At 35.9% G+C, this 63,355-nt stretch overlaps 4 protein-coding genes and 1 long non-coding RNA gene across 5 annotated transcripts; 1 reads left to right on the top strand and 4 right to left on the bottom strand.

The window, feature by feature from the left end:
• Positions 1-3,557: 3,557 nt before the first annotated feature.
• Positions 3,558-8,389, bottom strand: LOC120343111 (QRFP-like peptide receptor). Its single transcript, XM_039412223.2, has 7 exons — positions 7,967-8,389; positions 7,410-7,541; positions 6,994-7,123; positions 6,478-6,606; positions 5,517-5,653; positions 4,792-5,027; positions 3,558-4,352 (listed from the first exon to the last, which is right to left on the bottom strand). The coding sequence occupies exons 1-7, from the start codon at positions 8,038-8,040 to the stop codon at positions 4,051-4,053; spliced, it is 1,140 nt and encodes a 379-aa protein (XP_039268157.2). The 5' UTR covers positions 8,041-8,389; the 3' UTR covers positions 3,558-4,050.
• Positions 8,390-14,238: 5,849 nt separating this feature from the next.
• On the top strand, positions 14,239-14,883 carry LOC120342463 (uncharacterized). Its single transcript, XR_005569508.2, has 3 exons — positions 14,239-14,386; positions 14,535-14,591; positions 14,663-14,883. It is a non-coding gene; the product is annotated as an uncharacterized LOC120342463 (long non-coding RNA).
• An 11,089-nt stretch (positions 14,884-25,972) lies between these two features.
• Positions 25,973-34,065, bottom strand: LOC120342462 (somatostatin receptor type 3-like). The gene is made up of 7 exons (XM_039411292.2): positions 33,864-34,065; positions 31,965-32,093; positions 30,419-30,548; positions 29,545-29,673; positions 28,596-28,744; positions 28,132-28,367; positions 25,973-27,484 (listed from the first exon to the last, which is right to left on the bottom strand). Exons 1-7 carry the CDS (start codon positions 33,917-33,919, stop codon positions 27,216-27,218), a joined length of 1,098 nt encoding a protein of 365 aa, XP_039267226.2. The 5' UTR covers positions 33,920-34,065; the 3' UTR covers positions 25,973-27,215.
• A 10,971-nt stretch (positions 34,066-45,036) lies between these two features.
• LOC144420994 (growth hormone secretagogue receptor type 1-like) lies at positions 45,037-47,093 on the bottom strand. Its single transcript, XM_078110988.1, has 4 exons — positions 46,906-47,093; positions 46,404-46,532; positions 45,701-45,830; positions 45,037-45,421 (listed from the first exon to the last, which is right to left on the bottom strand). Exons 1-4 carry the CDS (start codon positions 46,986-46,988, stop codon positions 45,248-45,250), a joined length of 516 nt encoding a protein of 171 aa, XP_077967114.1. The 5' UTR covers positions 46,989-47,093; the 3' UTR covers positions 45,037-45,247.
• Positions 47,094-49,290: 2,197 nt separating this feature from the next.
• LOC120341828 (blue-sensitive opsin-like) lies at positions 49,291-55,579 on the bottom strand. The gene is made up of 7 exons (XM_078110987.1): positions 55,295-55,579; positions 54,864-54,992; positions 54,210-54,339; positions 53,808-53,930; positions 53,262-53,401; positions 51,894-52,135; positions 49,291-51,000 (listed from the first exon to the last, which is right to left on the bottom strand). The coding sequence occupies exons 1-7, from the start codon at positions 55,375-55,377 to the stop codon at positions 50,720-50,722; spliced, it is 1,128 nt and encodes a 375-aa protein (XP_077967113.1). The 5' UTR covers positions 55,378-55,579; the 3' UTR covers positions 49,291-50,719.
• Positions 55,580-63,355: the final 7,776 nt, after the last annotated feature.

Raw genomic sequence — 63,355 nt, 5'->3', positions numbered from 1 at the left:
TTTGGATCGAATTGTTATTTTAAATGTTCGAATCTTCATAAAACAAGTTAATGTTAGATCGAGTTCGGGATTGTATTTTAGGGCTCGATAGAATTCAGTCCCTCCCCAAACGCAAGTCCGCTAAAACGCTGTGAAGTTGAATTTCTAGTATTCCAATTTTGAAAATTAATAACTTTTGATTATCCTTTTGAGAGGGCAGTGCATGCAGAGCGTAGTTTCTAGAAAATTACAAATTTCAAAAAAATCTACACTTCTTATTGATTATGACTATGATGCCGCAAGTTCTAAGCTTATGTCTCCCTTGTATGTTCTACAGCTACAGCACACAAATTAAACTTATTTCCTTACAAAGCCCATCCACAACTTGGGCTCTCAAGGTGATTCAAGCGTATAAATTTTTGATCGTCACATAATATCGACCATAAAAGAATAAATGTAGGCAGTTCGCTTAAAAATGGCAACGAAGCGCGTAAAAGATAAATCGTGTAGGCTTGGTCATAGTCATTCAAGCGACGCCAACTAGAAAAATAAATGGACTGAAATTTAGTAGTTACTTGTTTGAAACAATTTGTTAAATTATAAACAATTTTACGGCATCAAGAAACAAATTATTTGCAGTTCATGTTCAGGAAGAATCCGTGTTTCCCGAACCAAACATCGTGCAGTTGATTTTTAATGATTAATTTGACAAACACTATTTAATTTTGTAATGTTTAGCTTAACCGTGTCTGACGTATATAAATAGTTTCTTTCATATTATGGTTTAATGTGCAATTGAACGGATCAATGACTTGGTGAAAATTCGTAACAAAGAAGTATCCTACACATGTTCGACCACAATTTAGCGTCGTTATAATTTACGCCACCTGTATTCTTTGAGGTAAACCAAACCCGAAGCCAACCTATAGCCAAAAACATTATTGAACACGGAATGGCCATATGGATCGTTTTGCTAAATCGTTGTTGTTTTGTTGGTCTTGTTATTGTCGAGACTACTTTTTCGCGTGGAAAATCGCTTTTCTGCGTTTAAACCTTCAAGTAGTACTTGAAGATGGAAGTAGTAGATGCCAAACAATTTGCCCACCTAGACTGGCTGGTCATGTAAGTGTGACGTTAAAAGTTACATTTTATAAACAATATTTACAGGATTACAAAAGCGAAAGTGGAGAACTATAAGCCTTGTACCAAAACTATATTTAATCGCAATCTCAACAAATTCCTTGAGCTATTTTTTAGCTAAAACATCGAAATTTCGTTTCAATTCGGTTGTGGCAGCATCAGACGGGCCAGACTGAATTACCAACGGGCCGGATTTGGCCCGAGGGTCGTAGTTTGCCCATTTCAGTTCTAGAATGTAAGCAGACCAATGCAATAAAATGCATATCACGAAATTGGTCACAGAGCAATTTCACCTCATACCGTCGTCAAATCAAATATTTCTCAGATTTTTCCTAACCTGGGAATAAACATTTCAAATTGGTATTTCTCAAATGAAATGCGGCTTATTTTACCTATTTAAATTTTTACACCAAGCACAAAATGGTGAGTGCAAAATATATGTCTCACTGTGAAAAAATTTGTCGTCACATGGATATTAAACGGGCGGAATTATCGGCGAAAATAGGTAGTTTCACCTGAAGTTATATGGTCGGTATGGTCGTTTCACCTTCTTTCTCGACTAAAATTTATCGAATTTTACTCACTCCAATATATATATATAGCATGTATAAACCGTACAGTACTAATGAAAGTGCCTCACTAGTTGAAACCAGACTTGGCGTAGTCATTTGACCTTCGCGTCCATTTATTTGAGCATTGCAGTCTTGTTTGTTTGAAATTCTGATTACACAGTGTTAAGATTCCGTCAGTGGATAGTGGTTTTTATCAACGTGAGTCTCGCAGGTGGAAGTGCGACGCAGTTGTTCAAAAAGCAGAGGCAAAGTGGAATTGATTACCACAGAAAACAATTCAACTAAAATTTGTGTGCACCAACTATATCGCCCTCCTGCCCGACATTTCCAGAACACTGCTCGATAACCCAGTTCACACTGGATGGAGTATAATAACGTATAAGAAGATGCTTGATGATAAAACATTTTCATTTCATTGAATTATATACGCTGATTGCGTGTCTCGGCGGTTTTAAATTTTGCCGTTCTCATTAAGCATGTTGTATACTTATGCAACGGTGCAATGTCATTTTATTATTCTTTTTAGCTTTAACTGATTTTCGATGTGAATCCCCTTGATTAAAGATAAAAATTTATACAAACTGGTCAAAATCTTATCATCAAATCGAAACACGTCGTTACAGCTGTCCTGACTTAGAATTAGAACTATTTTCCAGCCGGAAGTAGTTTACAAACAATTCCAGAATTACCGTATTTCCCAGCGAATAAGTCTACCCGGTAAATAAGACGAGGCCCGTTTTTAAGCCTGAAAAATGTTTTTTTTCTGCATATAACCTTCCAATAAGACGCGGGCAGTAAAATCGGAATCTCAAATTATCATGCAACGGCTTCTGAGCGATCGAGGTGTTTGCGCATTCGTTAAAATAACCCATAATGACTTTTTCTTGTAGGGTATAATATTCAATCCATGACAACTAAGGGAATTCGAACTGTCTTTCAATTTTAATCTAATTGTGCTCGACGTAACACGTCAATCTGTAGACATAATAATGTGAGATAAACTGCCTGATTATATTTGGTTTTGATACATATTTTTGCGCTCTTGCGAATTCGTTATCTTCATTATAAAAATCCACGATCTGCTATAAAATCCCGGCTCCAGAAACAAAATGTGTTGCTTCATTAATTTAATAGTGATCAATTTAATCTGCGATTTGTTGCTTTGATTCGTATTTTTGCAAATTAAAAAACATGTCTGAGCTGTTGCTGCAACACTTATTTTCCGATAATAAATAAGGCACAACCGGTGTTAGCAAAACGATATAATTTGCCGACGTTTCGAATTTCTATTCAGAAAAACTTCATCAGGGCATGATATGGTAAGCACAATTTTCCATATCATGCCCTGATGAAGTTTTTCTGAATAGAAATTCGAAACGTCGGCAAATTATATCGTTTTGCTAACACCGGTTGTGCTTTATTTATCATCGATATGAATATACTTGGTGGTAATCATGCGCTATTCAAGTGCCATGGTTGTTTGGGAACAATAAAGTGTTTATCGTGTCCTCGTGGCACAAAACATATGTTGAGAGAAATTTGTGATATAGCGAGAATAAATGCTGACATAAAAGATGTTTATGGCTTAAATAAGAGATCACGCTGACAAAAACAATTGAGAATTTTTACAAATTGCACTCCCACGTGTATCGGTAATAGCCGTTCAGTCGCGATGCACACGCGAATGCGGCAACTTCAAACATGATAACATGATATTCACAGCGTTGAAATTCCAGATTCACAGCGCGAGAACGCCGATTCATTTATATGGCCCGAATTGAATAATAAGTCAACCCCGAAAAAATGAAAATTATAATACTTGCCCAATAAGACTCCCCCCCCCCCCCATCCCTCCCCAAATCAGGCCAAAAATTTGGGTCTAGAAAAGCGACTTATTTGCAGGAAATACGACGCTTTTCAGGCAAACGATACATGAGTAAAGAATAAAGAATAAATATTAGTAATAATACTATACGTAAGCAATACTATAATGTTATTTGGAGCAATGCACGGAATACAGTTTAGCATTTTTTCACACTTTTGCTTTTTGTTAATTATCAAAATGGTGATCTTAAGCTGTAATTTTTACCTCCTTGCCTGATTAATTTATTTCAAAAAAATTTAAAAAACACATTTGTCATTCTATCAACCAAGGCAAGGATAAATAACGATAAATGCGCATTCAATGTGGAGCAACATGCCATTAGTTCCATAAGTTTGATATAACACTTCCGTCTTTTTAACGTGATCGGATTCCTCCAAATTAAATCGGGCTGTTTGTCAGTTTTGAATGCTGGATTTTATCAAATTGAGTTGACTTATACGTTTAGACGTATTGATCACATTCAATATTATTGTTTTAATTTTTATCTCGAACCGGCAAAAATTTGTTCTTAAATACTGCAGTACGAGATTTTTGTTCCCCACAACGTGATGTCGAACTTCCTGGTGTTGAAGTAGATGTATTAATATTGGATGTTGAGAATGCACAAGTTTTCTGTAAGAATACTCCGATGTGTTTGCGCATTTTTGAAGAACTGAGACAGTAAACCACGGGGTTCAAACATTCTGATGCTCTCAAAAACAAGTACTGCGCTATGCAAAACCAGTGGTCAATAGCAGCATCAGCTTTGCGGTGATGTCTTGACCAGGTTTCGTAACCTGTAAAGTCATTTTTAACTGTTTTGATGCAATTTATGATAAAAATTCTGTCATATAACTATGTCTATACATTTTAATAGGTAATTATGATACAGAAGCCTTACTAGTATAGAATATGCGAGTAAGCGTTTGAATCACTGTCTTGTATTAAAATGTCTACTGCCTAAAATGCTTTTTTCCATAACCGCCGTTTGCCGAATTCATTTCCCCCAAGCTGTTCGTCTTCAATAAAGTATCTGTTGTTGTTTTTTTGCTCCAGTGGACCCAAGTGTGACTTCCAGCGTTTCAATGGTTTGCCAACATCTGTGTATAAGCCACATGTTTGCCTTCAAATAAGGAGTCGTAACTTCGTTTTGAGTGAACATACATAATGGAGATTGTCATTATGGTGCCCGTGAATAATGAATTGACAAATAAACACCACAAAAATTATACTTACTAACATATGGTATATATCCTGTAAAAAATAACACTACAATAAGAACTAATTGTAAAACTGCTTGTTTCTTCTTTTTCATCCTTCTATCGAGAGATTGGTCGTTGGTAACCACATACGTAACGGAGTGCACGTGAACCGCATGAGCAATTAAAATGGACATCACAACAATAAGAATCATCGGCACAAAAAAGAAAACAGTAAAGCCGACTACGACGTAGATGTTGTAACTCTTGAGCCTGTGCAAATAAATTATATTCTACTGAAGATTTCGAGCTACTTTTTATATCAACTAAATACCAAACATGAAGGCACTATACCCAATCATCGTTTATGTTGTTTACACTTCACTTTAAACTATAGGCCAAATTTATCAGTATTTGACCGCGTCTGGCGATTAGAAATTAGACCACTCAGCTTTTATACCTGGCACTAGTTTAAAGGATGACCAGAGTGATATGAATGTACATCTAGTTAGTATGAATAAACAACCATTTAATATGAACAGCCAATCCAATATGCGTATGCAAAATAGCTTTCTAAAAATCTTCTTAGATTATATAGTTTATCAGCTCATTTAACGCCGGAAAAACAATCATGCGCCATGGTTATATGTATACTGCTTGTTATTAATTTTTTTACAATGTTTTAGTTTCATCGCGTGACTTGTTTATTATATTTAATGCAATTCTCAATCTGTTTTAACGTAATATAATCAACCAAATTACCAGTCAAGTTTTAATGTACATGCTGGCCAAGAATGCTCCGATTTTTTTCTCTCAACGCCTGGATCAGCTTCGAAAAAAATGAAGTATGGAATGAAGCCACAGCTAAATGCAATCAGCCAGATGCAGGCAATCCAAATCTATCATGAAATAAGATAGTATAAAAATGATATAGCATTATTTGATTCTTGACCTAGTTTATTTTGTGCCTAATGAAAAGTTGAGGGTTCTCCAGTTTAACCCCGTTTAGAAACTACCCTACACAATCGACTGCCCCTGTTATTAATTCCTATCTCGACTATGGACAGTTCTGTAAGTTTACCCGGGAATAAGTGTAAATCAGAACAAAATTGATAACATGTCGTAGAGTCAGAGTTTGTTAAATGAGTCACAGGTAGATTTCAGGATAAATACTATTTACAAAAACTCATGTAACATTTTCTGACTAATGCTATTACTCCAGGAAGCTGGTTTTCAAGTCAATTTTACTTTTTCTACGGATGTGTAATGTTGCCATGTTGTTTTACATTTGAAGCAGGGGACCAAGGGCCAAAAATTGTGCCCACCTAGACCTAGACTTCACGGCCATGTAAGGTGACATAAAAAGTTACATTTTAGAAAAAATATTTACAGTGTCACAAAAGCTAAAGTGAAAAACAATGAGCCAACTGACAAAACTATATTTAACTGCAATTTCATAATATTCCTCGAGCTATTTCATAGCTTAACATCAGAATTTTTAGTTTTGTTGTGGCAACATCAAGCGGGCCAGATTGAATTACTCAACGGGTCGGATTTGGCCTGCGAGCCGTAGTTTGCCGATGTCTGATGAAGTCTGATCAATTCAAATGGTAAACAAAAACGCTATGATTAGTCATCATATTCAATATAGTGAGATAAAAAAGGGTCAAGCCTTCCATGAAAGTAACGATTTCAAAGCATTAAAAACTTTATAATATCTTACATTGACTATTTTGGATGAGACTTTTACAAACGTAGAATGGTGTTGAATAGCAATGTATCGTAGAATAGCAAAACTCAGTACATGCATAGATGTTGACAATGATGTCATGATATCAACCGCCCAAAATAGCTGAAGTAAAACGGAAATAAATGAGTAATACCTAAATATCGTAACATTCACAACAGATGAAACGGACGGTATAAACAAAAAGTGTTTTTATTCTGGCACCTCACATTTCTTTTTATTTTATTTCTACAGTTTTGCATGGGATTGGAATACTTGTCGTGTGGGACTTGCCAAAAGATGGTAGATTCTAATATAGGATGGAAGTTAATGTAAATTTAATAATTGGAAAAACACGTATTTACAAACAAAATTGTAAACCCGGTCTAACTGAGCTGATTCGAAATATGAATTAACTTTTCTTGGATAGTAAGATTTGTCACATTACTCAAATGACAAATTGCTCAAATATTCATATTCTCTCAGTATTCAAATCATAAAAACTTATAATACCTCACAGAAGAAGTTTGGCAGATTCCAAATGTCATAACCCAATGATCTTCGATACCAGAAAAATGGACTGATCATTGCAGACATCAAATCGGAGATGCAAAGAGAACAAATAATAGTCATGAAGTGAGACCTATAAACAAACGTCGATCTTAGAATACAATAGTCGGAAAATTAAATTTGAGTTTATCAAGTTTGTTTTAAATTGTATTGCAGCCTCAGCAAGTGACCATTTTTAACAAAAACATTGGAAATTATGGTGTGAATTTCCTACATATTAATGCATAAGAATAACTCATTATTATAATAATTTGGCGCAGAAAATATTAAATGCCTTTTTCAGATTAAATGAGATGTTATATAAATAAGAACAAAATGATTTTTTTACCGGTATAGCGTATATGGGTAGGAGTACCTACTTTTTTAATTCTCGTGTTCGTTGAATCACAATAACTACCAAGCTGTTTGATAAAATTCCAAATATCATAAGTAAAAACACCAAAATACCGAATCCAATGATGAAGCCATCACCGAAAGACCGTTCATAAAACCTGAAAATAAAAACGTATCACTAAATAATAAAATAGTTCAGCCAAGAAGGAGATGCAGGAAACGGTTCTAGGAAAATTCGCCGCAGGAAATTTCGCCGCATAAGAAAAACCGCCATATGAGGAATCGCCTTATTTAAAAAAGATTCTTTATTTAAGAGCATACCCTAACCCTATAAACATAACTGTTTTGAACACTTGTTTAACAGCAAAATGCACATGCGATTTTTTCTATGCGGCGAAATTTCCTACGGCGAATTTTCCGGATACTGCGGGAAACCAGTGATGAGTGCCATATGTGAAGGAAGAACTATATTGACGGTGTTAAAAAAATAGCTACCCATCGTAAATAGCTTCAGTGAGTGTGGTGAACGAAAGAGAATCAAGGGGACTCAGCAAATAGTATATATATATAATTTAATACTAACTCTGTTGCATAGGTGGTAAAGGTGTCACTTGTTGACAGGAAGGTGTTACTTGTTGACAGTTCGTGTTGGTCCATTAGCAAACAATCGAATCGTTTCAGCTTAGAAATATTGCTTCAGTTTTATTGATGTTCAATGTGCTGATTGAACGGGAGCGAATCAATGAAAAATTCCCTCGACTCTTGGATGAAGTTTTCTATAAAACTGTATGTTAATATAACGACAACAACTTGTTTGGCTTCAGATCCTCGACTTTTCTATTTAAAAAAAAACTATATAAAAACAAAGTATAAGTACGCGGCTTTCTTGTCTTTTCAGCTTGTAGATAATTACACTGGGCTGGGATGAGTTCAGTACTATCTGATTACTTACTATCTGTGCTCCGTTCGGCGGTATTCAGTCTTTACTATGTACATAATAACTCTGATACTGCCCTGTCATAACTTTACGCGATAATTTATAAAATGGTAAAATTAGGCAAAAGCCACGGGAAGCACTGCATTATTCATAACTAAACATACACAGAGAATCAAAAACACATTGTGGTTAAAAGGTCATTTGAATCAGGAAGTAGCAACATCACAACGCTATAGGCTATATATTAATGTTGGTAATTCGTCCCGAAACGGATGAGTTTACTCGATCCATGAAGTTACTAAGAGTTGAGCATAAAGAAATTTCCCTTTAGTATTGTATTTTAGTTTTACAAAAAGTACAAACGGGAATTGTGGCTTTGAACCTTTCACGAGTCAGATCTGATTCGCTATTTCTTCTTCCCCACTTTCCGCATGATAGAACCATAATAATAATTACCAGAACTGTCAGATTTTGACGTTCTGTCTGTAGGCTAATACAGTGGACGACCCTTGTTTTATCTGTTAAATGATGTCATGTGATGTCGTTTCCATATTTGGTATTTTGGTATTGAAGACACTGGGGGCGCTGTGACACTGTCGATCTGTTCTTTTTTGGGTGGCCTGATAGCTGGTGCTGTGGTTGGCAGGGTGCAGTTGTCTGACTGTGATTGTTAAATTGTTATGACAGTTTATTTATTACAACCAAAATTATGGCTTTAAGAAACTAAAAACGCATCTTAACCTAAACACAAGAACATGCAACATAATTACATTGAGTCACTAAGTATAGCCAAACTTAATCGGACTACCGTCTAATACTCGTAACGGCACGTAACTAATGCAGTAAGGCAAATGCAGTCCGTTGTCGCTTGACGATAATCAGTGATCACAACACAAAGAACGATAATGTACTAATGACGGAATATAAACAAAGTGTAGCACACTGCAACAGGAATAACTGAACTTAATTCTCATAACATTCTCCCCGTCTATATTTCAAAACCATAGCGTTCTGGTGGAACACCAATGTTAGTTCGAGTTGAACGACGTGTGGCAATCCTTTCATTATTAGCATTGTCAGAGCTAATTGGAATTTCAATTTTGAACTCTTCATTTCGGTCGACGTTGCATCCATCATTTAGTGGTGACGCATTAGTACGTGTTTCACTATCTTCAGGAGAAAAGTCTTGAGACTCTCTATCGTGACTTGAAGATCGTTGGGAGACTGGACAAGGGGACAAGTCTCTTAACGATACCGTACTCTCCCGCCCATCAGAAAAACGAACTCGAGCATATGCGGGATTCACATTTTTTAGTTCCACTTGTTCAACCAAATCGTCATTTTTGTGCGAACGAACGAATTTCCGCAGAAAAGCATGTTTTGATTCGCACAACCAGGTAGGCATTGAATGACCACTGGGAGAGCGGTGTTGGAAGTTGAAAAATAGTTCATGTGGAGTTGCATTGACTGCTGTGCAAAGCAAAGATCGGAGCGATTGAAGAGCTTTCGGTAACACATATTCCCAATGTGTGATAGGCAGATTATATGTACGCAAGCATAAACGCACGGCTTTCCATATGATTCCATTGAATCGTTCAACTTGGGAGTTTCCAATTGGGTGATAAGGCGAGGATTGACTGGTGGCTACACCACGTTTCAGCAGAAAATCCCTTAGTTCCGCAGACATAAAAGATTTTCCTCTATCAGAGTGTATATAACCAGGTAGTCCGCACAGAGCAAATAATTTTTCAAGGCAGCTTATTACTGAAGCGGAAGAAAGATTGGTGCATTGAAATACAAATGGAAATCTAGAATATTCATCGACAATGGTTAGCATGTATACGTTCTTTGTCCGCGATGGCAAAGGTCCCTTGAAGTCCATACTCAGTCTTTCAAATGGCCGTGTGGCCTTGATTAATGTGCCATACGGTGGGGAATAAAATTTCGGTTTAAGTTCCGCACATACGCGGCATAATTTACAAGTTCTTTTAACGTCATCAGTCGAGAAAGGCAAATTTTTCGATTTGACGAAATGTAGAAGTCTTGTGACGCCCGGGTGACATAAACCTTCGTGTATTTCTTGCAATGACGTGGGAAAAACTGATGCGCATGTAGAACGTGTTAAAGCATCAGGTGCGGCATTTTGTTTTCCAGGTCGATATCTAACGTCGTAACTGAAAGAGGCTAGTTCCAGCCTCCAGGACTGAATTTTATTATTCTTTATTTTGGATCGACGACGGTTATCTAGCATGAAAGAAACCGATCGCTGGTCGGTCACGATAGTGAATGGACGTCTTGCCAGAAAATGGGCCCACTTTCGCACAGCTTCAATGATTGCCGTTGCCTCCTTTTCTACAGCAGGATAAAACCTCTCGCTCTTCTGTAGAACACGCGACCAAAATGCCACTGGTCGCCCTCCTTGATTCAGTGTGGCTGAAATTGCAATTTCCGATGCGTCGCATTCTACAACAAATGGAACATGCTCATCAATTGAGCTCAAAGTGGCATTTCCGATTTCTCTTTTTAGTGATTCGAAGTCTTGTACTGTAGCGCAATCTAAAGGAAATGTTTTCGCTTGGCGGAGTCGTCGCATTTTGTCTGAAAAGTTTACAATCCATTTCGAATAATACGCAAAAAGTCCAATTATTCTTTGCAGAGCGCGACTATTTGTTGGAGGTAGGAGTTCTCTCAATGGAGCTAGGCGTTCGGGATCTGGAGCTACTGAATTATTACCCACTGTATATCCCAAAATGTTAATTTTTCGTACACTTGATACTGTTTTTGCATCATTTAATGTTAAATTGTTTTTCTTAACAGTATCGAGAAATTTCTTCACATTATAGTCATGCTCCTCTTTTGTATGTCCAGCTATAGTTACATTGTCGAGGTATGGAAATGTATCTTTCAGATTGCCTTTTTCCACAATTTCATCCATTATCCGCTGAAAAGCTGGTACTCCATTGGTCACTCCAAATGGAATACGATTGAATTCCCAGAGTTTACCATCGCCTTCAAACGCAGTGAAAATTTTATCTTGCTGGCATATTGGAATCTGATGATACGCGGATTTCAGATCGTAGGTGGAAAACCAGGAATATCCAGCAAGTTCGTTAACCATATCATCAATTCGCGGCAATGGATAGGCGTCTAGCTCTGTATAAATGTTTATCGTTTGTGAATAGTCTATGCACAATCGTCGTTTTGAGGTCAATGGATCCTTCACAACTAAAGGCTGTGCTCTCCACGGCGAAGAACTTGGCCTGATAATTCCTTCGTTGTACATTCTCGAAACTTCTTTAGCGATGAATTCTTTGTCTAACGCGCCAAAACGGCGAGATTTGACAGCTATCGGATGACAATTTTTCATGAGATTAGAAAATAACGAAGCCGGGGTGTAGTTTGCAGCAGCTAAACCACATACTTTTGATTCATATTGAACTAGAAGTTCAGGACGAGAGCCGTTAAAAGGGAAAATGACTCTTTCATGTTGTCTTTGAAAGTCCTGACCGAGCAATAAATCACAACAAAGACCTCGAAATACTTTAAGAGGCACTTTGGTATATGAACGACTACCAATTATCATATCAGTTAAACAGGATCCAATAGTCGTTCCTTGCAGATGCTGGACAGCCATCACTACATTTTCCCGTGAAGGCAAAATTTTCAAACGTAGCATTCTCGCAGTCTTTTCGTTTATAAAAGAGAGAGAGCTTCCGGTATCTATCAACGCAGTTGTATTGCGACCAGCTATGACAACTGGAAGTGTTGCCGGCAGTAAACAACGTGGTGCTGATTGCAAATCGTGGACTGATGGATTTACTGACGCCGTTATAGATGAAGAGGCTTCAGATTTATTCATCTTTGATCGGCAAACTTTGGCAAAGTGGCCTTTTTTATCGCATTTGTAGCAATTGGCATTGCGTGCGGGACAATTTTGACGATTGTGGTAATTATATCCACAGAATATACATTTTCGCCCTGTTATACGGCCAGTTACTATACCTTCATTGTCGAAAGAGGTTTCGGAAGTGGCCAATGCCGAAGGTTGCAATTCGTCGATTCGAGATGCTTCATATGCTGACGAATTACGTTGCGCCAGATCAAGTGATGAAGCTTGTGAAAACGCTAATTCAAGAGTCAAGTCCTTGTTTTCCAAAAGACGTTGTCGGATGTTATTTGACAAAATACCATTGATAAAAGAATCACGTATAAGTTCGTCGCGGTACTGCGCGGCAGAAACATCTTTAAAATTACAATCTTTACTTAGATTACGCAGAGTTTGTAAAAATTCGTCGATGGATTGACCAGTTTGTTGCTTTGCCGTAACTAGCAGATGTCGTGCAAATATTTCATTCGGCGTCTTGACATATAAGTTATGTAGCACTTCCATAGCTTTACTATAAGCGTCCACATCTTCAATATATTCATAAACATTGTGAGATACTGAGTTGATTAGCCTCTTGAGTTTATTCACAGACTGGCCCTCTTGTACACTCATCTCTAATTCTTCAATGTAGTTCTCAAATGTTTTTCGCCAGTGCTTCCATTCCTTTGCCGCGCTTGGAGAATTCAGATTTAGGTCAAGTCTCACTGGTTTCATCGATGCATCCATATTTAAGATTTTAGTTTCTTAAATTGTTATGACAGTTTATTTATTACAACCAAAATTATGGCTTTAAGAAACTAAAAACGCATCTTAACCTAAATACAAGAACATGCAACATAATTACATTGAGTCACTAAGTATAGCCAAACTTAATCGGACTACCGTCTAATACTCGTAACGGCACGTAACTAATGCAGTAAGGCAAATGCAGTCCGTTGTCGCTTGACGATAATCAGTGATCACAACACAAAGAACGATAATGTAATAATGACGGAATATAAACAAAGTGTAGCACACTGCAACAGGAATAACTGAACTTAATTCTCATAACAGTTTTTCGATTGGATGCTTGGTTTTGAGTGTCTGAGGGAGTGCCTCTGGTCTCCGGTGGGTGATCGGGGATGTTTGTTTGTTGTTTTGTGACTGTGGGATGGGGATTTGTTGAATGTTTTTATGCTAGACAGTGGGCTGATATTATTGTTTCAGTACAGGAGGGCCATTGCAGTTCATTTAGTGTTGTTTTATCATGGAATTAGCTATGATCAGTACTGTTCAAATGTTATGCACATATAGAATTGTTTATCGTCTTTTAAAATGCCTGTCATAAGTTAATTTTCAGCGTGTTTTTCAAATTATAAGTAACTTCTTTAGTGTTTTTATGGTGTATTTCGTTTTCTTACATTTCACTGCCTGGTATTGTTGTTTTTGTTGTGTGCTTTCCGTTTCTTCGGAGTGTTTGGTTGTATTAACCGTTTCATTGGAGGATAATTAATAAATAGAATAAAATAGCATGACCTGGAGTGAATATTGAGAGGGAACTTGACGTCAGATCATATTGGAAGATATTCTGAACTTGGATAATTATTTCATAGACTGTCGGTACGCTACAACAGTATGAAAATATCAATGAAACGCAATCAAACAACTGCAAACTGGCACACGCGCCTAATCACACTATTCTAATGGGGATAAATATAACAAATGTACGGGGCGGCGCCGCCTGTGAACATGTATTTTTTATATTCTGTAAAGTAAGCTATTGCTGTTAGATCTCCAGTGCCGGTAGTGTCTATTTCTTTATTGCTGACACGTTTGCATCTTTTCGTTTGTCAACGTCGCAAACGTCTCATTTGATGTGTTTCTCTATTATCTGTAGACCGAGCCGAGAAGGTTTCTGTCTACTGCAATTTGCGTGTTTACATCGTTATTATATCGCTCGCGTTAGGGCCGAAATTGTAAATGTGCACAGCTAGTTTGCTGTTGCAATGCGTTACTTCTATGGCGATTTAGCATTAGAAAAAGCTGTATCATATTAAATATAGTGGGCTAATTATGGTTTCCTTTGTATCATGCTTATTTAACTTGCTAATAGTTTAAAATTTGCTGCATTGAACTCTGGATTGTTGAACTGCATTTTGTGAATCTGTCCTGCGTTTTGATTGTTTTGTGAAATATTCTTGGTGAGTTTTCTGTATTTCATTGCATTTGGCTTGTTATGTAGTAGTCCTATTTGGATGAAATACTGTTGGTATTATATTTATTGCCACAATTAATGCTGTAGGGTTAAGTACTGTTACTGTGGTGCTTATTTGTTCATGTTTATTTCAGTGTTCTGCAGTTACATAAAAGATTCGATATATTGTTGACCTTGGCTAAAAACAGTCGGTAAGCGATATAATTTGATTGCATGTTAGTTATTTATGCGGCAAATTTATAGTGTATTTTCTTTTCTTTAGAAAACCTCTCTCTATCTATATCTCATCTCTATCTGTATTTGTCATCTGTTTCCGTAATCTATTTGGCTCCATCTGACATCTCGATTATATATTTTGTGCTGAGCAAGTGCTTGATAATTTCACGACACATTAGGCTACAATTCTCCTGTGTTTAAAGTTGCGTATTGTGGGCTTGTGGACTTCAGTTTGCTTATCTCAGTTATAAGACGGGATAATTTGGAGAGGATTGTCTGGACCATTGCTGTATTGGGATAGGCTAGACTCTAAGAGCGTTTAGACTGAAAAATATTGGCGCACGGTTCAGCGCCCTTCGTCTTTGCGTAGCAAGCAGGGTGCATAAGGTCACACCCCGTCAAGCTTCTACAATAGACCTTATTCATTAAAAACCCATCCTACGCGCAAAAAGAAAAGTGATGTAAAAAAAACAATTTCAACATTAGCTCTTATGGGGAATGTGATCATCAGAGCAGAAATTTGCATTTTTTAAAATTTTCTAGATATCTTTCATTGTATACGCGAGCAGTTTTGAGAATAGAATATTTTTTACATCTTTTTTGATATTTTTATCATGATAAACATGGTCAAGATTTTTGATAATCGTTCATTGAAATTTTAATGAGCGCGGTGTTTCCGATGACGTCATTCTCACTAGACCATGAGATTCTGCCAACGCGCCGTGCTCTGTGGGATATGCGCTCCAACTGCTTGGGATGACAGAATACTGGAATACCGGTACCGGGACCACAACTGGCGTTCAACGAAAGACCTATTTTGGTTTTTATTGGATGATATATATTTCATGAATTTCATGTAACTATGTACATTTCTGGTACACCTTTCAAAATCCAATGGCCTAACTCAGTTCATATGTTGACATCATGTACCTACCTATCACAAAATTGGTGATGTTCAGGGCTGGATTTAGACCATGAGAACCCCCTTCATATTTTTGAGCTCAGAATTTCTCTCTAAACAACATCACATGTCATTGCTTAAAATTTTAAAATATGAGTGAATTAAACTTTTCATTCTCTCCATTCATGGGTGCGAATTTTTAATTAAAAGGATAAAAAATTACTTGAGGTAGTCAGTTTTGCTTTCAATTTCTTTGATCAAACAACCGCTACAGCCATACTTTAACATAGAAACTTCCAGCAGAATGCGCATAATAATAATTTCCCTTATTATGATGCAAACGACGCAATAATGGCTGTTTACAATGTGGTTGAAACCAGTTGTGTACAGAATTTTCTATTCTGAAAAGCCTAATTTATATATATATACTTTTCGTAGGGTTTAAACTTGTCAAGTTTTCAAAAGATTTACAAACTTCGAAACCGAATTTCGAGGCTTTAGGTTTCAGCCTGCCTAGCCTATTGGTAAATCCAGCCCTGGTGATGGTCCCTACAGCAAATTTCTGACCCTAATCACTCAGCAGATTGAAATAAATGGTTTTCAGCATTTATTAGCAAAGATAGGTATTTTAATTAAACATATAGTTCAACTTAAAGCCTGTATAATGATATTATAAATATATGTCCCATTATTACTGCATTGTGAGAAAGCTTTCCACACTATCAAGTCTAAGGTTTTAGCGTCTTCCAATGTCTCAGATGGAAACTTCAGTCTTCATGTCGCATATTCTTTTCATTAATGCCATTAGCATTTGAAGCTTGACTGATTCCAATGTACCTTTTCCATTGTTGTTCAATGTAATATCCTAAACGTGACTTCAAATTTTTTTCTCACGTCAATCATCACATGTTTGAATACCCGGGCTGACTTGTACTGATTTGTTATTAATTTAAATTTTTTTTTTATAAATTACCTGCCGTACTTGCTAAGTGTCCACTAAGTGAAAATCTACAAAAAAAGCAGTGGTTTAATAATGGACTACATTTTTAACCGAATCCGAAAATATTCCGTAACTTAGTCGACCCTTCCTCCAAGGAGTTTTTGTTAGATTGTTCAAACATCTTAATTAACTGTTAATCTTGATAGCGAACATGGAGGGACAAGGGACCGAAGTTACCCTAGCAGACATCTCTCTCGTTTTTGAACGCGCCGATCACTGTTGCCAGAACTCAGATTTCAATTGAGCGATGCGAGAGTTTACAAAAAATGCATCGATGCAAAATCAGCTGATGCTTTATGCGTTGCCAGATCTCTCGTTTTTGAACGCGCCGATCACTGTTGCCAGAACTCTGATTTCAATTGAGCGATGCGAGAGTTTACGAAAAAGGCATCGATGCAAAATCATGCGTTGCCAGATTAATCATAAAAACTGTGAATAATTGCCAAAAAGTCACAGTTCTCCCCAAAATATAAGTGTCTCACAAATATATCCGCTTAGTATAAGAAAGATAAGTATAAGTGCTTATAAAGGGAAGTAAACACAACGAGTTTGACAAAGATTGGATAGGTGGAAGAGATACTTATTATCGTTTAAACCGGTCCCAGTCGTCAATTTTTGATAAAATTGGTAAAAAGACCTATTTTGTCCCCAAAAAGATGCGTCTTACAATCATGAACCTTTCCATTTATACATAAACAGCAGTAGTACATTTAATAAAGTGTTTATACAACGAGTTTCAAAAAGTTTGTATGGGGGAAGATATTTTTATTCTCGTTTAAACATGACCCGCTTGACAATTTATGATAGAAATGGCAAAAAGACCTCTTTGCTCCAAAAAATGAGTGTCTTGCAATTACGGTCCCCACATTTACAAGAGACCAGTATTAGTACATATAATAAAGTGTTAATACAGCAAGTTTGAAAAAGTTTGTATGGGGGGAGGATATTTTTATAATCGCTTAAACATGGCCCCATAGTCAATTTTTGATAGAAATGGCAAAAAGACCTATTTTGCCCCCAAAAATGAGTGTCTTGCAATTACGGGCCTCTCATTTACACAAGACCAGTAGTAGTACATATAATAAAGTGTTAATACAGCGAGTTTGAAAAAGTTTGTATGGGGGGAAAATATTTTTATATTGGCTTAAACATGGCCCGATAATCACTTTTTGATAGAAATGGCAAAAAGACCTATTTTGCCCCGAAAAATGAGTGTCTTGCAGGTATGGGCCCCTCATTTACACAAGACCAGCAGTAGTACATATAATAAAGTGTTAATACAGCGAGTTTGAAAAAGTTTGTATGGGGGGAAGATATTTTGATAATCGCTTAAACATGGCCCGTTAGTCAATTTATGATAGAAATGGCAAAAAGACCTCTTTTGCTCCAAAAAATGAGTGTCTTGCAATTACGGTCCCCACATTTACAAAAGACCAGTAGTAGTACATAAAATAAGGTGTTAATACAGCGAGTTTGAAAAAGTTTGTATGGGGGGAAGATATTTTTATAATCGCTTAAAAAAGGCCCAATTAATGATGGAAATAGTAAAAAGCTCTTTTTTGCTTCAAAAAATGAGTGTCTTGCAATTACGGGCCCCACATTTACACAAGACCAGCTGTAGTACATATAATAAAGTGTTTATACAGCGAGTTTGAAAAATGTTGTATGGGGGGAAGATATTTTAGTAAAAAGATCTTTTTTGCTTCAAAAAATTACGGGCCCCACATTTACACAAGACCAGCAGTAGTACGTATAATAAAGTGTTTATACAGCGAGTTTTAAAGGTTTGTATGGGGGGAAGATATTTTTATAATCGCTTAAACATGGCCCACTAGTCAATTTATGATAGAAATAGCAAAATGACATAGTTCGCCCCTAAAAAAAATGTCTTATAATCAGGGTCCCCCATTTACACTTGGGGTAGAAGACACACTTATTGCATTGGATAATTAGTGGTCTTAGTAGTAAGCCACCACACCACGTCAAGGTGCCAACTATCGTGGTGGTTTTCATCTCAAAACTGGCGACGATCGATAGAGAGAGAAAACCCTTAACTTTGGCATATACTGCAAAAGGTAAAATAGACTGATCATTTGTGTGTCCATGAAGCCGATGGATCTGAAAAATAATTGGAGTTAGGCAAATGGTGAATATATAACGAAAAAATTTAGCATCGATTGCACTTCTCGCAATGCCATTCAATTTTGCAATCTTCCAGTGCCTCAGTTGGCACAGGAGTATTGCAACATTCCGGGTGGTACCATTCCAAACATGAAGTGCATTCTATCATAGTCTGATTTTGTATGTAGGGCAGTCGGCAGTTACAAAATATCTGAATATCCATAAATTTCGTATTGGTTTTATTGTGGTTTCGGTCGATATTAAAATTTGGTGACAATCGTTTAGAACTTATGCCATCATAAATCTTTTTTCGCAGATTTATCTCATGGAAAACTATATCCTCTGGTCTAATTCTTTCGCATAAAGCTATGCAAAAACTTATTGCAAATGGTCCGCATGATGCACCTAACGTTTGTTGCTGGACGGGAGGAAATTCAATCTGTAGTTTGTTTGTTCCTAATGTTGGCCGCATGAGAAGCGAAATAGCATATTTGTCATTTTCTGTGTATTTCAAGTACGAACTATCATAGATTTGAATGGTATTCTGATTGAAAGAAAATATGTTTGACGCAGCTACCCAGTGATTATCATGCACGAACAAAATTTGAATAAATTTTTTGAAAGGAGCGTAGACCTTTGGGCCAGATATTGTGGTATAAAGTGTCGTGCTTTGAAGGCCGTCAGCATTCGGGTACTGCGATGACAAAATTAGCGATGCGGTATTTATAATGTCCGATGTGAACCAATTCCTTCGGAAATTGGTATTGGAGCTCAATATTTCAAAGTCAACGATGGACATATGTACCAAGTTTCGAAAATCAATTTTGGGTGATCTAAATCGCAATGCCATTGACTGAGAAGACCGCTAACATATTATTTCCGTTTCCAATACATCATTATCAAGCAATTCTATTGGGCAAGAAGCTTTCAGAGGTCTAGACGGTGGCTGTAAATATATACCTTTCGATTTATCATTACCCATATTTCTACATCTTTTACCCCATTTCTCAATTTCTTGGTCAATTTGGTCTCTGTTATCGACTTTCCTTTTTTTGGGACGAGCAATCAAATTATCCTGATATTCCCTAATTAGGGAATCATGAAGTTGATCATACACTACAGCGATCTCGTCAAGACGTTTAAACCGCCTGTTGTTGAAACGAGTACGCTTTAGCTCCTGTTGACTTTTCTCCATGATTCCCTGTGTTCGATTATCTTTTGCTAAGTTCTGTTTGTTAGAGACCGATGATTTTGCGTAAAATTGCTTATACTTTTCATAGCCTATTGTTGTACCAAACCTGCCTAAATCACCTACTAGCAAAGTGCCCCATAGACAAATTTTGGGTACATGAAACGTTTTAAATTTAGTCATTACTTCCGGACAATAAAAAGAGTTAGAACCACAAAAAACCGCGTCAGTAGCAATTTTTGTAGCTCTAGCAATATCCAGATATAGTAATTCGGTAAAAGGATTACTCTCACTCCAGTCTGCATCTGGTAAAAGTTCACCCGATGCTTCATGATCGAAAGCACATTCGGGTGGAGGTGGAATATTTTGTTTTTCGATACGCTTTTTCAAGTACGACCAGCTATTATCAACAAGATTCGAATTCAGGGATATCAATAATATTGTCAAATGATAAATAATTTTACAAAATTTTTAATTTCCTCGCAGCAAACAAGCAACCCAAATATATGCATGAATTCCCGCTTTACTTTTGGAACCCTACACGCCAATTGCTCAAAATATTTCATGGTATGGCTGGTGCATAGGTGAAGAAAGGGTCGGGAAAGCATATCCAAATTTGCACTGCCTTGAATGACCGAATAACAGCGTGATATGTAGGCCTCTAAACTTTCGCGCATGTTTACCTGAATTATCGACTTAATGAGGGCCATACTACCATCACATATAAAAACTTTTGCGGGAAATCGTTTGGTCAATTTGGAAACATCAGAACGGAATTGTGACAAAAAGTTCGAAATATTTGCAATGTTGTGCCGATTCGTAACAAACGTTGCAACAGCAAATGGGGATTTGTCCTTTTGGGGATGGCGAGTAACTATTTCGTAAATGTAATATGGGCTTTGGGCACCAGAAGGCAGTACCCCACCAGTAGCGTAAATATAAATTATGTCAATTTGAGCATTTTGGATGAATATTCTTACAGACTGTTCCGACCACAACATAATACCTGGAGGAACTCGTGAAATTTGCTGCAAGGTTCCACGAATTAATTTATTGTTGCATTTTCTGGCCTGAAATTTTCTCAAACAGTCAAGCGAATTCCATTGATCATCGAAATCTGGGACATTTACCAATCTAGCCTCATATCGCGCCTTATTTAACACCGCCTGTGACGGAGCATCGTCCCTATTACCAGAATGAAAAACATCGGAGGAGAGGGCACCCGCCTCCCGCCGTTTACCCTTAAGTTGGATTGATTTAATACCAACGTGATACCTATTTCCCGTATACCTAACATGGAACATGCGAGGGTCCTCTCTAAGGTTATTACAGATATTTTACGACTGCAGCCCGAGAAGCCACAATGTCCACTGCAAGCGAAAACGCGTTCAGAAAAGTCTCCCGAATTTACAGTATGCCATCTAAATGCATACGAACAGTATGGGTCACTTTTTTTAATAGCATTTCTAATGACATCGACCCAGTCCGGATTTTTTATTCGCCCCCCAATAACGCATTTAAAAAGGTTACTCCAAATTTTTTCATCCATTCGAAACTTAGCTTTACTTTGCGGATTTCCGCATTCCATCACGACAGACGCTTGCACTGGACCTGGAGGTTGATCAGTTTTGTTCGAATTGAAAAATATATTTAAATTTTGACTAACCTCTTTTAAATCTTCCTCGCTGGTTATTGCGTTAGATAATTTACATGCCCTGCTGCGGTCAGTCGGTGTGTTACTTTTTAAAATCAAATTTTTACGCTTAGATTGTTTTGGTGAATCGCCAAATTGTTTACGTTCTTTTTCGTAAATTTCACTGTCTTTTTCGTTTTCCAAATGAGAGTATAAATTGGGCAAATTGTCATCCGACATGGTGTCGCTGAATGCCGGTACTTCAGGATGGTCGAAAATATCAATTGTTCCGTCAGTAGACGGAAGCGTTTCTACTGCCTCTGAGGGTTGAACCGAAAATACTAAACTTTGACTTTTACTTTTTGCTGCATTTTTGTTCCAAAATTTTTTTAATTTTCGGATGGCATTTTTCAAAGCACTTTTTGCAAACTTCTTTTTCCAAATTACATTTGCTAATCTGACCCAGTCGTTGCCACAATCTGGATTGAATGAACCCAGTCCGTCAATTCCCGAAATAAATGACTTAATCGAAATTTCAGAGCAACAGAACACACCTCCCGACTGCTTGCATGCTAAGAGTGAGTATTCAAGACGACTAAAATCTGTAATGGCCTGACTTGGCCGATTAAAATTAAGACATTCAATATTTGTTGGTTTATCACTATGCAATGATACTTTGTCAGAAATAGATTTGGAAAGAACAGTGCAAATCGGGTAACTAGGCAGGGCAGAAGTCGGAAACTCTGTATTTTGTCGAAAAGATCGACGGCGAAAAGATGACATTGCAATGTTCTGTGAAGAGTTAGCGTCGGTACGAGTTGCATGTGACACACTATTGTGAGACTGCACAGGTACCAAGACTTTATGTGGCACACTGTCTTCAAGCCCACGCGAAGGCACATCACCATTGCATGGAGTCAAAGTATGTGCGGGCAAAGAAACAGGAGACAATGATCTCGCAATCGTGTCTGTAGCACGCCCTTTTAGTCCACGAAGAAGCACATCAGCATAAGATGGACTTAAATTAAAGTATGTGCGGGTGGAGGCGAAGGATTAGCAGTAAGGCAAAGGCTCTGGAGAATGGGAATAGAAACAGACGACAATGATCTCGCAATCGTGTCTGTAGCACGCCCTTTTAGTCCACGCAGGAGCACATCAGCATAAGATGGACTAAAAGTCAGTGCGGATGGGGGAGAAGGATTAGAAAGAAGGCAAGAACTCCGAAGGATGGGAATAGAAACAGGCGACAATGGTCTGGCAATTGTGGCTGTAGCACGTCCTTTTAGTCCACGCAGAAGCACATCAGCATAAGATGGACTAAAAGTCAGTGCGGATGGGGGAGAAGGATTAGAAAGAAGGCAAGAACTCCGAAGGATGGGAATAGAAACAGGCGACAATGGTCTGGCAATTGTGGCTGTAGCACGTCCTTTTAGTCCACGCAGAAGCACATCAGTATAAGATGGACTAAAAGACTGTGCGGATGGGGGTGAAGTCTTTAGAGATGTAAGGCAAGAACTCTGAAGGATAGAGGTGGGGGGAAGGGACATCCGATAGAGACCTGACAACTGTATCTGGTGCACGCGCTTTACGTCCATGCGAAAGCACATCAGCATAAGATGGTTCCATTACATTTGAACACACGTACATTTGAACCCACGACAATTGCACCTGCATGCCATTGCACCTATGGAAATTTTTTCGGTTTTACGGACATTTGTACTCATACTAACCTAACCCATGGGTTTTAGCACCCGCATATTGATTGAACCCGCGGATATACACATGGGTTCAAATGTACATGGGTTCAAATGTACGGTCACCGCATAAGATGGACGATGAGCGATGAGAGCTATAAAAGTATGAAAATTGTTCTTACGGTTATATGTACGGTTAATATATGTACTATTACTGGTATTTTGTAGATGTGGGGCCCATAATTGCAAGACACTCATTTTTTGGGGCAAAATAGGTCTTTTTGCCATTTCTATCAAAAATTGATTATCGGGCCATGTTTGGGCCATTATAAAAATATTTTCCCCCCATACAAACTTTTTCAAACTCGCTTTATTAACACTTTATTATATGTACTACTACTGGTCTTGTGTAAATGAGGGGCCCGTGATTGCAAGACACTCATTTTTTGGGGAAAACTTGGTCTTTTTGCCATTTTTTATCAAAAATTGACTATCGGCCATGTTTAAGCGATTATAAAAATATCTTCCCCCCATACAAACTTCTTCAAACTCGCTTTATCAACACTTTATTATATGTACTACTACTGGTCTATTGTAAATGTGGGGCCCATAACTGCAAGACACTCATTTTTTGGGGCAAAAGAGGTCTTTTTGCCATTTTTCTCATAAATTGACTATCGGGCCATGTTTATGCGATAATAAAAATATCTTCTCCCCATACAAACTTTTTCAAACTCGCTGTATAAACACTTTGGTATATGTACTACTTCTGGTTCTGTGTAAATGTGGGGCCCATAACTGCAAGACACTCATTTTTGGGGGCAAAATAGGTCTTTTTGCCATTTCAAAAATTGATTATCGGGTTATGTTTGGGCCATTATAAAAATATTTTTCCCCCATACAAACTTTTTCAAACTCGCTGTAATAACACTTTATCATATGTACTACTACTGGTCTTGTGTAAATGAGGGGCCCGTAATTTCAAGACACTCATTATTTGGGGAAAACTAGGTCTTTTTGCAATTTTTTATCAAAAATTGACTATCGGGCCATGTTTTAAGCGATTATAAAAATATCTTCCCCCATACAAACTTTTTCAAACTCGCTGTATTAACACTATATTATATGTACTACTGCTGGTCTTGTGTAAATGAGGGGCCCATAACTGCAAGACACTCATTTTTTGGGGCAAAATAGGTCTTTTTGCCATTTCTATCAAAAAGTGATTATCGGGCCATGTTTAAGCCATTATAAAAATATTTTCCCCCCATACAAACTTTTTCAAACTCGCTTTATTAACACTTTATTATATGTACTACTACTGGTCTTGTGTAAATGAAGGGCCCGTTATTGCAAGACACTCATTTTTGGGGGCAAAATAGGTCTTTTTGCCATTTCTATCAAAAATTGACTATGGGGCCATGTTTAAGCGATTATAAAAATATCTTCCCCCCATACAAACTTTTTCAAACTCGCTGTATTAACACTTTATTATATGTACTACTACTGGTCTTTTGTGAATGTGGGGACCGTAATTGCAAGACACTCATTTTTTGGAGCAAAAGAGGTCTTTTTGCCATTTCTATCATAAATTGACAAGCGGGTCATGTTTAAACGAGAATAAAAATATCTTCCCCCATACAAACTTTTTGAAACTCGTTGTATAAACACTTTATAAAATGTACCACTGCTGTTTATTTATAAATGGAGAGGGCAATGACTGCAAGACACCTCTTTTTGGGGGTAAAATAGGTCTTTTTACCAATTTTATTAAAAATTGACGACTGGGACAGGTTTAAACGATAATGGGTATCTCTTCCACCTATACAATCTTTGTTAAACGCGTTGTGTTTACTTCCTATTATAAGCACTTATACTTATCTTTCTTATACTAAGCGGATTTATTTGTGAGACGCTTATATTTTGGGGAGAACTGTGATTTTTTGGCAATTATTCACAGTTTTTATGATTAATCTGGCAACGCATAAAGCATCGGATGATTTTGCATCGATGCCATTTCCGTAAACTCTCGCATCGCTCAATTGAAATCTGAGTTCTGGCAACGGTGATCGGCGCGTTCAAAAACGAGAGAGATGTCTGCTGAGAGATGTCTGCTAGGGTAACTTTGGTGGGCAGGGGGAGCTGACTGTGATGGTCGTATCGATCCCCAGTCTAAACCGAATAACTGTGTGTTTTGAATATAGGCCTATTTTTTATTGATTCAATGCTTGTATTCTGGTTGACGAAATAAATCTCTCTCTCGTATTCAGTCATGTTTTATTAACCTAGTTAGGAGACCGGTATTGTACCGTTATAGGTTGGAGATATTCATCTTTTTTGTATACCGGTACCGTACAACTTATCCTGCCTATTGGCAGGCTGGCCAACATTTTTGTTCGTAGGCCTATTTCAGTATTTACTAAATAATTTAGTTTTCACCTCTTGCAGCCTTGGTACGGTACCGGTAGTTTAAATACCACGTAAGCATGCCTTCAGTAAATGATTGCTAGCTGTACAAGTATAAATACCTAAAACCATTAAACAAACATGATAGAAATGGTATGGGTTATAGATTGTCAATGGTAAACGCTTCCAGTACCGGTACCGACACCGTACCCAAAGCGACATTAGCGCCGCATTTGCAGCGCATATCCCATTCCCACAGAGCACGGGGCGTTGGCAGAATCTCATGGTCTAGTGAGAATGACGTCATCGGAAACACCGCGCTCATTAAAATTTTAATGAACGATTATCAAAAATCTTGATCATGTTTATCATGATAAAAATATCAAAAAAGATGTAAAAAATATTCTATCCTCAAGACTGCTCACGTATACAATGAAAGATATCTAGAAAATTACAAAAAATGCAAATTTCTGCTCTGGTGATCACAATCCCCATAAGAGCTAATGTTAAAATTGTTTTTTTTACATCACTTTTCTTTTTGCGCGTAGGATGGGTTTTTAATGAATAAAGTCTATTGGCGCTACCAGGGTTTACTACACTGGTTCAGCATGCCGAATTTTTGTTGTTGATACCTTCGCATATTGGATAGGTTATTCATTTGGTATCTATAAGGATTTAGCTGTTGCCAAGATTCTGCCTGCTGGGTCTTCAAAATAGGAGTCACACAAAAGCAGGTCGAATTCAATCTTAGGACTGGTGATGATTTTATATAAAACGCACTTCCGTGGTGTCATTTCTATGCAAACATCTTACTTTTTTGTAATGTTTGTTTCGAATAGTATAACAACCAACCTGGAGGTTAAATAAGGTATCAGAATTAATTTGAGCGTCATTGTAACAGATGCATTGAAACTATAAATATTTAATACCGGCGTATTGCAACTTGTTGATAATTTGAAATCACTTTATTGATTTATCGATCTTATGGAACAATTCACATAACTTACTGTCGAGGCTCAGTGTTGAACGTGGGTCAAATATTTCACAGTGGGATGGGTGCACCACATTACCCGATGCCCAAAAAAGATTGTCATAAACACTGAACATTATATTTAGGGGAAATATTGCTTCATCGATCAGAACAATATCAAGCACGTGAGCCTGCCTAGTTTTCATAAATAAAATTGTTGTCTTTTGTTTTTTTGTTTTGGAAAAGGGAATATTTTAGACTTCTACAACTCAAAAAAAGCATTTTATTCCATTTTCCGCGATAGATAATTATATTATGAAAATTCAACAATTTTATAAGAAAGAACTATATGTTACGAAATTGGATGCAGACCATAACTAAAAGTAAACTCACTGAACATACTTCCTTTATCATTTGAAAATGATACTAATCATACAGTGAATCATACATGGCGGGGTAAATAAGATGACTCAGTAACTATGATATTGCCAATAAAGTCTTTTAGATACATAAGATAAAATAAATGAATAACTAAGAGGAAATGATTTGGAACTTGTATAATATAAAAATACGTTTAAGATACAGTGTTCAAAATTAATTTAAAGGATTTATCAACATTTTTACAACTTTATGGGACTACCATATAATTTCTCAGTAGAGTTTGAATCTTTACTTTCACAGTTTATCACACTCCCATTCGATTGTTTCCATCAGCGCTAGTGGATGTAGAAGATGGACCAAAGCTATTAGAAACTATCGTAGATGGTTTGATGGCATCGAAACATCTGCATAATTTTTTCAAAAACCTTTTCGTATGTCTTCGCATTTTTGATGAACTGACGTTGTAAAAAATCGGGTTCATACATTCCGAAAATCTCAGACAAAAATATTCCGTCAGTCCGAACCAGTAATCAGCGACGGGATTGGAAGATGTCAGAGACCAGATTTCATAAGCTGAAAAATGGAACTTGTTTAAATAAATGCTTTCAGGAAAACACCCACAAATCAATAAACTAGAATATCAGTCGGAGACCGAAGACTTATCGATCGAGAGTTAGGTGATCCCCCATTCATTTATTCTGACTCTATAGTGACACCGCGTGTCCCATCACTGATTAATTAATAACTCGCTAGATATACGACATAATTCATCCAAAATCAATAGGTTTCTGTTCCGAGCTATGATGATTGCACGTGCGGAGTTGAGGGCAAATTCAACCTCGCTTTTGTGAGATATCGCGTGCATCTAACAGACAGACAGACAAATACCTATCAACATACTTACTGATCTTAAGATCGATAAGTAATGAAAATCGAAATTGGATTGCATTGACTAGAACAAGTTCTGGTGCTCTCGTAGTGTGCGTACCAGGTTAGGGTTAAGGCTTAATTTTTTTTGCGATTTCCTTTATTTCAGTTATATTACGAGTTCGGGGACTGTCTGTGTTACCCTCTGCCAATAGGTTTCAGTCCAATTACACAACTCCATGTAAAGTAGGCGAACAAAATTAGTTACCTACATATTGATACATACACTTCTGGAGCACCCAATTCTTCTTTATTACTTTCAAATAAACTTCTATCCAATTTTAGTTACTTACTGACGTAAGGAATGTATCCAAACATAAACGAAGCAACAATTAGTACAAGTTGCAAGACAGCCTGTTTCTCCTTTCGTAATCTTCTTTTCATCGCATGGTCATTCGTAACCACTGAAGAAACTGAGTGAGAATGCACCGCTCTTGCTATTAGTATTGATATTATGATAACTCCGGCCATCGGTACCAGTAAGAACATTGTGTATCCAATGTACGTATATAACGTGTAATGCTTTTCCCTGTGTACAAAATAATTTGATATAGTTTTTTAAATTTTTGCCTCATTGTGTCTCATTTAGTTTATTCTGTAAAATTCCTTTGTTATTTCTTTCAAATATTCAGTAATAAAAGATTCGAAAAACTGTAATAAAGAAGTGTCAGAACGGTATGGAGATTTCGTGCCCAAGCGTTACTGAGCTTTTCGCTCGTATTATTGGGCAAGATATAATCAGAAACTTCCTACCTACCAAGTCAATTCCAACGTACATGCTGGCCATTTCGCATTTGTGGCTTCACTGAATCGATCTCGTTCAACGCCAGGTTCTGCTCCAAAGAATATCCAGAATGGGATGAATCCACATGTGAAGGCAATAAACCAAATAGTTGCAATCCAAATCTAAAATAAAATTTGTTGTGTATCAAATTATTGAAGACAATGGTCATTTGTGTATTGCAAAAATATCTGTCCGGAAAATTCTTCGCATGAAAAATTGTTGTATTTTGCTCTAAAACAAGTATTTATGATAAAAACAGTTAGGTTTATAGGATTAGTGTTAGATTATGCTGTTAGATAACTAATCTTGTTTAAATAAAAAGGTACTTCAAAACCTAACTGTTTTTATCACAAATATATACTTGTTTTACAACAAAATGCTCTTGCGGCGATTTTTCATGCGGCAATTTTTTCTGCGCGGCGAGGTTTCCTTTTTTTCTGAATCTTTTCTGAACCGCAAAAATGTATTGCGTACCAACATTTCATGTTGCAAGTTGTTCTTGTTGTTATTGTACATATGTAATATTCACGTTTATGTATGACATCTTTTGCGTATTCTATTTATTTACTATAAAAATGTCAGACTATCCCCAACAATATAAGATTTTGAGAAAAATGTATTTTTTAGACGAGAGGCTTGGCAACTATATTTTCAAAAGTGTATAAATGTGCATCTAAAAAAGCTCAAATTCACTTGTGAATAATACTTGATAATAATACCATAGTCGTAGTTTCATTATTGTTTGATTCTGAATTCATTTAATATATCTACAGGTGAGACAAATTGTCAACGTGTGTGGCAACGGCACATCATACAGCAGCAGACTATGTGTTGCTCCTCACATCAGCAATATTTACAAAAGAAGCATCGCACAGCATTGCTAGAAATTGATGATCATATCATATTAATGAATTGAACTCACGTGTCCCATTCTCATACTAATTCTTCCAAATGTCGCTGCATGTTTGATTGAAATATATCTCAGGATAGCAAAGTTTAAGATGTGCAACGAGGTAGAAAATGACGTCAAAATATCGACAGACCAGTACAGCTATGAAAACATAAGTACCCGATTACTAAGATGTAAGCACAGAAAACATATGTTTTAAAAATATATTCGCAAACGAATTGCACTTTTAATTTCATGGCGAAAGACCATTCTACTGAAATCTGATTTATAATGTGAGGCATATTGATTCAAACAGGATGTAACCATTTATTTATTATCTATATGTATGGCATCAGAGTTTAAAAACGAGATAATCTCATGTAATCAAACTATTTAGTGCTTCTTTATATATTTAACAATATCGTAAAGCCCTGAGACATTGTATTTTGACTGGTAATTGGAGTTATTGTAATTGTATTATAAATTATATTCTTGGGATTTTTTTTTAGAACTTTGTTAGAACTTGGCTCATCGCTCACATTTTCAAGATATACATATTACAAAAAAAAATAATTGTTTCTGTATTATCATCTCACACTTTTATTTAAAAATAATATGATCGGTTAAAAGATAACTTCCCATAATTTACCTGACTTGTTACTTGTAAGGACGATGTATCCTTTTTTTATTCTGTGCTTTTACATCCTCGGGTCATATTCAAATTTCGGAAACATGATATATTTAAGTTTTACCAAAGTTTGTGATCAGTGATATAATTCAAATTAACAAAAAATGCATGCATCTGAACACTGAAGTCCGGGAGAAATGTTTTGTGGTATATATAATATAGCATAAACGTTATCATAGAAACGTCCATATAAAGTTTATATTATAAACGATGGCTTACCTTGCAAAAGAAATTAGGAAGATTCCAAACATCGAACCCCAATGTTCTTCGATACCAAAATAACGGACTGATCGTCGCAGACAACAAATCAGAAACGCAGAGGGAAACAATGAAGGACATGAAAATATTCCTAAAAAAATGAAGAAGTGAATATGTTACATCCACAGCAATTCAGTACGTTTGTGTTACCAACTTTCGAAACCGAATTAAGCAAGTTCTCCCTGACCTAAATCGAAGTATTTAATCTCCAACCGTGCATGGTATAAAGTATAGATCTTTCGTTTGCTCAAAGGCAAATCCGAAAGTCACCACCCACCGCGAAATGCAAAACGTTATAAATATTTATCCGGATATTGTCACGGTCTCTGCAGATAGACTATACAGTACAATATCAGTCAATCCAGTATGAATAACACCAACGTGTGATTTACGACAAATTATTCAGGACTAAACAATGTTCACGAGCTTATTCAAGCAAGCATCATGCATTTCAAAGTTGATTCGGTTGAAACAGTTTTATTGAAGTTTTTAATTGGAACGAATATTCATACACCACACGATTGTTTTCTATTCACGTCACTCGTGGATCGATTTTGATTTATAGCATCACTAGGGCTGGGCTTTCCGAATCGAATAGTAAATTATTCGAATCGATTCAGACGAAATTTTCAAATCGCCGCCATCTTGTTTTTTACTTGGACGCCAAAGGTCGATGTGAACTTCTCAATTTTTTTACTGAAGCCATATTTTTATAATGCAATTCTGACGACATATGACTCTTTTCTTTCTAGTAGTTATTGATGAAACATGTTTGTTATTGTTTGTGAACGTTCAGCGAACCGTCTGAGTGATGAATTCTATGTTTTCAGTAATTTATGTACACGGAGGACCCATCACAGTAAAAAGTCACATAGATTGAATATCTTCCAAGTATTCGAGATTCGATTAGAAAAAGATATTCGATTCGAATCTGAAATCATCAGATATTCGAAAACGCCCAGCCCTAAGCATCACACACAAAACCAGCTCATTCTACCAAAACCACTAGGTCACCAAAAGCTAGGAAGCCAATGAGACGTACTAAGGTGAGATATTACAATAGGCTATGTTGCGTTACTCGGAAATTAGAAATTAAGGAAAACCCATGATCCAGGGCTCTAGGCCACAATAACGTCCCAAGGTGATGGGTACCACAATGGGCTTTCTTGCGTTACTTGAAAATTAGAAAATTGGGGAAACCCATGATCTAGGACAGGTCACAAGAACGTACCGAGGTGAGATATCAAACTGTTGAACTAAAGCTCATATTTTTGGAGTTTTCTATGCATCGTGCTATCCGTCCAAGTCTAGCGATTAGACGTAAATTTCATAGAATCACGTCTATATGACTGTTGTTCTAAATTGAACTTGGTGTGCTGCCGTCTGACATCGGGTTGAGTATTTAATTTTTTATAACCCCAAATTGTATTTGGTGACCGAATTGAAGACAAACTTCATGATTACAGGCAGATTATCCAAAGCAAACTCCAAAAGCAAAAGATCTCACTGAAGTTGAGGTGTTCTTCGTATCACTGCTATGGTCAAACTGTTCAAAGTCAATCCAATAGTAACGAACGTAAATATGATGATACCGGCCAATATAACAGCTTCGTCGCCAAATGGCTTTTGATAAACTCTGAAAAATAATGTCAAACTTTATTAGATACCGATAATAACAAATAAACTATGCAAGAATATGAGAACTGCAACTAATATATATATATTTTTGCAGCTGTCAAGGCAATTGCGTCACTACGTCAACTCAAATGCCCTTCCCGCCTTATTTGGCATAATCGTGATTTAACAATCATCTCCATTATCACGCAAGATGATTTATATTAGTTCAATGAGTAATACACGGAAACTGAGACTCTGGTTTCAAGAAACCAAACAGTTGTATTTATATCTACAGTATTTAATTATTATTAACATAATACAATTTAGTGTAAATAAACTTGAGGTATATTGCTTCGCATTATTCTAATTCCGAGTTGGGAATAAGCATTTATCATCTCCGTGGAGATCTAACGATCCGACAGCAACATGTTATACCAGGCCAACGCAAAATTGTTTGTCTTGGCCATACTTATAACAGTGAAATATCTCCAAAAATATCATTCAACCGAATGCGTGCACATATTGAATAACGAAATTTTTCAAATTGAAATTATATTTTCACGTTTTTGGGCGAGAAATGATTTTTGATGGTTAATTTATGTTGCGCAAATAACGTTCGTTAACGAGCATAGACTGTAAAAGTTTCATAATCGCTCCCTTAATGCCACAAATTAACATCTTTTTCAATTTTATCACCCTTTGAATCTAAACCGACTTAACTTAAATAATAACATGTTTTCATATGTATTTGTTCCTCTCCCTTTCCCGTGTAAAGGGAAAATACAAAAAAAATATAGGGTTTTAAACTATAAAATTATTGTCTGATTTTTGACATTGCATTATTTTTTACCATATATGAAAATCTCACACGTCTACTTACAGCAGACTGTTTTTAAAACATATTGCCTTTTTGACAGTTTCTATATCATCGATAATTAAATTGCAGTAATATCAGTTGAATGTTTCAGTAAATCTCCAACAGAGTCTGATATTATACAGTACCATGTGCAGGATATATATATCGTTATGGTTGTGACTGACATCTCTTGGAAATGCCTTCATATCTTACCTTATTTTATAATAGGTCTACGGCGATGTATTCCATTTCAAGCTTTACATGATGCCGCTCACGTTCGAACGCATTTTTATATTAGAACAAACTTACAAAACGGTTCATATTATTTGGTGGGTATATTTTATACAAGTATGTCAAATTAATTAGGCATACGATATTTCATGATATTCTGAGTAAAGTAGCCATTTGTAACTTATGTAACATTCATCAAAGATACTCAATCAAATGTACTATCTATAGTACCAGTGGTTCTCAAACGGTGGTGCGCGCCCCTCAAGGTGAGCGTAGACAATTTTTGGTGCTCCCGTAGTGTGTGTACCAGGTTAGGGTTAGGCCATAATTTTATTCCGATTTTTCTTATTTTAGTTTTATTACGAGTTCGGGGACTGTCTGTGTTAGCCAAGTCAATATACCCACCCCCTGCCCATAGGTTTCAGTCCATTCATACTTTTGCCTTACTATCTGGCATTTGTAGTTTATTGTCAGCTAGTTATTTTTGAGGTGGCTCTCGAGACTTGACAAATTCTGAAAGGGGCCGCGGCTTAAAAAGTTTGAGAACCACTGAACTATACCGCTCATGAAAAGTACTATATAAATGAATATTAAGGTTTTGTAATGATTCCGTTTTTTGATAAACGCTTAATTCATTGGAATATGGAATATTTGTGTTATAATTTCAAATTGTCATTCGGTGAATATAATAGTTTGACTTACTGTGCAGTCGTGTTCCTAATTTCCACAATATCGGTGGTTGAATCACTGAAATTCATCTTCAATTCTTTACATAAGAAGCTTTATGTTTGAAAATAGTTTTCAAGCTTTTCAACAATATGATCGAGGACAGTGATGAAGATAGATATAAAATTTGACAAATGTTTCGTTAACGTAACATGAAAATATTACTAAGGCCTACAATTGTCCTATTAAACAAAAAGTAAGAAAGTTTAAAAACTGATTTCCAACTTGACAGCTTGCTTTTCGTATACCACCTACAACAAATCAAATCAGTTTTGTGGATTTAGTTTCGGTTAAATTAAATTTATGAAGACTAATTTCAGTGGTAATGACTGAATCTCACGAAACAGGTCTTAGTGGGTTACCATCTACACCACATCAAAATCAGTAACCATTATTACAAAAATAGATGCTAAGTAGATCAAATGAGTCTGAAAATGAGAGAATTTGATATATCAGGCCATAAGTACAGCTTATGGGCCAAATTCATGAGCGGAAACGCTTGAACGACTGGAATGGAAAATCGGGATGCAAAACATCCGGCTCATATTAGATATACTATGAATCAAGTTGGAATGAACAAATTAGTATCACAGTATGGTATTTCAAACAGCTATTGTTTTGCAATGAGATAAAACACTGAATTCGTGGAATACAACGCGACATAACACGTGATTCAAATTTCAGACGATTTTCAATTATTCTAATCGGAGCGAGCTTGGTGTCAAAAGTTGACTTTAACAGCCTTGTATATGATCTCCTAACATAAATCTTGAACATTCGGAACATAATGGGGTGAACACTTCCTGATATAGGCCAGCTCCAGCCAATATCCCTTTACATAAATTTATTTACATCACAAAAACACGTTCAATTGAAAGAAATATACGTTTCTTGTTTGATGTCGATAAAAATAAGATAACTTAGTAAACAGGCCAAGCGAAACCATATCGGTTGACAGTATGCAAATCAACCCGTTTTTGTGTATTCGAGCATCGTAGGAAAACATTTCAGAGATGTGACACCATATTTGATAATACCCACGCCCACAAGGTAGATAGGGCTTTGATTTATTTTCTAAGCATTTGGCGTTACCACATCATGATTTCGATAATAATGACTTAATCAGCATCCGCCAATGCCAAGTTTTTTTCATGTGTATCCCATACTTGAATATATAATGATTACACGAAGCACGATTACGAAATGAAACTACAGTTATTTCGCAGATATTTACATAATTATTCATTGCCAGCTTCTTGAACAAAAACATGGTGTCATAATAAGCCCACTCCTCATTATTAACAAATTTTATTTGATAAACAACAGCACTGAAAGGCGAGGAGATTACAAAAATTATTTCATTTTTTATTAAAGGGTTTTGAATTGCTTTGAGTGAGGTTATGAACAGGGTTATAAACCTATGGAAAGGACAAGATATGTTATAGTAGGCATATCAAATTGCTCACATACGGTGTGAATAATAGAACACGGAAACACAACACTTCCTCAGCGGCTATCGTTTGGCTCTTCAATATGGAGAATCCATGTTTCATTGAAAAGTATTGTAAAAAGGGCAATCAGAAAACAAATACTGACTTGGCAATTAGGGTCCAACGCAACAAAAGGGAAATGCATAGTTTACAACCACCTTTTAACCTTTTTAACCTTTTTTCATTGATTCAGCAAAAATAAGCATTGACAATCTTACTAGTTGTCTTGAATTATCAGATTGTACGGTTATATAATATTTATATATAGCATATTTTCTGTTAATACACTAATTAATTTTTTTACGAGTACCATTCGTGAAATAGTGTGCAATCTATTTTATTCAATGCGCCCTTCTCTCCCATAAACTTATTTTAATTCGTAGTTAATTTGAGTTAATCAATCTTTTACTGTGCAGAACTGGATGTTTAAAAATTAAGACGAAATAAGTTTTCAAATCAGAAATGCATCGAACGGCTCGCAGCTTTGAACGAACTAAATACTTCCACAACCACGCTACCGAGAATGCTTCTTCTACTATCTCACACAAGATTATATTTATTGTCATCTGAAGTTGCGTTTACGTTGTTGTTACAATATCCATGTGTGGGATGACTCACTGAATATGGCTTACTATTATTGTTGAGAAGAAAGACTGAATTTACTACGATTTCACCATAATTCAACTTGAAAGCATTATTACCCGATTATTTGCTCTCGAATCATTTTGCACCAATGACAAATGCGAGAATCAGATTTAAGTCTAAATTCAATTTGAAATGTATCGTAACAAATTTAATTTAGATCCTCTTCGGGATCTTATAATCTTACATTATTTTAATGAAATTTGGAATTGGAAATAGTAAATTCTTTCCAGTACTCACGAAGGCAAATCATGAATCCAATTAGAAATTTTTGAAAAACGGCCCATTGTTAGTCGCCAATCCAACACAAACTCTGTTGCTTATACAGATGGTGGATCCATCTACTACAGATACATCACTCTTTCGAATAATATTATGGGAAGGACATAAATAATACACATAAACAGCTGTCACGTTGGTGAAGCAATATTTTCAATATTTATTATAATAATTTGAAAAACAATTTTTTTTCCCAACCCACGAAGCAGTGATTATATGTCGCCGTGTTCGTGCTATATTTTCAACGCGTCGAGTTCATGGAGTTTGATTTGAAACTTCCGATTTCCTTGTTTCGTTTTACAACCATAGAAATATTGTCGTCAAAAACACATTAAGCATTATTGTCGGTGAATTTCGACAATCATGCTTGACGTAGGTCAGGGTGTGACGTGATGGTTTACAAAGTTTCGATTAATCTTCCACCAAATACTCATTAAAATGTAGACTATGCAATGTAATCGTATTAGTGAGATGACGGACGCATTTCACGTATGGGATAAATACAGGGGAAATATATATGATCATTCAGGCCTTGATGTCTTCAGCAGTCTAAATATCAGTTTCGCCCTGTTGTCGATTTAGGAAAGGTATGATGGAATTACCCGATAAACACGGTTAGGTTACAATCAATAGAGGAATTCAGCGGGTCGGCGTGATACCGTTCTTGTTTTTTATTTTAAACGTTAGACAAGTGATTTTAAACTTTTTCGGTGTAGCGGAACCCAAAATGCGATAGTCCCGAATAACCTCTGTTTAAATGTTTTTATTTTCTGAATTGAATAAATCATATATATAATGTATATATATAAGCAAACCTAATACTGCAAAACGAAATAATCTTTAATATGTGTCAGGTTAAATAATTCAAAGTAAGCCTAATATGTATTTGATTATATATATGTGAACAATATATACATGTACCTGCGGAACTGAATTGGGGGAACAACGTTGAAACCCCCGTGTTAGATGACTTTAGCATATGGGTACTATAGTGCATCGCTGATGACGAAGCAGCGTTATGTTTAGCGTTTTAAAAGTTATGTATTAGATTTAGTTAAATCATGCCTGTCTTAATATAGCGTATTTAGTGAGATTCATGCATTTTCTGAAATGAGAGAACTTGTTGTTAGTAAGTTCGATACAAAAGAGAACCTGATCCAAAATTATGAATCCCACCACTGGTTACAATGTTTACACGCTTTGCCAAAATTAAATGGCTGCTATATTGAATGTGTAAACGTAGAACATACAAAGAATTTACCTAAAAAATGGCGATAAAGCCTGATGCATGAAAGCCTCTGGCCATGAATATCAAAAATATGCCATTTTCTATAGAAAAACTATCTCTCTGATATTTTCTATTCTTCATCAGATGCAAATGACTTGGTTCGATTTTTTTTTTTATTCACAATTTTATTCTTGAATACATTGTTATTTGATTAAATTATATATTTTTCTCTTCCTAATAAGTTTGGTCATCAATATACATGGCCACCCCACAATTGTGGTAGCGCTCACCAACCATTACCTAAATGTTATATTTCATCCATGATTTGTTCTACCCATTCATTTATCTATATACTGTATAATTGTATACAACGTTTTATGAATATTTAGATGACCAACCAATTAAACCTATGTCCTTCCTGTGTGTCTTAGGTGCCTCATCCCCACATTATTAAAAGACATTGAATAGTATCACGTAATGACAGGTTTGCCCATGGGAAACGTCCCATGGGATGGGATAGCACACATTTATATTTCCCATGGGACACGTGGGACACGAAAACCGTATGATTTTCGGGGAAATGATGGTAAAACATTTTGTTATGGATTTCGTGTCCATATATTTGAGCATAGCTCTCCTGTTAGTTACAAAGAGCCAAATATATTCAGCATTAAAAATATACTTCGTGATGGGGATGATATACACGTGTATAATAGTTATGAATATAAAGTTAACAAAGTCCGTAAATTTTGTTGTTTTGCATGTCTCTTTGTGCATGTAGTCCTATTTAAGTAGACGCGAAACCTATTTTTAACAATTTTTAACGAAATTTATTCCAATGGGAATCACATGCAATGGGACGGGACAGGCATAATTGCTATGGGATGGGAATTGGACAAAAAAAATATGTCCCATGGACAAGCCTGCGTAATGAGCTTAGGCTTATATCCATACGTTATGAAGAAAGCCCAAAGCGTTAGCACGAAGTGCAAAGTATTAAAATAAAAACGAATAATGCGAGAGTAGTAGCGTATAATCTGGTGAGATTGTAGCATCACGAATAATGACTGAAAAGGCTTTCTCCTGGGACGCAATCGGTCATTGCGTTCAACGCCAATCTTTCCGTATCGGCAGCTTTGAAAAATAGAGCAATAGTCAAATAGATGGTCACGAAAGCCAAAACTCCATAATAGTATCAATTTTTTACAGTACCCCTACGACTTCGCTGACCACAAGACCGACACACGATGCGGAATTATTCAATTTTGTGACGTTATCACAGAAAACTTTGAAGTGAAAAATGAATCTGAAAGAGCCCACAGAAATTTTAGAAATAATCAAAAGTAGTTAATAGCCTTGCAGCGACAACAACAACCTCAAACAACGAAAATTCCAAAGCTATTAAACGAAAAGCGTTTTCACACAAACAATAGGAGAAAAGATTACCAAGAAGAATACTAATGCATTAAACAGCAAGAACAATAATTTAGCAAAACGAACTATAGGTCTTATTCGTGTTATAATAATCACATGACGGCAGTATAACACTTAATTTTAGACTTGCCTCGATCTCTATAGCTCTATAGCGTGATCTTTGTGATCAATTCTTACTACCTTGGCACATACACACAAACAACGAAAAATCTCTCACTCGTAATTATTAAGCTCAACCCTGATATTAAAACGATGAAATCATTACGGACAGTGATTTACGGGAAAAAGTAAGAATTAATTTCCATTAAATGTAGAAAATTTCGGTACAAATCTCCGCTTTGCCCTCTCTTGGATGAAGTAAATATTTTATACTTAGGCGGGTCAAACTATGTAAGAAATGTTCCCTCATTTTAAATATGGGCACTAAGGGTCGTGTTCTAGAAAAGTCTTTCGCAATATTTATTTGTTGCTGTCATGCCAGTCTTGTGATAATCATTTGATCATATAAGCTTAGTGCATCCATATTTAGTTAAATAAACTGATTTCCTATCCAAAATTTGATACTATAATCAATTGCATGTATTATTTTCATGCTTTATAACACACGAAATTTCAAATATATTGTATTGAGCCAACGATTCTGTCTATTCTGACCTATAATCTGACATCCGTAAAATCTCTCACGCACGTCGCTCTCTTTTTTCTGTGTTTTTAGTGGGCGCACCTCTGTCATCAAGCTCTGCAATTTGTTATTTTTTTGTAAATTCTGCTTTTCGTTGTTTTGGGGTTAATATTTGGAGTGATGATCATCTAAAATCTAAATAGATTAAATTGTGTGTAACTGCCGGAATAAACTGACTCATTGATGTGCATTTCTATTGCAATAAAGTCACAGCAACAAAGGTTGGATGGTCTAATTGGGAATGGACTTTTCAAGTATTTCTGATGTCACCCGCGCATTGAATCACACAGTATCACTTCTTATCATATTTAGGTGATAGCACCAGTTATTACTTACAGACTCTTCGATCGGGTAAAAAAAGGATCACATATGATTGACTCCCAGTTGGCGACCGAACTGCATAGACGAAGTTTTGGGCGCGTGTTTACTAAACGCCGTAATTACTTCTAGTTGGCGTGGAACAAAATTTTTTGAATATGTTATTCCTAACCCCCACCTGACTACATCATCCAAACATTACGCCACTACAACGTCACAATCAAGTCATAGATTGTGTTTATTGGACTTGTCTTTTTTTAGACGCCATATTCGCTCGGCTGTGAACTCTTTTATCCGTTTATTGTCTGTGTATCTGGCAGATAAGGGGCCTTCTTGGGCCCAACATTGTTATCAGACATAATTTTTTTTCAATGTGATTATTCATCTTGGGGTCATTGTCGATCATTTCTACATGAGTGTGAAGTTTGCAGCCTTGAGCAATTTTTTTTACGGCTTGATATTTGCATTAGTGTTTTTCGTCAAATCTGTGCACCGTAATCACGCACAACCTGAACCCTGATCTGGTACACATACTATGTTCAGGATGTGCGCCATCTCGATGCACATACTACGGAAGCACCAAATTTACTAGGAAATAAAATCAATAAGTTTTAGGTATTTGTAAAAAAAATCGTACCGAAAATATTTTCAGGCAAACCAGCTTTGGGTCGCGACCCAGAGATAGGGAAACACCATTGAAACATACGCGTAAAATAAGGAATACTATTTAAATATACCCGCTATTGGTGCAATTAACAATACAAGCCTGCCAACGCAGTCGGCAGTGGTTCAAGTGCCGTTCACTTGAACCAGTATATCTGTAGGCTGTAGCCCTTGCACTTTCTGCGGGTACAAAATTTTTGCCTAGATATCAGTTTGCTTTGCTTCTGAATGAGTGTGCGTGACTTTGCGTTGAATTTTGCTTTGATTTTCTTACACCCACCGTGACAGATATAATTCTATGCAGTTAGGGTGCAATTTCAAATGCAAGTATAAGCCTATAATAATCATGGCTGTGAATGGTTACCCAGTTGAACGATTTTAGAAGGTTAACGGTCACGATGTTTTTTTGAACATTGTTTGACATCCAAGGTAATAGTCACCTTATACCGTACAATCTGTGCAAAAATGATTAGTGAGTCACAAAATTATTTTCCGTCCCATTTAATTCGGTACTCCGGAAGTATATGAACCAAGATGGCGGACACTGGAACGTAGTATGTGTACCAGATAAGGGTTAGGCCAAAAAAAATTCCAGGTACAAATACTACAAGAGTCACTTGGCTAGTCCCCGAACTCGTAATAGAACTAAAATAAGGAAAATTGGAATAAAATTATGGCCTAGCCCTAACCCAGTACACACACTACGTTCCGGTGTCCGCCATCTTAGTGCGACATAAATGAACCATCAATATGACGTCATAAATTTAATGCTACATGTCCCCTTTTTAAAGAAATAGTATCAATATCTACAGACAAAAACACAACACTAATGCACATTGTAGCAATGCCAATCGGAATGTTCACATCTCATTTACAACAAGTTGTCAGTAATCAACTAATCTACAAAATGCAATATTCACTTCACAAAATCACTATAATATCTTGGATTTGGCCTCATTCTCCTCCAATCTCAAATAAAAGTAATACTGGGCAAAAAATTATAATTCTCATTATCCATATTGGCTTGACGAGGAACATCATCCTTTGGATCATAAATGTTTCTTCACAAATATATATTATTTCTAGCATCATGCATGCCTTAAATCGGTATTTTTTTGAGAAAGATCTTATCTGGATGCGTTGTTTATAGTGATCTATCTGTTTGCATTTTGGGGCTCACTCACTCCAAATTTTTCTTTGATATACATGATGGTGCATTTTCTCATTTTACTCGAGCCAATATTGTAAAAGATAGGATTCAGGCATTCCGAAAATCTAATACAAAGATACTCAGACATTCCGAACCAGTAATCGAAAACTCGGTGATAACGAGTATTTGGGTGATGTTGCAAACTCCAAAATTCGTAAGCTGAAATGCAAAATTAATAGGTGTTTTTATTCAATATTTGAAAAGTAGCCTATAGCATTTAGGACTGAATATTATAGTAATTATCGTAAAAATACCTCTTTAAAATCGATGTGTCGAATATTATAAAATGTATTATTGGAAATAACCTGCTTAATTTAAAGGTTTTCCTAACTAGAATTGAAGACCCAAAGTTTCCAAAAGTCAAGTATCACCAACATTCCAGTATCTATCTTTTGTTGAATTCGTTGACAAAATATCATCTATGCCGGTATAGCTTTGTCTTTCACGTGTTATGGCTTGATTGTATTGATTTATAAGAGACATAGAAGACCGAGTGAGTGTTATAAAACTACTTTTACGTGGCTTCAATAAATTAAGGTCTCACCTGTAAATGGGACATATCCGATCAGGAACGATATCACAATCAACATTAACTGCAATACTGCCTGCATGGTCTGTCTTCTCCTCTTCATTCGAGCAGTGCTATCGAGAGAGTCTTCTATTTCAGATTGTATCAATGTCCGCAGTTGGACGATAATAATAACAGAAACAACAACAATCACACCGAGAGGCACATATAGGAAAATCGGAAAAGCAATTCTTTGATACAACAAATATTCCTCGATCCTGGATGCCAAAACAAAGTCGACTTTTAAGTTATTGACTTTAGACTTCAATTTTGTTATCAATTTTTTATCACCACCAAAAACTGGCTAGGTGAGGGGTCAGTGGTTTGAAATTCATGGACCATACCGTTAATATCAGTAGTACTTTCTGTTTGTACAGTAAAAGATGGAACAATTTACGAAATCCTCCTTGGCTCACTATGTTTGTTTCTTTTTGCTATCTTGTTTTTTTGCATCATTGGACTAATATACGTTCAAATTTTAAAATCTTCTATCGTTGCAAAATACATCACAATAATCCTGCAAAAAAAATCCTATCCTAGTTTCTCCATTGAAGGTGTGAACTTCTTATGGCAGCGGTCCCCAAATGGTATAGCGATTTGTTAATGGGGCCGCGAATATTAACAGAATTATGTTAAACATAACTAATATATGATTGAAAATTTTACTTCTTGTATTTATTATAATGAATGTTTTATTATTTCTTAATTCAAATGCTTTGTATATAAATCAATAAATCCATTTTACCTTTCTATTTACGATAACTTTCTGTTACATAGTTAGTGTCTCTATTGTTACGTAACAATATATATAGTTAGATACGACTTGATGCAATTCCGCGAGCTGCATTTTTTTTTCTTATCTTCTGAACCGAGTTTAGCGAGCATGAATGATTTATTTAGTAATTCAAAGGAAACTCAGGCAGAGATGATGAAGAAGAGTTGATCGTTGGCCTTCATTCTTTAGATCTATATATTTACAAAATTTAAAGGTATAATGTACGCATTATCGATCATGAAATTGAACTTTATTTAAAAGCAGCTATTTTAGGTGTTAAGTGCGCCGTGAGTTCTTTCCCTGATAATTTGGCGCCTCGCGAAGAAAAAGTTTGGGAACCGCTACCATAGGGATAAATTTAAGACGGAGAACTTGGGGAACTTTCTGCTGAACATCACCAAATGTGAGCATTTATACCAGACTGCAACGTTATTGAGATTACATCCCCCTCTGTTGAAAAACCGATGTTATTGTGCTCTTACTACGAAAAGACTGATCAGCTCATTGCCACTTTTTCATATTTCACTCACAGCACACCGGAATAAACAGTCCACACTCATGACAAGGTATGTTTTACTTCTAGAATTTGACAATGGTTAAACATCGTTTTGTCTCCTCACATACATCGGAGCTATACACAATTCTGGGTTGTCTCAGATGGATCGCAACAACAAGACCGGAACGTGTATTGATAATAACAGATTGTCTCAATGCCCTTTCAGCTCTTCTTAATTATTCAGCATTCGAAAACATATTAATTGTGAAAATAGCTACAATAAACTCGGTAAACTCAAGCCATTATAATAGATTTCATCCTACCACGATGTCACGACTAGAAAACAAAACTTTGTCACGTAAATATCAAGTTCTTTTATTCCGACTGCAAAGTGGTCATTGCGCCCTGAATGCACATTTACATAAAATTGGCTGTCATTCAGACGGATTTTGTGAACAGTGTTTCGTACCCGAGACCGTAGCCCACTACCTATTGCATTGTCAACGATATAATAATCAAAGGAGCCCAGTCATTAGCAAAGCCAGAAAACTTAAACTGGAAATGACTTTGGAAGAAGTGCTTAGTAACATGGACATTATTGAAACTGTTATCGAACTTGTTTTGTCTACGGGCAGAAATGTTTAGAAATAATTACTTATTGCAATTGATTCAATTGTATAATTATATATTCGTAAATATTGTATTATATGTTAGTATAAGGTATAGTATTTTTTAAATTTGAATTGATCAATGGCGCAAAAGACCACTGAAGTTATAAGCGCCATAAAACATATAACAACAACAACAATGGTTAAACGAGAAAATGGTAGTTGAGCAACTGTAAATCTTGATCGCATGCGGCCAGTCGCACTTGTACTATTTTTATGCGTTATTTATATTGTGTAACATGGCCAGTTATACAAATTTGTGTGTCATCGTGTCATCAGTCATTTTGGAGCTAATCTATAGTATATATTCAAATTTGCAGCACGAGGGAAACCTCTGGGAATATTATCAGCAAACCATTAGATACTTTACGACTGATATGTTTTTATTAATAATAATGATTACAAACCATTCTGGATTTAAAGTACAGGCTGGCCATATTGCATTCATTGTCTTGCCGTATCGATTACGTATTCGAGACCCGTAGAAGACTGCATAGGGCACAGATCCACAAGTGATGCACAAAAACCATATCAAGGAAATGATAATCTTAAAACAAATTAACTTTTATCTCTTGCTACAGCAACATATACGAAATCCCCAATTGACTATATTTAATCCAAAATACTGTTTTCACACAAATTTGATTTGGCAGGAACCAAGCAGCATATTGATTAGAAGTATATTAGGTCGTTATTTTTCCCTATAGATTGATTTTGGAATATATTGCATCAGGCCTCGTGCTAAAGTTTGTATAGCACATTCCCACACAGTGGAACGTAGCACACCTATATATCTACGGAACAAATTTGCATCGTCACTTGAGCATTTAATAAAAATGTGAGGTTTTGTTTGCAACATTTTATAGTACATAATCAGCTCAGCTAACAAAAGATCTAGTAGGTAAACTCACACATTCATACATCTCATAAGTCTTAGATAAAATCGGTCTATACTTACCAGTGCTGTACGCGTTTTTATTTTTTTAAATGGGAATTTCAGCCAGATCCAGCGAAGTACAGCAAACGTCATGATATGAAGCGCAGTCGAAAAAGTAGTTGTTATATCTGCAGCCCAGAAAAACTGAAAATGCAGAAATATAAAATTATTTCAATAATGCGTAAACCGCAAAGGTTGGAACTAACGCATATAGTCACGTTACAACGTTAGGTAGGGTAGCTTGAAAATTAATCGTTCTGGGAATATGGACATGCCGATAAACCGGGTACAGAAACCACTTTTACACGACGAGTACTCCAGGCAGCTTTTTTATTCAGGCTATAACCATTTTCTTAAACTCGAGTCAATGAATAATGCAAAGAGGCATTCTCAACTCGTACCAAGGTCCCGTCTAAAGCTCACCTTACAGAAAAAATCTGGAATCTCCCACAAATCAAATCCTAGAGTTCGTCGATACCAGAACAAGGTACTGATGATTGCAGATATCAAGTCAGAAACACAGAGAGAAAATATGAAATACACGAACAAATTTCTGTGAACAATGAAATAAAGTATTTTTGAATCATAAGTCAACTAAAAAAATTAATTATTCAATTTAAATATAAGCTACAATCAGGGGCGTATCAAACTTTTCTGTTGCCCAGGGTGAGTTCCTGATAATGATGCCCCTTATACCTAACTTCAAAAATAATCCTTGAGATAAACAAATTATACATGTTGTTATACATGAGAATAAATAAATTGGAGCTCAAGTACGAGCGAAATGTTTTTAATATTTTTATCCAAATCATCAAACCAAGCAACAAACTGACCCCTACAACGTGGCTTCCGGGCGGTTGACCCGATGGCTGCCCCCTAGATACGCCTTGGCTAGAATAGTTTATAGGTAAATTTGTGTACTCACTTCCTAACTAATATTTTTGAAAACAATTTAAATACCACCAGTGTGATATCAGCTAAATAGTTACCTTGGGGAAAGGACATTATAACATTAATTGAGGACAATAAGCTTTCTGCTTTCACACGTTTTACAATTGTCTTAACAAAACTCTAAGTAACTGCTATATAGTCGATCCCAGTGAATATTTGTAAATTTTGTACTAACCTTAGCTTTTTGTATTTGCATATCACAAGAATTGTCAATAAATTTAGTGCTAATCCAATGATAAAAAATGTGAATATGATGACTCCAGACAACTGGATTCCTAAATCATCAAACGGACGTTGGTACGGTCTGAAATAGAAATTAGATTACCCTCATTTTCTATTCCGTTCAAAATTCTTCATGGAGTATGCTCTGGACTTTTTACTCGTAAAAATATATACGAAGAAAGGATATTAAAGATGGGTTTGCAACTTCTTACTTGAGAAATTGGATAATACGAAATAACATTACGACCAGCCAATCAATATATTCAGAAACGAGTAAACGAAGAATTTGGCCTTAAACGATTTAGAAAAAAAAAATCGCGCCACCGTGATAAGATCTTTTCATTATTAACTCATTATCGACCACTAACTTTAAATAGTATTGTAATTGAAATTTGGCTCCAAAATCAATTCGATCTCACTATGGTATACGATAATCCCATCGTACTCATACTTACTCAATACGCGAGGAGGAATTGTCAAGCGAAAAATGGTTTACTGGAGTAACGGCATTGTAGTTTGTCATATTTGTTGATTTCATTGTATTCAAAATTACAGTATGCAGAAACAAAGATTCCGTCAGAAATGAGAAGGCAGTCGTCCTGAAAAATACTCCTAAAGTAAAATTTGAAGTGAACAAACACCGCTTCTATCTTTTATACGTCTCCTTCCTCTTCGGAACAATCAGACCATAGTAGTCGGATAGAGTGCTGAGGAATATTTATATCACCAGTCCATATGGGAGCGGAAAAAAATCAAACGATGTTTTTCAAAACTGAATCGATAAGATTTGTTGTTTGTTGACAAGCGTGACATGACCAATTTCGCTGACCTGACGAATATATATAATTAACATTGAATGCGTAATAATAGGTTTATCTGTATGTATGTACAAGGTCAATTTAATGTAGGCCATGTAAAAATGTATCAATGTGTGTAAGTACATAATGAGTTATCATTAGCTCTTCCCTTCACATATTCAAGTTTTCCGCAATTTGAGAGGCTTCTATGGCAAAAAGTATTCGCTTCTATTTCAAATGCCTCTGAGTGAAACAAACCCAATCCTAACATCCAACATCTCATTCTTTCATTTGTCCTAATTAAGCCGCAGGTGCATGAAACACCATTGTTTTTCCCTCAAACATTTGCCTACTATTTTTGAGTATACTTACCAAAAAATCCGGAGTCAAAGGCGGTTTCACACAAGCAATAATACATGTAATTGTGAAAATTCAAGCGTGTCGTGTTTTATTGACAAGCGGTATGACAGAAATGAGGTAAAAAGTAAGCATTTTTGCATATATGAGATACCGCTAAAAAAAAAAGACCAACGACAAAAATATTGACATGGCGTAACAATTACCAAATGATTTACTTGTGATGTACTTGCTCGTCTTGTGATGTTATCTTCATTAGTATCCATATAAATGTGTACTGGGTAGTTCCTTTTCCATATGGCACTTATCATTGGACAAGAAGTATGAATATAAACCACTTGAAAAAATGTTGTTGGGTTGTTGTCCTTGTGAAAACATCGCTCTTCTCCGTCACAATTGAACTTATCTATTTTATATATTCAGTAATCGAAGATTGAATAGGTTGCTAAAAAGCAATTTATTTTTTTATTTTTCATGTGGTCCGGTATTTCACCCCAAATTTTGAATTTTTGCGGAAATTACGTCACCACGTGGCATTCCTTCAGACATGGTGCTCAGATGAAGCTTTACCGTTACCACCGTAACTTGCTACGATGACCTGGTTTGTAATTTTGACTGAAAGATGTTTTGTTATCAGACAACCTATTTCATGTCTCATAGGCCATTGCTGTACTTCGGATAGTCATTTGACTTTTGTGTCCATGCATTTTTCTTTTGTATAAGGTGTTCTCTCCATGTCGGTATTCGACAACTTAAAACTGGAAATGCACATATGAATATAGGCGTAATATTGTATGAGTATTCTTTCCTAGTATAAAAAAGCATTCGATCATTTAGTGTTAACACTATAACATGTTGCATCAGAATTTTTTACTGATTCGCGACTAGATGGACCAATGGAAAGCCACTATTTTACATCAATTAAACTTTTTTCCATTAGTCCACTTAATTTACTTTTCAAATTCACTTCTTCATTGAACACGATGTTATTATTACAATATAAGAGCAGATAAGCGATTGATTGTTTCGCTATATGTTTGTTTTTGTAAAGAGACGATTTTCGCTGTTGGAGAAAATCGCACTTCACTGCAACTAATCGACTAATAGATTTAAAATTTTTAGTACTTTGAGAGTCGCTTTTAAGCTATTACTTTTATTTATTTATTTTTATTTCACCTAAGTCATAATATGGAGCTGTTCATTCTGCATTGACCGCCTCCAAAATGAATGTCCGCCCATCCCTGCAGCAAACTCGATTTTCTCTGGCCTTACCGTGTCCACATATTTGAGTGTTGGTATTTGTTATTAATACACAACCCTTTTGAAGAAAACTTATCAAAATATATAATGATGTGCTCACAAGTTACAGGTTTGACTGCAATACTCACTTATCCTACCGACTTTGCATCAACGAAACGGCGTCAATGCGTCTTAAATCATTACAAAAATGCTGCAAATATTTAAGTAATCAAAAAAGAATTAAAGACACTGAAATGAAACTTGTTTATTTTAATCATTATAACATACACACGGATAATGATAAAAAAAAAATTCGAGGTATTTTCAATTGGTAATGTTGAATAAATAATGCTTTTGAGATTTCCATGTATACAGTACGGGCACAATCTCTACTAGCATAGGAGTTTCACATTTTTTTTTCATTTGGTTTCCTAATTCAACAGAACCTCGGATTTCTTCTGCCTTTTTTCGTAATGCAATCTGTGGCCAGCCCATTTTCTGTACAGATTTTTTCTTACGAATTCCAAACTTTTCCTTGGCATATATGATAGTGTATCTTTTCATCTTAACAGATCCAATTCTTTAGAAAACTGGGTTTAAACATTACGAGAATCGAAGACAAAAGTATTCTGACATTCCGAACCAGTAGTCAGTGACTCTGTACAAACACCGAAAAATCATCTCTCATTCGTAATTATTTAGCTCAACCCAGGTAAAAAACGATGAAAACATAACGGACAGGGATTTACGGAAAAGATAAGAATTAAAATTTATTAAGAGCAGAAAATTTAATAAGTGCGCACTGCACTGTTTGTCCTGTCTTGCTTTCATTTTTGAGCTGATGATCTGGCAGACCTACTAGACCAGGTTCAATGAAAAAGTATTTATAGGATTGGAAGTTTTCAAACGTCTCATTCGCTTGACTGATAATATGAAAACTTGACAATAACAAGTTCAGAATCACCTCCCATAAAATCAGAATATAATTTCCACGATTTTATTGCAAGAACGTCTATTAAATGCCATCCAATAAGTGCGCCTTCTGTCGCAAGGACATTAGCATAATCGACATTTTGGGAAAATAGTGACGAATGCTTTGTATTCACTATATTTATTGCCGTTCTGAATACACACTCTGATAGCAGGCACACACATATATTTTTGCGCCATTCCCGCTATATATTTGAACCTGGATTCACTGCTCCTTCATCGCTCCAATCTCCCGTGTACCAGAACTGTTCTGGAACCATTATGACGTAAGAATTCTAAATTTCACCTCATTACGTCAAACGCCACGCTCCGGTCAATTTCAACCGGTTAACGATTGATGTGTTTTCACTAAACTTCCCATCAACATTTCATTTTTAATCAATCCAAACACTATAATGTACTTGAAATCGGTAGACTACATACCTACAATAATGAATTATGAATTGACGCGAAAATATATAAAAAAACAAGAGAGCAACGCTCAAATATATGGACACGTGGACTAGAGCGAAGCAGGGTTTACCTTTGACGAATTTTCACAGTCAGCCGTCACGCTTGGCGGATAAAAAACCGTGTTCCCATAATTAAAAATTAATACAGCGCATTTTTGGATGAAATATTATATCTCATGAGATTCATAGAAAATTCAGGAATAAATGAAAGTAATAGCCTTCTGGCAAAAAAATCAATCTTGAACCACTGAAAATTCCAAAGCAATTGGTCCAGTATTCGAAGAGAAAAGCGATTTTTTAAAGATAATGACGAAAGAAAATAACAATAACAACAAAATTTTGAAACGATCGTTATGGCCACTAAACGTGTCCAAAAGCATTCAAATAACAAATAGCGATTTTTTTGTTACCACAAATATGTGTTATTTTTGGCATCATGCATGCCTTGAATTGGTATTTATTCGAGAAAGCTGCCTTCTTGATGCGTTGTTTGTAGTGATCCACGTGTTTCCAATTTGGGGCTCATTCACTCCGAATTTTTCTTTGATATACCTGATAGTACATTTTCTCATTTTACTCGAACCAATATTGTAAAAGATAGGATTTAGGCATTCCGAAAATCTAATACAAAGATACTCAGACATTCCGAACCAGTAATCGAAAACTCGGTGATAACGAGTATTTGGGTGATGTTGCAAACTCCAAAATTCGTAAGCTAAAATGCAAAATTAATAGGTGTTTTTATACAATATTTAAAAATGTATGGATGTTTCCCCGAGCATCGATTTCATTGTTTATTTCCGTAACAATCATAAATCAGCAAAAGATTAACAATGACGTAACAATTGGAATTTATGCCGCCGCTCAAACACTTCTTTCGCTCGGACAGAAATTCAACCGTGGTTGTAAACATTGCCTCTTTTGGTGTTATTCGACAGTTTTTAGTTATGTTTACAAAAAATAGTTGTAAATCAAATAAATTAATTGTCACTATGTCTTCCGGGGACTTTTAGTTAGGCTACAATCATCAAAAATTGATACCGCAAGCTCTGCGATAGACTAGCATAAAATTAGATATTAGTATCTATAAGCGGCACGTGGTTTATTGTTTTGAATATAAACGATAGTTTTGAACATGTGGGCCGTTTTGTAAGCGAAAACTTTCCAAAACCCTCTCAAAATCAGCGTTAAAAATTTTGCAATGATAAAGCATAGGGAGAATCTTTCAGGGGTCGGGGAAACGTCCATAGCATTTAGGACTAAAATATAATATTAATTATCAAAAAAAAAAAAAAACTCTGCGAGAAGATGTGTCAAATAATACAATACTATAAAATGTATGATTGGAAACAACCTGCATGTTTTGACGGTTTTCTCAACTAGAATTGAAGACCCAAAGTTCACAAAAGTCTAGAATCATCAACATTTGAGTATCTATCTATCCTCTGTTCAATTTGTTGACAAAAAAATTATCAATGCGGTGTAGTTTTGGTCTTTCACGTGTTATGGCTTGATTGTATTGTTTTATAAGAGACGTCATAGAGGACTGAGTGAGTGTCATAAAACTACTTTTTCGTGGTCTTTGATAAGTTAAGAGTTTGAACTCACCTGTGAATGGAACATATCCGATTAGGAACGATATCACAATCAACATTAACTGCAAAACGGCCTGCATGATCTGCCTCCTCCTATTCATTCGAGCTGTGCTACCGAGAGCGTCTCCTATTCCAGATTGTATCGATGCCCGCAGTTGGACGACAATAATAACAGAAACAATAACAATCACTCCGAGAGGCACATATAGGAAAATCGGGAAAGCAATTCTTTGAAACAACAAATACTCCTCGATCCTGGATGTCAAAACAAAGTCGACCTTTTAGTTATTGACTTTAGACTTCAATTTTATTATCAATTTTTCATCATCGGAATGTATATTTCATTAAGTTGTGACTCGACGGGTCACCGAAAAAAAAGGTACTCCCGTAGTATGTGCAACTAGATGGCGGACACCGGAACGTAGTATGTTTATCAGGTTAGGGTTAGGTCATAATATCAGGTACAAATACTACGGGTGTCACTTGGCTAGTCCCCGAACTCGTAATAGAACTAAAACAAAGAAAAAATGGAATAAAATTAGGGCCTAACCCCCAATCTGATACACATACTATGTTCAGGTGTCCGCCATCTTGTTGCACATACTACGGAAGCGCCAAAAATGTAAAAATGTGCTAAGTGAGGGGCCAGTGGTTCGACATTCGTGGACTATGACGGTAATATCAATAGTACTTTCTGTGTGAACAGTAAAAAAATGAACAATTTGCGAAATAAAAAAGAAGTCTCTTTAGCTTACTACGTCTTTTTGCCATATAGTATTTTTCCACTATTGGATTAATAGGCGTTCAAATTTAAAACTATTGTTTTGTTGCTATGCCTCACGATAATCCTGCAAAACATTAAATCCTAGTTTTTCATCTGGAAATGTTAACTCCTTAGGTGTAAATTTTAACCTGCACTGAAAAACCTTTTGCTGCAAATATGGTCATTGATACCAGATTGCAGCGTTATTGAGATTGAAACGCCCTCGATGTTATTATTGTGCTTTTGCTGCGAAAATACTGAGCAGCATATTGCAACTTTTTCATATTTCACTCATTGCACACCAGAATAAACAGTCCGCACTCATGACAAAATATGCTTAACTTCTGGAATTTGCCAATGGTCAAACGAGAGAATGTTAGTTGAACAACTCTAAATATTGACATCGCCTGGCTTATTATACTTCGTATGCATTATTCGAATTGTGTAATTTCGCGAGTTATGCAAATTTGTGTGTTATCGTGACATCAGTCATTTAGGAGCTAATCTGAAGTATTCAAATTTGCAACACGAGGGAAACCTGTGGAAATATTACCAGCAAACCATGACTGATATTTATGACTTTATGACTGATATTTTTTAATATTATTGACTACAAACCATTCTGGATTTAAAGTACAGGCTGGCCATCTTGCATCCATTGTCTTGCCGTATCGATCACGTATTCGAGACCCGCAGAAGATCGCATACGGCACAAATCCACAGGTGATGCACAAGAACCATATCAAGGAAATGATAATCTTAAAGCAAATTAACTTTTATCCCTTCTACAGCAACGTACGAAACCCTCAATTGACTATATTCAAGCCAGAATACTGTTTTCACACAAATTTGATTCGGCAGGAACGAAGCAGCATATTGATTAGAAATATATTAGGTCGTTATTTTCCCCCACTGATTGATTTTGTAATATATTGCATCAGGCCTCATGCTAATGTTTGTATAGCACATTTCCACACAGTGGAACATAGCACACCTATATATCTACGGAACAAATTTGCATCGTCACTTTAACATTCAATAAAAATGCAAGGTTTTGTTTGCAACATTTTATAGTACATGATCAGCTCAGCTAACAAAAGATCTAGTAGTTAAACGTACACATTCATACATCTCATAAGTCTTAGATAAAAGCCGTCTACTTACCAGTGCTGTACGCGTTTTTATTTTTTTAGTTGGGAAATTCAGCCAGATCCAACGAAGAACAGCAAACGCCATGATATGAAGAGCAGTAGAAAAAGTAGTCGTTATATCTGCAGCCCAAAAAAACTGAAAATGCAGAAATATAAAGCTATTTCGATAATGCGTAAACCTTAAAGCTTCAAAAGAAACGCAGGTAGCCACGTTACAACGTTAGGTAAGTTATTCTGATAGATTAAAAATCAACCGTTCTGGGAATAAGGACATGCCGGGAAACCGGGTACAGAAACCACTTTTACACGACGGGCTTTTTTTATTCAGGCTATAACCATTTTCTCGAACTCGAGTCAGTGAGTAATGCAAAGAGAGTCATTCTCAACTCGTACCAAGGTCCCGTCTAAAGCTCACCTTACAGAAAAAATCTGGAATCTCCCACAAATCAAATCCTAGAGTTCGTCGATACCAAAACAAGGAACTGATGATTGCAGATATCAAGTCAGAAACACAGAGAGAAAATATGAAATACACGAACAAATTTCTGTGAACGATGAAATGAAGTATTTTTGAATCATAAGTCAACTAAAATAATTAATCATTTAATTTTAATAGGAGCATATCAAACTTTTCTGCTTCCCAGGGCGAGTTCCTGATAATGATGCTCCTTATACCTAACTTCAAAAATAATCCTGGGGATAAACAAATTATACATGAGAATAAACAAATTAGAGCTCAAGTACGAGTAAAATGTTTTTATTATTTTCATCCAAATCATCAAATCAAGCAACAAACACACCCCTACGTGCTTTCCGGGGCGGTTTACCCTATGGCTGCCCTCTAGATACGCCTTGGCTACAATACTTCATTGGTAGATTTGTGTACTCACTCCCTAACTAATATTTTTGAAAACAAGTTAAATACCACCAGTGTGATATGAACTAAATAGCTATCTTGGAGAATAGACATCATAACATTATTTGACAACAATAAACATTCAGCTTTCACATGTTTTTGATTGTCCTAATATAGTCGATCCCAGTGAGTATTTGTAAATTTTGTACTGACCTTAGCTTTTTGTATTTGCATATCACAAGAATTGTCAATAAATTTAGTGCTATTCCAATGATTAAAAAAGTGAATATGATGACTCCAGACAACTGGATTCCTAAATCATCAAACGGACGTTGGTACGGTCTGAAATAGAAATTGGAGTACTTTCATTTTCTGTTCCTTTAAAAAAAATTCATGGATTATTCTCTGGACTTTTACTCGTAAAAATATATATGAGGAAAGGATATTAAAGATGGGTTTGCAACTTCTAACTTGAGAAATTGGATAATACGAAATGACATTATGATCAATGTATTCAGAACCGAGTAAACAAAGAATTTAGTTCTTTTCACTATTAACTCTGTTATCGACCACTAACTTTAAATAGTATTGTGATGAAATTCAGCGATTCCAAATTCCGTTAATCCCATCGTACTCTTACTTACTCAATATGCGAGGAGGAATTGCCAACCGAAAAATGGTTTACTGGAGTAACGGCATTGTAGTTTGTCATATTTGTTGATTTCATTGTATTTAAAACTACAGCATGCAGAAACTAATATTCTTTCAGATGAGAAGACAGCCGCTTTCTTGGAAAAATCTCTTCAAGTAAAGTTTAAAGTAAACAAACACTGCTTTTATCTTTTATACGACCCCTTCTTCTTCGGAACAACCAGACCATAGTAGACGATAAGGTGCTGAGGAATATTTATATCACCAGTCCATATGGAAGGGGAAAGAACCAAACGATGTGTTCCAAAACCGAATCGATTTGTTGTTGACAAGCGTGACATGACCAATTTCGATGACCGTTGAATATATATAATTAATAATAAATAACGTAATAATACGTTTATCTGTATGTATGTAGAAGATCAATGTAATGTATCACAGTGTGTAAGTACCTATCTTGAGTTATCATTAGCTCTTCACCTCACATATTTAAGTTTCCGCAATTTGAGAGGCTTTTATGGCAAAAAGTTTGCACTTTTATTTCAAATGCCTCTGAGTGAAACAAACCCAATCCTAACATCTCAACATAACATTTTTTCATTTGTACTATTCAAGCCGCAGGTGCATGAAACACCATTGTTTTTCCCCTCAAACATTGCCTACTATTTTTAGTACACTTAGTCAAAAATAGCAAAACATCTGGTGTCAAAAGCGGTTTCCTACGTAAGCAATGATACAGTAATAGTGAAAATTCAGGCATGTCGTGTTTTATTTTTGACAAGTGGTATGACAGATATAAGGTAGAAAGTAATATTTTCTGCATATAGGAGAAATCGCTATATTAAGAACAGCCCAACGACAAAGATATTGACATAACAATTACCAAATGATGCACAGCTCGTCTTGTGAGGTTACCTTTATTAGCATCCATATAAATTTGTTTTGAGTAGTTCCTATGCTATATGACACTTATTATTGGACAGAAAGTATGAATATAGACCGCTTGAAAAATTGACGTTGTTGTTATTGTAAAAACATCGCTCTTCTCCGTCACAATTGAACCTATTGAACAACTATTCAATCTTCAAGCGACAATCTATTTTACATATTCAGTAATCAACGATTGAATAAGTTGCCGAAAGGCTATTTTTCCCTTTTTTCCTATTTATCATGTGGTCCGATTTAAATTTTAATTTTTTTCGAAAATTGCGCAACCACGCGGCATTCCTTTATGCGCGGTGCTCAGATGAAGCTTTACCGATATTTTATATCAATTAAACTCTTTTTTCCATTTGTTCACTTAATTTCCTTTTCAAATCCATCTATTTTTTAAAACCAATGTAATTATTACAATCTATGTGCACATAATATACTGATTGTTTCGCTTTAATTTTGTTTTTGTAAACAGACGATTTTCACTGTTGGAGAAAATCGCTCTTCACTGCAACTACTGGACCAATAGATTTAAAATCTTCAGTACTTTGAGATAAAAGGAGTCGAGGATTTTAGGATGAGGATTTAGAAAACGCGTGGTAGTCCAAACTTTGATACAATGAAACATAATAAAACCTTCATTAAATTTAGAATTGCACTACTTCACGAAAGCGTGGAAGAATTGACGATTATTTCATATCTCGAACACAAAAACTTAATGCCTCAAAATCTCCATAGTGTGTCACGATATGAAAAAGTTGGGAACCACTGTGACCTAATGGCACGATTGTAATGGTATTGAAAAAATTAACTCACTTGTAAACGGAATATATCCGATGAAAAAAGAGAGAACAATGAGAATCTGTTGTAACACAGCCTGCCTACTCTTTCTTGTTCTCTCCACGTGCGATTTCATGCTTAGTCCCAATGATTTTGCAGCTTCTGATTGCAAAATGTACTGTCATGATGATCATTATTGCAAAAAGGTAAAAGGAAAAAGACCGGATAAGCGATTTTGACCAATAAAAAGTACTGATCATTCCTACAAAACAAAGAAAGAATACATTAAACAAGCTCTCATACACATCCCTATAACAAGTTTTTGTTTGCGCGCCTATAAGATTTTGATATTTATCATGTTGTTGGTCCTATGATGGAATACGCGTTATTTGGAATTTAATATTATGGAACTCACCATTCCTTGTTGAGTGTTCAAGCAGGCCATCTTGAGTTCACAGAACGGTGATAACGCTTTCGAATTCTGGCTCCAAAAAACATATAATATGGAATGAATCCGCAAGTGATGCTTACTGTCCAAATAGTTCCAATCAGTATCTTGAGAAGAAGAAGGAAATTTATATATACATACATAAACATATTTGAAAGCTGTTTTAGTATATTCTATATGTCTGAGATTCGGTATACTTTTATACTCACTCGTATAATATTTAAATGCTAACTTTATGCTACCTAAAATGCTACTTAAACAAATACGATTTTTTGTTTAAAGTTTTGATGAATGAAAGTAGTCATTACCATTCCTTTTCTTCTTTTGATTGTTTTTAGAGCCCAGAAACGCATTAATTCGAAAATCATAATATGAAGTGCCGTAAAAACGTAGTTGTTATGTCGGCTACCCAGTAAATTTATCAATATGTAAAGATTATAAATAAAATGCAAATTATTCTTGTTGGTCTCGGGAAAACATGTTGCACATATCGACTGATATATTTTTATTAGATCCCATTTAGATTTCAACATAACATCTTTCTATCTATATAGATGAATACAATTCAAAATTAAAGAATGTGCACTTGCCAATGCTACAATTAGGATATTTCAATGGCACGTAGTTGAAATCAAGCAGGTTACCGTAATTTTATATATGTAATTAATGTAATGACGTTTGTACAACTGTATTTTTTCGACGATCTTTGTGTAATGTGTGTGTGGTATGGAAGTATATGGCGCTTTAAACAATTTAAGTCTTATGCGCCAGACAATTTAAATCAAACTTTGTATATTCCCATAGTACTCTCTTGGTAGATTTCACAAAATCAACAAGAGCAGGGAAAATGCTAGAGTCGCGTAAGATAGCTTTAAGTTGAAAATCAATGTCATAATCGCGGCATTTCATCTTTAGTATGCGTCTTTCATTTCTATATGCACGACAGTTCATTAGAAAATGTTTTACTGTCTCTGGAACATTACAGAAATCGCAAAGTCCATTATTATGGTATCCTATTTTATGGAGGTGCTTATTTAAAAAACGGCAATATCCCGTTTGAAGTCGAAATAAAATTTTGTCCATTATTCGTGGTGGCCAAGTGGAATTCTTGATGCTGTCTTCAATTGAGGGAAAATTTGTCTTGTAATGAAACGCTTGGTCACTTTGTATAAAATGTTGATCCCATTTATTAGCGCAGAATTGTCGAATTTGTGATTTGACTTTGTTTCGTGATTGGGATAATCTTTTGTCCGCACCGACTTTCGCCGCTGATACCTTTGCTATTTTGTTGGCGACTTCGTTACCCGGAATGCCAACATGTCCTGGAGCCCATAGTAGTGTGATTTTGCATCCTTGTTCCTGTAACTCAAAAAGACAAGTCTGAATATTTGAAGATAAATTACTAATTTGATCCGAGTTATTATTTATAGCGTGTATAGCAGACATACAATCCGATATGATAAGTATATTCCCTCTCTAGTTATTTTTTGACCATGTAAGGGCACTATAGGATATTGGGTAATTTTGCTGCTTTTGGTTAATAGGTTACGTGTTCAAACTCAATCTAATCTTAAAGTTAGAAGCAATCTCTTAGTCATAAAATACGTAACAATTAGACTCCTGTAGGGTACGATGACGATAACGCGTCCTGCCCTAAGGATACCAAAACCAGCATAAAAGCGACCATTCGTTAAAAGAAAAAGGATAACAATGGACAAGTAATTAACAAACTCGGGCCTGCAGTGCAACTTGGTGTATTTTTGTATTTTCAGACAGTACGATGAACCAAGGAATACAAGCGAAAATATCTTATTACTCAAATTTACTCAAAAATATCTAATTAATTCGATGTTGGCAGATATTAGCATTCGTTTTCTTTAACTATACTTTACGTTGACTTAAACATTTTTTTCAAAATATGATTACAAATACGATCGTATTTCGAATCAGCGCTTTAGGATGTATTTGCATAAACGCAAGTGAAATCCTCATTTTATTTTTATTTTTAAACGCCCAAAGAGGCTCATCACAATTATAGCCGGAAAAGCTCATTAACGCAACACGCGTATTTTTTTATTTCTTTTCAGCGCTTCAAAATTTATTAATGTGGAACGAAGTGTATTAGAGATAAGCATTGTAGTAATCTGTCAGCTAAATTTAAAAACCAACGCCAAATCTTTTTCTTTCCAAACACTGTTCAACACACACAAATCCTGTCTCATAAATCATAATTTCCGCTTTCGCCTGTTTTTATGAATTCTGTTACATGTTGTTACACTGCACGCCCAAGCTTGGCCACTGCTCCGCAGCTATAGTAGGTGCATAGTATAGGATATTGGGTAATTTTGCTGCTTTTGGTTAATAGGTTACCTGTTTAAACTTGAAGTCATTCTAATCTTAAAGTTAGAAGCAATCTCTTAGACATAAAATACGTAACAATTAGACTCCTGTAGGGTACGATGACGATAACGCGTCCTGCCCTAAGGATACCAAAACCAGCATAAAAGCGACCATTCGTTAGGGGGAAAAAAAGGATAACGATGGAAAATTAATTAACGAACTCGTGCGGGCTTGCAGTGCAACTTGGTATTTGTGTCTGACTCATCAGTCATGACTCGGAACCAACTGTTCTTTGTATTTGTAAATATACAATTGCAATACATGTATTTGGAATCATGAGTATGTTTTCATCAGATAGGATCAGAGCAACAGAATCAGACAGCGAACAACAGCAAATACAGAAACAATAGCAAATACCATATTTGTTCCTTAAAGCACTATATATTGCAAAAACTTTGCAATCAAACGAGGAACAAACAGTCTTTGTCTAGCCTAAAACCCATACGAGAATTATTATATGGAACATAAACCGCAGCACCGCATTTGTCATCAATTTTTGATCCATCCGTATAGTTATGCACGTGTGATTGATAGGATTCATTTATATAATCTAAACTTATAGCTTTTTTTGGTCGGGCGTATACCAAGGTAAAAGTATATTTGATAATGCATCGTCAATATTAATTTCGTCCAAATACCATGAAGGAATTTCGTCGACTTTAATAATACTAATTTCCAATTTGTCAATATCGAAAGTCTTTGCAAATGTACGAAATGTTGGAGAGTTGGGAAATATCTCATGCCATGAGTGCTCGATGACTTCGTGACAAGGATGGTCAACAAATGTTAGCAGTTTAGCCTCATATAAGAGGCAAAATTGTAGTCGTCGTATACTCGATGGCATCTCATTACAACAAAGTTGTAAAGCAATTTTAGGCGTACTCATCATGCCACCTGCAGCGATGCGTAGACATGGATAACTTCGATTTTTCTTATGGCATTTATTGATGCTGAAAAATAAGCTTCCATACCATATTCAATAATGGGTCGAACTAGGGATCTGTACAATGACAAAAGGGGGGATTTGTTATCTCCCCAGCTAGTTCCAATAAGCAAACGCAGCAGATTAATCCGTTTACTACATTTTTGTACAACATATTCGATACGTCTCTTATAATTTAAGCGCCTATCGAAATAGACTCCGAGGTATCTTACTTCATTCCTGACTAGTAGTATTACAACGTTTATGTGTAGTTGTATTGGTGGTAATTTTCTCTTTCGGGTGGAGTGAAGAGTACAACTATTGATTTTGTGACCGAGATCTTAAAACCCCATTGGTTGCACCAGGACTGAATACAATCAACGAGTTCTGAGAGGAAATGATTAAATCTTCAATTTTGAGCCCAATGTGCCATAGAGCGCTATCGTCTGCAAACAATCCAACATTATCTGATGAAATAGTACTAGGCATATCGTTTATCATTATATTGAAAAGCAGTGGACTGATTACGCTCCCTTGAAGAATTCCTTTTTCTAATGAGAATATACTTAAAAGACGATATATAGTTTGTATAACAGTTCTCTTTTCCATACCATGGCATAAGCTTTTTCCATGTCTAAGAAAATGCCAAGTAGCCTATATATCTTTTATTTGGTGAAGCTTTATATATTATGTCATCGTGTAATTTTATATATGCATCAGTCGTAGATCTCCTCCACCTAAAACCGCTCTGTTCTCTACATAATATGCCATTTTTTTCAACAAACCACTTCAGTCTGCGAACTATAATTCTTTCCAAGACCTCCCATAAATTGCTTAATTAAAGATATCGGCGTATATGAAGATGGTTGTTCTTTTTGTTTATTGGATTCAAGAATCGGAATTACAACAGAGCGTTTCCAGGTATCTGGAATACTTTGAATAAATTTAAATTGAACAATTTGAGTAATATGTCTTTACATTCTGCGGGCAATTTAATAAGCATCGCGTAGCAAATCTTGTCTAGTCCTGGAGCAGTGCTTTTTCTTGGTTTTAAAACTTGATTAAGTTCTTTCATTGTGATATTTTTATCCAATTTGTGATTAGCCTTGAAGATTGTTACGTCATGTGAGGATTCGAATGCGATCTTTCTTTGAAGAAATTTCGGGGTGTAGTTTTCATTGCCACTGACCGCCGAGAACGAACTCGCCAGAAGCTCAGCTTTTTCAGAATCTTCGATTGCTGTTATACCTTTGTGTTTAAGGCCGGGGATTTGTTCGTATACCTTGCTTTTAGTGAAGCGCCTAACCATTTTTCATACGTTGCTGAGTTTTTCTTTCTTGTCCAGTGAGCTACAGTAATCATGGCAACTTAGCCTTTAATATTATTCTTCTTGCTTCAGATTTACGTTTTTTATACAGTATCACATTTTCGATGGACATCGACCTTTTCATTTTAAGGAACGCCGCTTTTCTTAGCCGTATGGCTTTGTCGCAATCAGCATTCCACCATGGGATGTCATTTTTTGTGTAGGATTATGTTCGTGGTATCGATTCATTTGCTGCTAGGATAATCGCATTTGTAAGAAAATCATTGAATTCATTTATATCGCTTGTGACTATATTCTCACTGATGCGCGTTTTACATAATTCCGAGAATTTATCCCAATTTGTTTTATTGAGTCGCCATGATTCCATGTGATTACTTGTGTCACCGAATTGTGTTACGTTAAAATAAGTTTTAACCATAACGTGATCACTTCCCAGTAACTCGTTGGTCACAATTGTATTACATCTATGGGCAACATCGGGAGATGCTATTGTTAAATCCAATAACGACCAATTATTTACTCTGTTATGGGATAAATTTATTCTAGTGGGACAAGAGGTGTTCAGTACTACTAAATCTGTGCTGTCAATAGCTCCAGCAAGAGCTAGTCCTCGTTGATTGTTTGTTGGGCTACCCCACAAGAAATGATGTGAATTAAAATCGCCACAAAAAACTGTTTAACGTGAAAATTAATCAAAAAATTGTTCGAAGGCATGTTGGGAAATTCTAACATCAGGTGGGACGTATACATTGATTATCTTAAGATTTCCCAAACTGACACTTTGAGCTTCTGCGCCATTTAGAGGTTGTAAAGATATTTTAACAAAAGATATATTATTTTTTATAACAAATAAGATGCCACCACCTTTACTAATCAATCTATCTTTGCGTACTAGGGTATACCCTGGTATGCTAGGATTATACTTTGGTGTGAGATTGCTTTCTTGAATGGCTATTACGTCAGGTTTCGGGTGTGAAGCACTAATAAAGTTTTTCAATTCACCCAGTTTCCGGTATATACTACGACAATTCCATTGGATGATAGTTAATTTCATTTTTTGGTTGAATGCTGTTTTATTGCATTTTCAAGGTTGCCAGCGTCGACATCGAAACCAAATTGAGCGCCAGCGGACATCGAGACAATAGAGTAAACATCACATTCTTTTCCACTTTGAGAAACCTCTAGCTTATGTTTTTATGACTTCTGCGATAAATGCGAAAAAATGCATTGGGTCCAGAGATATA

This window comes from Styela clava, chromosome 3, assembly GCF_964204865.1.
Source record: "Styela clava chromosome 3, kaStyClav1.hap1.2, whole genome shotgun sequence".
Lineage (NCBI taxonomy): Eukaryota > Metazoa > Chordata > Ascidiacea > Stolidobranchia > Styelidae > Styela > Styela clava.
The sequence above is the reverse complement of the archived record's forward strand: the minus strand, read 5'-3'. Positions and strand labels throughout refer to the sequence as shown.

Coding starts and splice junctions, on each gene's coding strand:
- LOC120343111 (XM_039412223.2), bottom strand. CDS start 8,040: ATGGACCAACACGAACTGTCAACAAGTAACACCTTCCTGTCAACAAGT. Junction 7,542..7,966: donor TTTACCACCTATGCAACAGA/GTTAGTATTAAA, acceptor TTTTATTTTCAG/GTTTTATGAACGGTCTTTCG. Junction 7,124..7,409: donor CGAACACGAGAATTAAAAAA/GTAGGTACTCCT, acceptor GTTTGTTTATAG/GTCTCACTTCATGACTATTA.
- LOC120342462 (XM_039411292.2), bottom strand. CDS start 33,919: ATGAATTTCAGTGATTCAACCACCGATATTGTGGAAATTAGGAACACG. Junction 28,745..29,544: donor TTAGTATGAGAATGGGACAC/GTGAGTTCAATT, acceptor ATTTTATTTTAG/ATTTGGATTGCAACTATTTG. Junction 27,485..28,131: donor TGGATACATTCCTTACGTCA/GTAAGTAACTAA, acceptor TCCATTTTTCAG/CTTATGAAATCTGGTCTCTG.
- LOC144420994 (XM_078110988.1), bottom strand. CDS start 46,988: ATGAAATCAACAAATATGACAAACTACAATGCCGTTACTCCAGTAAAC. Junction 46,533..46,905: donor AATTCCTCCTCGCGTATTGA/GTAAGTATGAGT, acceptor TTTCTATTTCAG/ACCGTACCAACGTCCGTTTG. Junction 45,422..45,700: donor TTCCAGATTTTTTCTGTAAG/GTGAGCTTTAGA, acceptor CTGCATTTTCAG/TTTTTCTGGGCTGCAGATAT.
- LOC120341828 (XM_078110987.1), bottom strand. CDS start 55,377: ATGAAATCAACAAATATGACAAACTACAATGCCGTTACTCCAGTAAAC. Junction 53,402..53,807: donor TAAAAACGCGTACAGCACTG/GTAAGTAGACGG, acceptor ATTTGCTTTAAG/ATTATCATTTCCTTGATATG. Junction 51,001..51,893: donor CGGATATGTTCCATTCACAG/GTGAGTTCAAAC, acceptor TTTGCATTTTAG/CTTACGAATTTTGGAGTTTG.